The sequence below is a fragment of the Cotesia glomerata genome, linkage group LG2 (genome assembly GCF_020080835.1).
Source record: "Cotesia glomerata isolate CgM1 linkage group LG2, MPM_Cglom_v2.3, whole genome shotgun sequence".
NCBI lineage: Eukaryota > Metazoa > Arthropoda > Insecta > Hymenoptera > Braconidae > Cotesia > Cotesia glomerata.
Window position 1 is genome coordinate 26,195,348 of NC_058159.1, and position 72,089 is coordinate 26,267,436.

The 72,089-nt window shown below is 30.1% G+C and overlaps 1 protein-coding gene and 1 long non-coding RNA gene across 2 annotated transcripts; one reads left to right on the top strand and one right to left on the bottom strand.

The window, feature by feature from the left end:
- Window positions 1-15,811: 15,811 nt before the first annotated feature.
- Window positions 15,812-16,703, top strand: LOC123258643. Its single transcript, XM_044718784.1, has 2 exons — window positions 15,812-15,842; window positions 15,917-16,703. The coding sequence occupies exon 2, from the start codon at window positions 16,021-16,023 to the stop codon at window positions 16,696-16,698; it is 678 nt and encodes a 225-aa protein (XP_044574719.1). The 5' UTR covers window positions 15,812-15,842; window positions 15,917-16,020; the 3' UTR covers window positions 16,699-16,703.
- A 23,052-nt stretch (window positions 16,704-39,755) lies between these two features.
- LOC123258648 lies at window positions 39,756-43,521 on the bottom strand. The gene is made up of 3 exons (XR_006508109.1): window positions 43,508-43,521; window positions 40,767-40,768; window positions 39,756-39,893 (listed from the first exon to the last, which is right to left on the bottom strand). It is a non-coding gene; the product is annotated as an uncharacterized LOC123258648 (long non-coding RNA).
- Window positions 43,522-72,089: the final 28,568 nt, after the last annotated feature.

Here is a 72,089-nt window from a genome sequence, read left to right on the forward strand (position 1 = left end):
CTACACTAATTTACTAACCAACTAACCAACCAATACCAATACAATCTATCTTTATGTATATAGTAAAAAATATACAATATAAGTGAGTAGATAGAATACGTGGGGGTCTAGGCTGTAGGGTGAAAATCGTGACCCCCGAATCCCTAGTTTATTGTATTTATATCTAAATATATGAATGTATTATATATTATACATACAACGTACTACATACTATCTATTTACAAGTTGAATAGATGAATAAAAAGTGCCATATGGCGATTGCAGGTGTACCAAAGCCGATTATAAGAAAACTACATATCCACGCTATGCTCAAATTATAACACTAATGTGTTTTTATTTTACGACTGCTTCGAGATACATTTAAACGATTTATTGCTTATGACTTTATATTATTAGTCTTTTGAGTTTACCTTTACATTTATGTTTGCAAGCTATTTATGGCTGAGTTTCAATTTCTTGTAAATTTATAGGTTGATTTAAGTAGTGCAAATTTAAATGTAAAAAAATTAAAGATGTAATTTCTATCGAGATGAAAAATTATGGAGTAATTACAATTATGGAGTAATTATTTATGATATAACTAAAATTAAAAGATGCTTAACCATTTTTGCTTCTTTTTAGAAATAAATATGTCATAAAAAATTATTTTTTAAAATCTTTGTGTAAAGTTTACGAATGATTTTTTTATAAAAATTATTTGTAGAAAAAAAAATTATCAGACTTAATAATAATAATAATAAAAATGAAAAAAAAAAAAAAAATAGGATAACCCCAAGTTTAAAATAATAAAATATCTCGGGTTATAAGTAACAAGTAACTCTTTACTCTTATAAACTCACTTGTAGTAATTTAAAACTCTTACTCCTTACACTCTCGAGATCCTTACTCGGTGAAGCCCAACAGGTTTTCTATACTATAAAACCGCGTCGTATCGTGTCGCCGTAGCTCTCTGTACTCCATAAAATTAACAGGTTTCACCGGATCAACCCGCCGGACTCAACTCCTCCGACGCCCACGTATTCTTCACTATTCCATATCCTCTGCAATTCACTTACTCTGCTCCATCCATATAATATACTTCCCAACTAAACATTTTATTTTATTCCATACGTAAATTTATCCCCAACATCCGCGATTCAAGCGTATCATAAATTTAACAAATATTTACTCCGAAAAAATACGGGAGTAAATTAAAAATTTTTTAAATTATGAGTATATAAAATAATATTTTGATAACTACGGCTTATATTATACACATACATACTGAGAAATTTGAGATTACAATGGATTTAGTAACGAAAAAAATAATAACAGTGAAAAAAGTGGATACAAAAGATCGGATTGGAGACAGTGTGGGTCAAATTTCACGGCGACGGCTGTTGTTAGTATTAGTACCCAGTACATTTTTCAATATATAATATAATATAATATAATAGTATATGTGTATGTTTATTTAAGCTGAGTCGACGCCAATGCGGTGTAGCCCGGTAGCAAGTCCCCATCCCACACTTGCAGGTCAGCCCCTGCCTCTCATTATCCCAACCTGATCTTTCAAAAGATATACCCGGACTTTCGTTATTTACCAGAGGGGGTCAACGATCAGAATTTCTAAAGGCCACTCCAAAACACCTATCCCATCATCTTATATACACATTATACACTTTATACACCCATAGATCCATCTATAGATCCATAGATCCATACGTCTATACATTACGCTTTATCTAGCGTTTTTGACACTTACATATACGTATGATCGACAAATATAAATCTCGCTTTGTTGACGGCTCTTGACATCCGTGAACTTGATGTAATCTAAATAGTCTTTTTTGTATCGATCTTCTTTCATCGATTTTTTTTTCACAATTTTTTTTTCTTTAGTTGAACATTTGTTTAATTAAAAAAAAAAAAAAATAATCTCAATAGCTGAAAAAAATTGAAAAAAAAAGTTAGATGCGAAAAAGTTTTTTTATTTTTAAAATATTAAAAAACAAACAATTGATTTTTTTTTTAATCTCCGGTATTAAATGAACAAAAGAAGTAAAAAATTATGCGAAAGAAAGTGGATGCAAAAATGTATAATTGTATTAATATTTATGATTATTTAAAATTAATAAAATTTTATTAAAGCAGTTATCTCATTTAAATGGTGATGTCTCGTGTTGCCTGAGGATATGGATGAAAAATAAAGAAAAAAAAAGTAAAAAGAGTATGAAAAATAAAAAAGCTGAAAGATAATATTAATTTTAAGATTGTAAAATAATAATTTTAAAATTCATCGTGTGTTTTATCATTTCCCTCTTGAATAATAACGGAAACCTGTCTCAGTGTTTTTTGTTTTATTTAAATTTAAAGTTTTATTTTTAACGCTCATGTCACGCTCGAAAGACTTATTTTATTCGTTGATTCGTGAGCGAAGATCTAGAGGCCCCGAGAGAAGTGCGTGGGGATAGTATAAAGATGATGAATAAAAAATAAAAAATAAAACAAAATAAAAAATATAAAAACAAGTACGAAAGATTAAATGGGGAGAGAGAAAATAAGTTAAATAAAAGGAAAAGGACGGAGGAGAGAGCTAACCGTGCAGTAGTCAGTGGTCTGACTTACGACGACACCTCTCACACGGATTATAAGAGCCCACATGTGCGATAATAAACTGTTGCGCCGGCGTAACACGCTGTAACCCGTTGGCATAAGACAAGCGGTTCATCGAGCTGGCATTATAAGAACAAGGCGAAGGAGGCGTGCCTCTTGTATTAGCTAAGGGTTTTACTTACAGATACAATATACATACCTACACTGTCCTCGCTTCGAGAAATAATAAGAAAATCAAGATGGAAAAGACTACCATTAAGTTTTTTAATCAAAATAGATACAGCAAATACAATAAATAAGAGCAACATTGTAACGAAGACGAAGACGAAGACGAAGATTTAATTTGAGAAGATAAAACGAGTTGAAGAATAATATACGATCACGGTTGTCGGATAAAGCAACGCGCATAGTGAAGACAAGGTAGTTTTGGTTGAAAAAATCCATTGGATGAATAACAAATTATACACTGTAAAAAAAACCGGGGTAAGTCCAAAGCGGTGTAGATGTTAAAATTTGCGGTGTTAAATTCCAACACCGAAAGCTGTGTTAAAATAACACCGCTGCCGGTGTAAATATTTTTTTCCGGTGTTAAAGCGGTGTTAAAAATTTTCCAGTATTAAAATATTTTTCGATGTTGAAGATATTTTACTTTGTGAATGTTTTTATTCACTAAATTACTACTATTGAACGGTATATTCATTAATTCATAAAACTATTAATTATTGTAATGCTAGGTGTAAAATTGTATAATTTTTTAATAAAGTTTGTATTACATATGTAACAATTGAAATAACTACAAACCAAAATTAAAATTTGTTCTAGATGATACTCATAGACTTTTTATATTTTTCTAAGTCACACATTTTTTTCTTAACTTTTATAGGCAAAATTTTGTTTATTTCACTAAAAATCATAAAAATTACACCTGCCCACAAAAAAAAAGTGGTCTGTACTTTTGACCGGACCTACCTATCTTTATGTATTTTGATGCGCTGAATTCAATTCTGAAGTCAGTTTTGCCCGTACACCCTCAAAATTTTGAGTAAACTGCAAAAAACCCCAATAAAAGGCAAAAAATAGTGAAAAACTGGTCACAGCGATGAATAAATTTTGTGGACCCGGATCATGTTTGGGTGTATTTTAATGGATGAAATATGATCTTAGAATTGAAAAACTGACAAAATTTTTAAATATATAAAAAATTATGTATAAGTAGAATGAAGAGAACGATTTTCTCGAATTTTAAACTGTTCTTCGTTGTTATCGAACTTTTTTGTTCTCAAACGATCTTCATTCTCAGAATTTTTATCTTTAGAACCTGAAGATAAAATGACGGCTCAAGGGGCTACTTAACGTTTAGATTCAGATTCAGTGAATTGATATACATAAAAATCATAATTTATCTGGGTTCACAAAAATTTATTCATCGCTGTGACCAGTTTTTCGCAATTTTTGGGGGGTTTTTTTTTGCATTTTATTCAAAATGTTGAGGGTGTACGGGCAAAACTGACTTCAGATTCGGATTCAGCGCGTCAAAATACCTAACGACAGATAGGTCCGGTCAAAAGTACAGACCATTATTTTTTTTGTGGGCCAGTATAATGAATACTACTTTAATATATTTTCTTAAATTAAAAACTAAGTTTCATTATGTTTTATAGATTTTATAATCTGGATGTTTTAAATAGACTGTTTACTCCGCTTTTACACTGGTATTACTCCGTTTTTACACCGATTTAACACCGGTGTTTTGATACCGGAAAAGTACACTGTTACGCCGGTGTTATTTTATTTTAACACCGCGCGGTGTTCAAATAAGTCCATTTTTAACACCGCTCTTTTTACAGTGTACGGCTATTTTTTGTGCCAGGTTCGTTAGGATGAAGGTATTATTTTTTAAATTTCAAGTTAATAACGGATTTAAAATTCTGCTTTTAAAAAAAGTTTGTAACACCATAATTTATAATGGAGACAGCGGCGGAGATAAAGACGAAGTTAAACTTCAAGATAAAGCAAAAAACACTGTGGATAAGAAATCGAGGATCGATGAAAAAAAATGAATTGCTATCTATGTTAAAACTTGTTAATAATATTGTCCCAAGAAAAAGTTTTCTGATATGCCCATGAATAATTTTTTCGATCAAAAGTAGTAATGAAAATCTCTGACAGATAATGCATAATCGCAAAATCGTCTCATAACTAGAAAGTTAAATATAAGATGATAAGTTATAAAATAAAAATTATTCTTTTGAATTTTTAAAAGAGCTTTTCTATCATTAATTTTTAGTTTAATCAACTACTAAATGAATTTTTGTTTAGAATTACATTTTTTGGAAAAATAAAAAATTATTTTAAATAATTTTTCTGTTTTACGTATATAAGATATAGCCAATTTTTATTCACGGAGTATTACTATTTTGTATTGCGATATGTTATTAGTTTGATAAATTTGAGGATTATTTGAAGCGAGAAAATAAAAATTCTAAAAATTTTGAGTCATCGGATTTAAAATTCTCTTTGAAGAGGAACGAATGGCATATTAATGGAGGTAACGAAGATTATAAAGTGAAGACGAAGTTTGATTTTAAGTAGCGGATTAAAATATATCAAGTAGACATAAATACATGTAGCGGAAAAAAATTACTGAAATTTTTTAATTATTGATAATAGGTATTAATTGAAAAAATCAGTGATTTATTGTGGACAAAGCTGACAATTGGATTTATTGATATAAAGATTTACTCGACAGAAAAGAAAAAAATGTAATGAAAAAATAGAATCAGCGGAGATAAAATTAGACAGACTAATTGCAGAAAATCCTCGGCATTCTTAGGTACCGAAGAGCTGGGGAATAAAGAATCTGAGTAAAGGAAAGATATTAGCCGAGCGAGCAGAGAGCCAGGACAAGTCACGATATACCGAGTTGGAAAAAGCTCATTGTCCATTTGGTCTAGCTCAGAATGTGGATGGAATGTAATATCGTCGGGGCCGAGGAAAATTCAGACTCTCCTTATCCTATCTTGTCTGTTTAAGTTTCATTTAACGTTGTTTTGTCATTTCACCGTGGTGTCCGTCTTTATTGGCTCTTCACGTGACCGTACATGCACACCGTAGACCATTGCGATAGCGGTAAGTCGCCGATCCCGTGAGTCCAGTACACCTATAAAAGTTGCCCATTATTTAACCCGTGGTTTTATCCGGACATGCTTCTATTTTTTTTTCTCCTCTGTCTCTACTGTAGGTACATTCAGAGCTACTTCGTGCCACTTTATATTTTAGGTTAATTAGAAGAATTTATTTAATTAAATTAAATTACAGAGTGAAATTTGAGCTTAAATTTGACTTTTTTTCCATTTTTTATCCAACTGAAATCTTTAATTTTAAATTAAAAAATTATTTAATTAAAATTTTTAGACATTAATCATTTTTTGAATTTTTTTTAACAAATAAATTATTGTAAAAAATTTTTTCAAAAATTCCACATGGTAAAATTCGAGTGTAAGTGTTGAAAAAAGTTTTTTTATTGTATTAATTTTATTAAATAAAGCTAAAAAATAATCAAGTGTTTGCTGATTTTAGTATCAAAAAAAATTCTGAATTATTAAGTTTAAAAAATTTTATCGAGTGCAATCAATAAGCAAGACTGAGTGGAAGAGTAGAGATAATATTAATAATAATCAACGATATTACGAAACGTCCGAAATACGTCAACACAGCAAATGTGTACGTTGAATAATGTATTGTTAGTCAAGTTAGTGCACGGTCAGCTGCTGGTCCAGTACAGATAGACCGTGTAATTGAGGTTTGTGTTTGCGAATCAAAGTCATCCATACCCCGTATAATACTGTGAGTACCAAAATACTCAACCGATGGATATAGATCCACTATTTGATAGCTGTGCAGTCATGATCATCCTCGAGCCTACTAACTGATGAATTAATGCACGCACCCGTAAAACGTATTACCAACAAAGTTATTATCCAAATAATGATATGTATCCATCCGACTACCTCCAAATAATTATTTTTCATATTCACATGCATCATTCATTTTTTTTAATTCAATTAAAATGAATCAATGAGATCTATATAATTTATAAGTCAGTCCCCGCGTTATTTATTCTATCTATTGATATATTTATAAGTTTATTAGTTACTTTTCTATTTATAAATATGGACGAGTATACAGATGGCATAGTGACTCGATAATTAACAAGATGACTCGACATAACTGGTCAAATCAATCACTTACAGGCTCTACTCTGCAATCGTCAAATCATCTCGTATGAATCAATCAATTCGACAAATAAATCTTACTGTCTGATATTTTATTTTATTTTAGTTGACAATTAATATATAAATACTTGTATTTATTAAAATTTTATTTTTTTGATGACTGATGACTTTTAAAGATTTTAATAAAATGAATTTATTGAATTAAAATATTTAAAATTTTCCTAAAAATAATTTCTAACCAAGAATGTTTTCCTTTTGTCAAGATATCTTTTTTTCTGTATATAAACATAAATATAAATTGATATTATTACTTAATGAGTACTAGTTAAATTTATGACTGGCGTAGATCAATTTAACTCGGTTTAAAAATGTAAACGAGGGCAAACACGAGGCAAATTATCTCTTATTTAGAATTATTAAAATTTAAAGGCAATAGTTCCAAATTATAAATATATTTAAAAATTTAAGAACGATACTTAAGATTATCATAAAATTGGTCAAAAACAATACTCAATACCATAAAAAAAATCAATAAAATTACTGAAAGACAAACAATTTAAAAATACAATTTCCTCGTTTTTTATTATACTATTTAAATAATTTATTTGGAATTCGATAATTGATCGTAAATATAATTGATTGTTTCACTCCGAATGTGAATAAATGAAACAAATAATATTTAACAATATTCATGGAGTAGCAATAGCAATAGTATAAAAATAAAGGTTTAATGTAAACGTAAATAATATATAAATTCCATTGTTTTTTCACCGTTCATTTACAAACAAAAATTGATCAACGTAGATGTATCTCAACAACAAATGAATACACGTCCAGCGTACCCTTTTTCCGTGTCACCCCAACATTTTCATTATCGTGCTGGCTTTCACGCATTTAAACAATTCCGAGTAGAGGGTCGTGTTGCCTCGCGGCATCATTGCTATCTCTCTTTTGTCCTCTCCTTCGCTCTACTATGCACTCTCTTTTATTCGTATTTACTACACCTTTTTTTTCCACTCTATCCTCTTTTTGCGCTTGCAATTATTTTCCTCTCAACCGTACTCTGGTGCGTCGCGCAACCCCCAGGCTCTCGAATAAATAAGACCTCGCTGATTAACTTTACTAATTTAATTCATCAGCAATGTTTAAATGAATTTAAAAATTAAAAATCCGTTAATTAAAAATATCACTTATTATTTTTATTCCAATTGATAGTAAATTATTTTTTTTTTATTACTTACACTAGGCGGGACTCGAACCGCGGACCGGGTCAATTAAGAAAAAAAGAATTAACCTCTAGTCGCTATTGTCCGCTTAACCCTTTAATTCCTATAACAAAAGAACTAAACTTGTTTCTACCAGCATTACTAAATTAATCCAACTGACAAATGATTCTCTATCTCTGAAATCTCGCAGCTTCAATCTAAATACAATGGTCGATATAATTTTAAATTGTTTGATAAAATCGGTTTTTTTTAGTTGAATTCAGTATTGTTAAAAAATTTTTGATCTGAATTTGTGCTCTCCAAAGTTTTATATCGACGTTCTAATTAGCAATTTGTCTAACTCCATTTTAGAGAATCTTCTATTTGTATGAAAAAAGCAATTAGTTTAAAATTTACTATGACTTTAAAAAACCATTTAATATCATTATTATCTAATAGAGATATAATATTTAGGTTTGAATCATTCAAATAATTTATAATTCAATTATGGCTACATCAAAATGTCTAAAAAATCATCCTCTAAAAAATAAGGAGTTAGACAAACTGCTAATTAGACCATCGATATGGTTTTCAGCGGTGGTTAATATATCATTATAATTTTGCGGAGAAGTTCCAAAACGATTTGAATTTCATAATAGATAGAATTTATTTGTTTAGAAACGATTAATCCATATAATTAAGAAAACAAAGAAAAAATTTTGTGATGGCCATATTATACTTATAAAATGGGTTTCTGCAATGAAATTTGGTACCATTAAAAAAGTCGTAACCTGAGTTCATGTCTTCTGACAATTTGATATTTGTTTCAGTGAAAATAATTTTATTATTGAAATAATTAAAAGAGTAAACAAAATTTTGTAATGGACTAATTTTTATTTAAAAATAATTTTACATTTAAACTTCGCATCATTTTACTATTTCATGCATAGTAAAAAAATTTTCGTCAAATTTAACACAAAAATTTGTGTTGATGACTTTTTTTACACAATCTGTGTTGAATCAACACTCTATTGTGTTGAATCAACATTCTAAAATGTTAAATTCTACACATTAAAATGTTGAATTCTACACAAACATTTTTACACTTTACACAATAACGAAAAATTTTTTACTGTGTGTATATTTTGGTAATAGTCAATTTTTTGTCAAGCTTTAGAAAGAGTTTTAAATAGTCCATTGGTTTTATAAATTTCTTCTATAACACATTTATTAAATTATTGATAATTAATCCTATGACAGCAATATTATTGTAAAAATTTATTTCAAAAGTACCCAAACTATCTATATTGTGATTAAAAATATCCAAAAATCATTAAGCCAAATTTTTTTTATTCATAATTTGTAATCCTCGAGAGTCTCATAGTTGCCAGTATTAATTAATGCATTACTGTGCACTGTGTTGTTACTGCAATAACCCGAGCTGCCAGCGTGCATAAATAAAAATAATAAATAAGCAATAACTCCATAAAAGTATATCGTGGGATAGTAAAACGATTAATGATATTGGATATTCATTAAAGTGTATATCAATCGAGACATGTACGCGGAAGCTCATCGAAGAATGACAATTGAAGCGACGGTATGTACGCCAATACAGAGTAGAGTAGAGTATATTGTGTGATGTTGATCGGTACCGTCATACAATCCATACAATATAATACTGAACAGTACAATACAATACTGCTCAGTACAATAGCCAACAGCAACCATCACCACTTCCATCAAGATCAGCATCATCAAAATCATCGTCATCATCATCATCATTATCATCATCATAGTCGTCATCGGCATCACGGTCACGGTTCTCAGACGTGCAGAATCGTTTGATCGTGCCTCAATACCAGTATTTTTAACCACTTTAGAGTTGAATATAAAAAACATTTTATTTAACCTACCACACTGCAAGTACGTGTATACCTGTACCTATACGATACATCGATTGATCGATTAAAAGCTTAGCACGATCTGGCAAGACGCCCGTTAACTATTTTCAACACCAGCACCAACACCAACAATGGTTTATCCTTTATTGCATAAAAAATCGCTGTGGATGTGTGAGAATTAAATAGTCCTGGTCTAGCTGATGCTATTTGATTCTAAAATACGTTTACCCGGTTGAGAGGTTGATCGATTCGGCAAGCATGCATAGTCATCGACTTAATTATCGAGCATCGATTGCTACTTGGTACTTGCTACTGTGATCGTTCGAGCATGACGTATTTAATCACTACGGAAGTCCTACTACTTTGGTTGTAGAAGTACTCTGGTTCTCTGGTTAAAGTCGTACGCCTCCTGTTGTACTAATCGCTTTACCAAGACTGATCGGTAATACAAGTGATTAATTAAATTTACTTTTTAGTGGAGTTTTGATTCTAATTACTATTAATCATTTCATTTTTTAAATATTTATTTCAAATTTTAATATCTAATTATTATTAATGATATTAATAAAAATAATCTATGAAAAATTTTAATATATTAAGAGTGTTAAGAATAATTTTTATTTTAGAACTTAAAAACTTTAAACTTAATTTTCTTGTATTGAGAGGATTTAGCGATTAAGCGCCATCTATTGAAGATTTTAAAGTCTATACTGGGTCGAAAAATTATCTATGGACATATGATCATATCAGAAAAGTTTTTTTTTGCAAGAATAATAATAATAATAGAGCCCATTTTAAAAATAATAATTACCAGCAATCTTGCAGTCACTATGTGACTGCCGTGACTCGTGAACTATAAATAAATAAAATTTTGCTTCATTAAATAATGACTTTTGTTGAATTGCACTGTACTTTTTTAACTATTGACGTTTTTAAAGATGTAAGCTTTTCATAAATACATACATATATATATATATATATATATATATATATATATATATATATATATATATATATATATGAAATATTGATGTGGGTACTCAAATAAAAGGTCTCAATGAGTGTAACATCGGGATGAGCTTATATCTTTATAAATGTCAATAGTTGACAAGATAGCAATGTCAGTTCTTAATTATTGACATTTTTTAAGATATAAGCTCATCATGATGTAACACTCATCAAGAGTTTTCATTTGAGTACCCACATGCATTTTGATATATTTTCATATATACATATATATAAATATATGAAATATTGATGTGGGTACTCAAATGAAAGGTCTCGATGAGTGTAATATCGGGATGAGCTAAATTGAAAAGAGGAGCAAATATAAATAATGCTGTGAAGTGGGAAAGAATAGGAGTTACGGTAATTATTACGTGAAGCGTTCCACATTCACGTAACAGGATATTGGTAGGGAAGGATTGAGAAAGGAATGTGGAGAGGATCATCTTAATGTGAGTTTATAGAATATGCGAGAAAAAATTATTAGATAGCTCGGACTGGGATTCGAACCCAGAACCTTCCGAAGACATGTCGGCTACTCTACCATTTTAGTTATTCGGTCTATACTAAATTTCCTTTCGCTTAAATAATGCTGTGAAGCGGGAAAGAATAGAAGTTACGGTCATTATTACGTGAAGCGTTCCACATTCACGTAACAGGATATTGGGAAAGTGATGAGCTTATATCTTTATAAATGTCAATAGTTTACAAGATACAAATTCATTTCTTAATTATGTATTTAGAGATAGAGCATTTTTAAATGCAGTCTAAATACTTATCATCATAAATTGACTATTGGTGAGAATGATATGAAACCATAAAACGGCACAACTCCAGGTCAAGACTTTTCCAATGATACTAAATTTAACCATAAAGACCCATTTTATCATATAAATACACTGGCCACAAAATTTTGCTTATTCTCTTAATAATATAGATTATTATTACTATTACTAAGCCAAGTCCAATTTATCTGACAATTATAATACTTGCTATTTAAGTATAGACCTTACGGTCAAAAAGGATTCTTCTTCAATATCAATATTAATAATATTAATCACAATAACAATAATAATCATAAATATTACTATTATAATTTAATTCATTGCTCAAGATGGTCATTCGTCATTGTTCAAACAAAATTAAAGTATCATCTGTTGATTTCAATATTCCATTTATTAAAATCAATAACAACTAATCCTATAATTCCAGTACACAAAACATTTAATAAAACTAAACTCACAAAATAGATCGAAAAACACATAAATTAACAAAACACCGTGCCAACCTCCTTACGTGATAACATCAGCATGTGCTCCCGGTTTACCAACCCAAACACGAAAACGTCCATATGACGTCGCGTTCCGCTGGTACCGATATACATAAGATATAAGTGTCGCTCAGTGCACCCAGTACTTACTGAGGAATTTATCGTGACACGTGGTGCCTTTTCCACAGAAACATGACCGCATCGACACACTTCGTCCATCAACCCCCCGCAAATAACAGCCTAAATGCTTAAAAATAGGTATAAAATTCCATATTCCTCCCCTAACAATACACCAATCCTTTTATACCAAAACAACTGTCGTACATATTCCTCCGTTCCCCCAACACGTGCCAATTTATTTAACATCAATCCATCAGACAATGCATCTAAATATTTTTTCGCTGAAAAATAATTAATTAAAAAATTATAATGTCTTTGTTATTTTCAATGTCGCAATTCTATTTTATTTTGATAAAAATATTCAATGCAATGCAGGAATGAAGCCCTTCATCAAAAAATGTTTTTTTTTTTTTTTTAAAGAAGGTCGTGAAAAAATGATACTAATAGCTGCTTATTATGTATAATATATGTGTAATAGTCACAACTCCACCTTATATATATGAATTTATATCTGGTAGTAATAATTGTCTGGTATTAACAACGATGTCCATATTTGCATGATGAAACCGGCTTTGGAGGTAGCTTATACTTATAACATTTATTATCTGTTTCAAGTGTTTCTGCCCTACAGCATTCTACTGTTGCTGCAGTAGAAGCTCAAGATGAAGCACAAGACTTCTGAGATTTTATTTCAAGTTTAGAATGTAGTCTAGAATTGATCAAAAATTATAAATTTAAAGGATGTGTGTTGCAATATCTTTTATACTTATCAACAGTTTACACAGTAAAAAATTTTTCGTCATTGTGTGGAGTGTTAAAATTTGTGTGTTGAATATTACACTCGAGTGTGTAGCATTTAACACTCTCATGTATTGATTTAATAATTTAACACACTAGAATGTTAAATTCTACACATTAGAGTGTAATATTCAACACACAAATTTTAACACTCTACACAATGACGAAAAATTTTTTACTGTGTAGATGAAGTAAATAATGATTGCCGTTCATGTGTTACATTGATAAAAAATATCAAATTTTATAGAGATTATTACCAAAATATTCAAATTTTGAATTGAGATAATAATAAAATAAATATGGAAATTATTTAGCAGTATATTTGTGATATTATTGCAAGAAAATTTCACAAATCTTAACAAAATTTTAAAAATTTATTATAAAGTCATATTCGTTCTAAAATATAAATTTAATGATCAAATTCATAACAAAACTTTACAATTTTTGTACGGGATTATGCCAAAAAATTTTTAATCCTAAATTAAAAGAAAAGTATCGTTACAGTAAAATAAAACTTTATTTTCTTTGTAAGTGCAGTGTAAAAAAGTCTTTAAGCAAATTAAAGTCGTAACTTTCTTTCTGGTATCAGTGTAATGACAAGCTTCACATTAGGTCTGTTTACATAAACCGATTCTTTGGGTTCTCGTTGACTAGTTTTGTACCCGTAGTCTCATCAAACTTGACAGTGTGGGTTTAGCAACGTCGATTTGCATTTGGGTCGTGTGAGATAAATACCAAAGTACCGAGGACCAGCAATAAAAGTACGTAAATCCTTGTTCGCTCATCAGAGCCGTTAGGGTGGCTGCATGTATTTACCTAGATTCTGGATAGGAGATATCTTCTTCCTCTTCCTTGGAAATGAAGGGTGTTCATGTGATAAACTCCGGGTCTGCTTGCATATACGTTCTTCACTTACGCTCGTATTACGTCTAAATGTGGCAGTGTATGTGAAATGTATATCTGTATATATTTAGATATAAATCCCAAGTAAAGTGAGCTTGAGGCTTCAAGGCCGTTATTTAAATTGAACCAATAAAACGTACGTCAGGGTGCCGTATACAAGACAACTTGAGACCCGAGAATTGAGAACTCTGATAGCAACAACTTATACTTGTACTGCTACTAGAGCTGCTGCTATTTCTTCTATTACTCTGGCGATCATTGTGATGAGCATCATGTACTCGTGTAATCCATGCCTCATCACGTCCGAGCCACGCTTATTTAGTTCATCTCTTCGTTAAATTATAGCTTTCTTCAATCGACCGTTTTAATAAATCTTATATCATTATTAATCTAATGTAATTACGTTTTATTTGTTGTACATTGTGCTCGATATTTTATTATATTATTTATTTATTGCTATTTTTAATTTATTTTGCAATTGTTGTTCAATTAAAAAGAACATTTTTTCATTTTGAAAAAATTTATTAAGTTAATGTTCAAAAGTTTGAACCTTCTTTAAAAATTTTTGCACTCTAAATTTATTCAAAATTTGGTGAACTTTTTATTTTTTCTTCTTCTAAATTCAAATTTAAAGTAATCAAAAATCGAATTTTTCAACTTATAATTATTTTTTAAATTAACAAACCTAAAACAAAATAATTTAAATAAAAAATCAAAACTTGATTTCAATTTGACACTTAACTTTTTATGATTTTCAATTCACAAGAATGAATTGATTATATTTCAGAAGGACTCACTTTTAATCCAATTAAAAAAACAATCAATTACATTCACTGATGTCACATTCTTGGCTATTTAATGATTAATTGGATAAAAGTAGTAACTGTAAAGCCCTCACTTATTCTAATTAGATTCTCGGTAATGAGCGTACTTTAATTGATATTTAACGATCAAATGTCATGGCGTCAGTCAATTAACTAACAAATTAATTAATTAATTAACTTTATATGTAACTATAATGTGATAAACAGTTATCATTGACCTTCACACCTATTTCAAATCGGTAATTGCTGTGATTCATTGCCAATGAAAATAAACAATTTTTTTTTATTAAATAATTACTCACTGTCACCTTTGCAGTAGTCATTCCTTATCGGATACGTTTATAAATTTGCCTCTAGGCTCAAATAAAACTAGCACTTAAAAATGTAACCTTCAAAATTTAATAAATTTCGTAGAAAATAATCTACTATTTTTAGGTCATCGATAACGATGATAATAATAATAATAAAAACTTTTTCAATGACAAAAATTTATTGTCTATATAAACCTGTCGGATTTTTTTCTCTGTCATTACGGTTTTGGTTTTTTGAAAAACAGTTCGATGAGTGTCAGTTTAAATTTTTAATAGAAATTAATTCTGATAAAAATAGTTTTGATGAAAAAAATAAAAACTCACCAGCTTGTTCTGCTGGATCGTCAGTTAATGTGCCCATATCAAAACGGTAATTATAAATCCTTCTTTATCAATCATTGTACCAATTACTGACAATCATCCAGTTCGTTTAAAAATTCATAAATTTTTTTTGAATGTTATTTATTTAATAAATTATGAAATGTTAATTTCTCATTAATTGATACAATGTCAAAATTTTAATCTTCTACTTAACTTAGAATAAGTAATTTTTTAGTGTCAGATTTCAAGAAAAAATGATTAAAAAATCGAGAGATGAAATTGAAAATACTCAACATAAATTAATACAAAACTGTAATATTTTACATGATAATTTATGTATTTTAAGGGACTGTAAGTATTTTTTTTTTTTAATTTATAAATAGTTTTATAAATATTTAATTAATACTTTTAAAAAATTATTAAAGATTTGAACTACATAGAAGAGCAAAATGAAAACTTCAAAGATATATTAGAAAATCTTCATCGCGAACTCGAAGATGATGAGGAAAATTTTGTGGAGTGCAAAAAAATGATGCTGACAAAAGTTATGAATTTGGAGAATAATTTGAAAAATTGCGTGGAAATACACGAATGGTCTGTTATTAAAACGAAGCTTGATGAGTTTGAAGTTCAAATAAGTAAAATATCTTCCAGTGTGGAAAAAGTAAATAAATTATTTAGCAGCACGGATGGAAATTTAATTAACGCGGGATTGTATGAGAGGATAAAGAAGCTGGAAAATAATATTGAATCGCAGGATAAACAAATGCGGATGAGGAATATTATAATTAAAGGGTTGAAAAAAGGAAACAGTGGAACGCGCGAAGAGGTCGCGGAGATGCTGAAAAAAGAATTATTTGTAGAGCCAGAGATTGAAGAATGCCGAGTGATAAGGGAGGGAAGTAACTCAACGGATAGGATAATTATGGTTAAATTAAAAAATTATGAGGATAAGAGAATTATAATGACGAGGAGAGTGTTACTGAAGGGGAAAAATTTTATAATTCATGATGATCTGACGCGGAATGAGAGGCAGGCTCAGTTTTTTATCCGGGAAAGAGCCAGGGAGGAAAGAATTAAAGGGGCTTTTGTCAAAGTTTTCAGAGGAAAGCTCTTTGTCAATGGTGAGTGCTGGGTCTACGCCCAAAATTATGTTAATGCTGATAATTATAGATTTATTAGGCCCGTTAAAGAGACTGCTGTTTAAATTTGATTAATAATATCGAAATTATAATTTTTTTTATCTTCAAAAGTTGTTTTTTTTTTATGTACTTTTTAGAAAAAAATATAAAAATTTATTCCAAGTGTTGCATGCAATTTTTAAGATTTCAAATTTTTTTCTCAAATTTTCATCCATCCCACGAGTTTTAAATCTGAAAAAATATTCAAAGACTTTTTTTTATAAGTCTTTAAATTTTAAAAGTTCGAGATTAATGATAAAAAATTACTATTTTCATAAGCCCTTTTGGCTCAAAACACTATTTAGTTACTGTCATAAGATCTTTTGACATTTGCGGCGCAATATTTTTTTGTGTCAAAAAATTTTTTTTTAATAGAAGTATTTTTTTTCTCAGCATTAAAGTTCAAAACGATTAAAAAAACATTATAAATGACTGATTTTGAGGTGTTTGGAGGAATTTCCCTCTGAACAGCCGGTCTTTATGATCGCAGCTTTACACAGTAAAAAATTTTTCGTCATTGCATCAAAGAATTTCGTGTTAAAAATTTTAATGTTAATGTTCAACACTTTTTAGAGTTGATTCAATGAAATTGACAGAAAAAAGTGTCAAATTAACACACAAAAATGTTAAATTTTAACATAAAAATTTTTTTACGCATTGACGCAAAATTTTTTATTGTGTATATTTTTGTCTTAGACACAGAAGAATTTTGAAGAAACCGTTCTGCTACGTAATAGATTTTTTAATTATCTATTTTGTAACAAAGAGTTTTTTTTTTGAAATTCTCATTTGTTTAAAAGAAAAACATAAAACTGCAATAACTTTATAATCCTTAGTGTAATAAGAATAGTATCGTTTCGCAGTAAGTGCAACGTGAGAAAAAAAGTTGATCGACTGTTAATATTATGTAAAAATTCATCAATAAAAATTTTGTTTGATTGTTTATAATTTATAGCTGAGTTCAATCACAACATTCGACATTTTGTCGGGGATAATGTGACAAACTTTAAAAGAAAAAAAAATTGAATTGCGATTGAAAAATCAGACATCAGATACTGGAAGTAATACTACTTACTCGCGGCAGCGAAGCATAGCCTGCGTGGTTGTGGTCGAGTTTCTCTACCTCTGCCTCTTTGCTTCTTATACTTGAAGTTAAATGTTGTAGATAGCGTAATATAATAAAATGTAAGATAGGCAGCGTAGGAATGATGCTTAGCGAGTGGCCCTCGACCGTGACCACGAAGCGTGGCAGTCGTGCGTGTGTCACTCGGGTGACTCCTGGCCTCAGGATTACAACTTAAACACAAACTTACATCAGTGATATTATTTTATTTTAATATAATGCAGGTCTCTGTGGTGGTATAGAGTCGAGTGACGCCCAGAATGTGCACGCGTGCCTAGAGAATGCGTGGAACTGACTAACCTGTCAGGCATCTTGCCCGGGGCATTGTTGCAGGGCGGATACCTTCAAATCCGGATTACATGTCTAGCTATTACTCATTACGTATTACTTAATATTTTTGCGGGCTTTTTTCTTACGCTAATTATTGAGCCTGAGATTACTCGGGTGAGTAATGTCACGGTGGATGTTACGTAGTCGGTCCCACTGTCTGACTGTAAGCTCGAATTATGGTACTCTAACTACTTGCGAGATGGAGTATTGCTACATTTACTATTACTACTTGAATTACTATTATTTTGATTTTTATTCCATTTTTTTATGAAAGAATATTTTTAAAATGAAGCAGACTGAAGAAAATATTTAAGAAAAATTTCATTGAATTATTTTACAAATTTAATAAGAGGTTGAAATTTGAAAAATAATTTCATTTAAATAGTTTAGGTTTCAGAAGATAATTGAGTATAAAAAAAACTATAATGTGTTTTTCGGAATTTATTTGATATTTTTTATTTCAATCCTGAAAAAATAAATTGATTTAAGAGAAAAATTTTTGAACTAAGGCAATCATTTAAAAAATTTTCATTATTTTTAAACAATTAAAATTTAATAATATAAAAAAGAATTTCTTAAGTAAAATCCAAAATTGTTGAACTGATTATCAAAAAAATGAAAAATATCTACAAAGCATTGTTATTATTATTTGTATCATTATTATTTAAATGTAAAGAAGAGCTGTCAAAGAAGATACTGATCATTAGAGTAAGACAAGTTTAAATCTTTAAGCAAGGTTGTTTGTAAGTAGTATAGAGCAGTCGATTAACTTTTCGCTCGCTTCCTTATTCTTCTACTTGCACAAATCTTATATTGCGTGCCAAGTAGCACGTGTATCAACCAACTAATATATCCGCGGGCTATTTCATCCAGCCTACCTTTTCCGTACTACTCAACTTACTACTTTAGCTTGCTCTTGCTCTTGTTCTTGTTCTTGTTCCCGTTTTTCTCTTCTTTTACTTGTGCCAGCACTTGCTCCAAGATCTTCAACCAGTTTATTATCAGCTCTAGATACATTTTTTACTTCCCTACTGTACGAACCAATAAAATGTCTACAAACATCCAGCTCTTTTTACTCGCCTCAATCTTGTGATTATAAATCCATCTGATATTAAATTATATTAATAAGCCTTTTTTGCAAAACGTTGTTCCTCAGGATTGTTTAAATACAATAATAATTATAATTGCCACTTCCCGTCGTGCGCCCTTCGTACTTTTAGTTACATATTTAAAACATGTATAGAACAACAATGCAATCTCCGCGAAAATCTAATACGTGCAAGTAAAATAGAGGCAGAAGTTGATGATCTGCCTGCAATGCACGCACAGAACGCCGGCTGTAACTATTTATATTTTTTTTAAAGAAATTCCACATAGCAAATAATAATAATAATGATAATGAACATGAACCATAAGCTTAAGACCCAGACATTGAGCAAACATCTCCATAAGAACTATCGTAGATCCCATCCGCGGAAAGGAAGACCCGAGGTCACACGTCAGACCACAATTGTTACTTATTAATTTAACTCACCACGCGAAATATCTGTATAAATAAATAACTACTGGATTTACCGCGGAGTGAGTTACCGGCACGCGTACGTCACTCTACATCCGTAATTTTCCTCAGACTCTACGAGATAATAATATCACCATTATTATTATCCGCATTTTTAATGGCTGCTCGGGCCGTTAAGTTATTATGTCCATAACCCTAAGGTGAATTTTTTTAGTTATTTTAATTAATGTTATTTTAATTATTGTAACAGTAGAAACTATTTTTTACTTAATTTAATTGTTTTAGTTCGAGGAAAAATTATAACAGCGCTTTTGCATTTAATGATTCAAGTTGCAAAAAGGGTTACTTATGAGGTTGATCTTTTTACTGTCGAGTCAAAAAAAACTAGTTAGGAAAATCCAAAAGTCCACGTATCACAAAGTTCATCTATATTTTAAGAAAAAAATAAACTCTTTTACTGACTTTTAAAAGTGTAAGTACAATATGAATACATTAAAGGCAATTGATTTTGATAAAATTGCTTCGCGCTATGAGGCGTGCAATTGTGAATACTTCAAACCTTTGAGTCATATATTCCATCTAAAGCGTTATTAATTTCATTTTTTTTTTTAACTTGATAGTTAAAATGCTGAATTCAGGAATGAATAATTTGATATTGAATTTTTAATTAAAAATTCGTACAGCGGAAGCGAAATAAAAAAAAACGACAGGTTTTGTTTTTTTATTAAAATTTCAACATCAGTCTTGTATTTTATCCATCGTGTTTTCATCATCTCGGCAAATTGTATTGAATAAAAAATGATGGTAAAAAAAAAATAAAATGAAATAAAATAAAAAGAGGATGAATAAGGCGCGGCTACTGGATTTACGTGAACATAAATGTGTGTGTGTATGTTATTATATATTGTGTAGCATGTGTGTGAGTAATATAGAAGCAGAAAATAAGAAAAAGATAATGAGAATGCTAGTTCTTGGCGTATAAGCATAAGTATAAGCATATATAAAATAAAATAGAGACAGTGGATGCTAGAATGGACAGAAAATAAAACAACAGTATATCTGGTAAAGAAGATTGAGTAGAGTTGTTGTATATTCTACAATCTACATTCTACATTCTACGTTATACGGTAAATATATTTATGTATGTGTGTAGTTTGTATTTAGTATTTATGTGAGAAAGAGAGCCAACGGATATGATATTTTTTTGGTGAAGAAAGGAGAGAAAGCAATTGGATTTAAGGGGAACGAGGGGGTCGGGCGTGACTCGTCCGTGACATCGCGATTACGCTCGCACACCTGTGCCCGACTCACTGCAGTGGTAGCAAACCAGCAAAGCACTGCTTATACTGCTTGTGTTATACTTGTATGTTGCCTGGACTTAAGTCAGCCACTTACTTTAGCACTCGTCACGCGCCCCAAGGACCGAGCCACGCGTACTCGTGCGCTTCCTCTGCTTTAAATCTTACTTTTTTAGTTAATTTTTTTTATTTTTTCTGTTCAGCTCGACTCGGTACTTTGCATTTTTTATTTTTCCTCCAAGGTGACGGAGTTTCATTTAACTAAAACCTAGGCAATTTGCCTCGGGACATGCTCGTTCTCTAATCCATTAACTCGATTGAATTCTCGTGGTTCTTTCCCCGGTTTAAATTCAATTACTTTTCTGTTTAAATATTTTAGTTTTTCTTTTCGTTCAATATTTTAATCGTTTGTTTTTTAGAGGTACTAATTGTTTTCCGATAAAATTAATTAATCTGATATTTTATGTATAATCTGTAAAAACATTTTTAATATTGACTGATATTTCTACACTGATAAAAAAATTAACTTGACTCAAGAACCAAAATCTTGAACTAAGAATTCAATTTTGAAGAAAATGATTTTCTTGAGTCAAGAAATTATTCTTGATTTAAGTAAATTTTTCTAGCCTCAAGAATTTATTCTCTTAACTCAAGAAAATCATTTTCTTCAAAATGGTATTCTTAATTCAAGATTTTGGCTCTTGAGTCAAGTTAATTTTTTTATCAGTGTATACATGTATTGATATAAAAAAATTTTATGTCCTACATATGATTTTTATCCTAAAATATTTCTCGAAAATAGGTTCGTTTTTAATTAATTTTTTCAACATTAAAAACTATTTAATTCAGAATAATAACGATTGTATTCAAAAGAGCGTCATTTTGCCTATAAAATAAGTAATAACCTGAATTCCGATAAAATGCATAGTTTCTGATGTATAATTCTTCGAAAGTCAAGTAGGGTCAATTTGACCCCGTGTGTACTCTAAAGTTCTGTACGGAGGTGTGTAGGGGGTAGGGCGGGGCTAGTTGATCGTAGGAGCAAGTTGTGCAATCGAAATATCTCGAAAACTAAGCAACTTACAACAAAAGTGTAAATGATGAAAAGAAAGGGTTACAAGAGGAGAATACATCGCGCGAAAGTCAACTGCTGTCCGATGTTTAGACTAACTGACAAAACGTTTTCTTTTTTTTTTTGCGTTAAAAAAAAAACAGGTCTTTAGAATTTTTCTCCTACACTCGCTTAAGGTAGTACCCTCGCCAGAGTCGTTTTCTTAGGATTTTTTTTTAACTTCGGCAGATTAATATTCATATAATTCTGCGTCGGTTGGCGCAATTGGAAAATTTTTGACCATTTAGTTTAAGAGATATTTAATTTCAAAGTTTGAGTTTTGAACGCTCTTTTACATTGCGGTATACGGGATATCGAAAAGTTTACCTACAAACATTTTTATATCTCAGAAACTTTTCTTAGGATTCTTTTAAAAAACTAGAGTAACGTTAACTAACAACTAAACAATTTTTTAAAAATAATTTCATTGATAATTACCACACAGTTTCAGAGAGATTTATTAATAAGTAATGAAAAATTTACCAGACTTTAGCCGAGGAGGGGATACGTTAATAAAACTGTGGCAACAACGCAAGTTTTGTGAGCCGCGAAAAAAATATGAGACGCGCATGCGCTGAAAAATTTGAAAAGTTTAATTTACTTTAAGTGTAACATTATAGTTATTAATTTTATTTATTTAAAAAAAAAAGTAACAATGATTATTTTATGAAAATAAGTACTTTTCTATATTTATAAAAATTCAAAAAGTTAATAAGTTGAATATAATAATATATATTAATCTTTCATAAGTTATGAAAATAATAGTCAGATGAAATAATAAAAAAAATACTAAAATTTAAAATCCGTAAATACATCAACATAAAAAATTCAATTACTGATTTTTCTGAAAAAACAAAACAATATTGTCAATTATTTTTTTTTCTATTTGTTATTTGCATATTTGCTAGTGATTTCTGTCGTTTTTCAAGGACGTTTTTTTTATGAATCGTCCTTTATAAGTCAATTTTTCAGACATTGTAATTATATTTCCGAATAAATGTATGTAAATAAATAAATAAACGCATGTGTCAAAACAGAGGTTAATCTACAGTTAGTCCAAAACACTACAGTATAACCACTATAAAATATCTTAACGCTCACGCAGTGTTGCCAGACTTTTCAAACGATCAGTTTCTCGTTTGTGATTGGCTAAAATAAGTACATAAACAGCAAAAAGTTTTAGGCTTGTCAATAATGACTCTAAAGTATATGTACCATACACTCTAGCACAAACTTTTGACGACGGAAGTCGCGAGGGTACTACCTTAAAAATGCTATTTCGTGATCACGTAAGTATTCGAAGATGACTTAATGTTTGCCCTTTCGATTATATATGATTGTTTATTTTTAATTGTTATTATTTTTTTATAACCTAACTTTTATTTTGTTGCCTCATTGGGGCTAGTTGAGCAAGGCGCTGACTGCGTGTTAAACCAGCCCTACTAGATTTTCAATTTTGAAAAATGAAATTTTTCTTCACTAAAATAATAATTATCGATTGATTTGTACATGTGATGATTTAATATAATGTGTAAAAATTAAAATAACTCATATTGATATTATATTAATAAATATATAACATAATTATAATTAATACTATTATGTTTATAATTATTATTATAATCATAATTATACGTATGTAGAATTATAATTAATTAAATATTTGCTTGTTAATTACAATTTTATTTTGTTTTCATATCATTCTATACAGTCATTCCGTTTATTTTAGTCATTGCACAACTAGCCTCATACCCATGCTCAACTAGCCTCACTAGTGGGGCATGTTGAGCAATTTGGAGCGCTCGCGTATTTCCAGGAGTAACTTGAAAATTTTGACTCGGATCGTTTCTGTGTCCCTAGACCTTTTAAAGAAGACTAAATTACGAAGCTAACAGTATATGACTTGATTAAATCCAATACATCGTCTTAAAGTTATGGAAGGTTGAACCAAAAAGTGATCAACTAGCCCCGCCCTACCCTACTCCGAGGGTTAAATTTTGATATAGCCTGACGTAAAAATTTTACTGTTACACTGATAGAAGGATTTGTTTATAGTTAAAAATATTTGTTAATATTTAACAAATCATTTATTAGAGACCACTTTTTAGTCCTTAAGGAGGTATTGTGAAAAATCACTTTTCTTACAATATTCCTCAATTTTTGAATACGCGTACTTCTAAGTGTCCTCTATACGAATAAATTTTTGTAATAGTCCTTGCGGTGGTAATTTCCGAAATATTAGCAATTAAAAATCGTACATCTAACATGTATTCCCTATTCTGACCGTAGTTAGAGTGAACATTTTATTGAATAACAACTAAACTTTTCTTAGAATTTTTTTGAAAAACTGAGAATATTTAATTGAAGTTACAACAAGTATTTTCTATCAAAAATAACATAAGCGAGCGGTATTCATTTTTTTATAAAAAATAATTGAAGTTAGCGACTTACAATCCCGCATGGAAAAATATATATGCGAAAAATATATGCAAATATATATGATGACATATATTTTTTTTGCGTTAAATATATGTCCGCATATATGCTCACATATATGCGTGGATATGTTCACATATATGCGCGCATATAAATGCAATATATATGTCTAGAGATACACAGAAAAAAATTTGACTTGAATCAAGTCAATAATTTTGAAGAATTTAACTTTCTTGATTTGAGTAAAAAAATTCTCAAACTTAGAATTTTTTTTTTCAGTGTATGCTTACATATATGTCTACATATATTTTAGCATGTATCTCTGCATATATGTCAGCATCTATGTGAAAAATATATGTTGACATATTTTTTTTTGCGTAAATATATGCGGCATATATATTATATATGCGACATATATTTTTGACATATATATTTCTCCATGCGGGATATTTTACGTGAGTGGAAGTAAGTGAGCGATAGTCTGTAAAGAGGGGCAGCACTAGTGCGTGAGAAAGAAACCAATAGCCATAACCTATTGTTGTCTTTATTTGCCACAATACCTCCTTAACAAATATTTCTTAGTATTTAAAAAGATTTATTAATATTTAATAAATGAATATCAGATTTATTAAATACAAACAAATCATTTTAAATACTAAGAAATATTTGTTTAATATTAAAAAGTGGTCTCTAATAAATGATTTGTTAAATATTAACCAATATTTTTAACTATAAACAAATTCTTCTATCAGTGTAAAGATATAAATAAATAGCCGTCTATCAAACCAAGGTTAAAGTTCGGGGTCAATTTTTGCCAGATCAAAAAAATTTTTACAATGAAACCTTCTAATTAAATTTTTTCTATAAAAATATTTCTCGGGGAAGTCGAGTCAATCATTGCGAGTATGAAGTAGAGAGAAATGAAGTACCTATCAGGCTAAAAGACAATGAGTGAAATTTAGTATGAAGTATAAAGTATGATATGTAGAGCAAGAGGATGGTTGGATCATAGCCGAAGGTCTTTCGGTTGTAGAGATTAATTTCTGTTGCCACAGCGCACATCTCGAGTATGGTAAGATAGAATGAGGATGAGATGCTCTTCAAGCATCAGCATCTCCATCACATCGGGTAGGTTCGTATTTCCAGGTTCGTGACAGAGCCACGAACAAGCTCGAGCTCGAACATGACGAAGAATGTAAGATCGCGTATGCTTAATATAAGGCTTCTTTCTTTTACTTATTACTTATTTTGCTGTGTATAGACAAAGTTTTGCCGCTTTGGTTTAGTGTAATATATAATATATACACACAAAACTTGCTTGTTACTGTTTAATACCCACTCGTCTGTGCACTCTCGCAGTAATACTACACTCGTTTTAAATAAAATGAAAATAAAAAATATAAATGGTTTAAAAATAATAAAACAAGAGTTTGCGAGTAGAGAGCAGAGTAGGCCCAGCAAATCAGCGCTGAGAATTGGCCAGTGAAGCTAAGACAAGGACACCGATGTCGTTGTAACTCAATATACACACCAATGTACTCCAGGGCACACTTGTGGCATGTGCCAGCCTGTCTGCCACTCGAAACTTCTTTTTATATATTATTATACTACATTTTTTCTGCTTACATCTGCGAGATACATTTTTTAGTTTTTATTTTTGTGGGAGTAAACACGACTTTTTTTTTTACCAATTAATAAAATTATTCGTATCACTCTATCAGTCAGCGGTCGTTTTTTTACCGGCAAAATAAATGACAGAGACAGATTAATGTAAATAATTATAAATGAATCGTTTATTTGATAAATTCTGAGAGTTTAATGTTTTTGCTATTTTTTTCGGTCATTTAAAATGCTAACAATATTTTGAATAATTCTTTTAAATACAAAAATGAATTTAATAGTACAGGGTGAAGCAAATAAATAAATTAAGTACTTGTGAGTGATGAGAAGTATAGTTAAGAAATATTTGCAATTAGAAGAAAACTATCCATAACTTTTGACGTTATTAATTTTTTGTTCATAAAATTTATTTAAATTGATGGATTTGGTATTTTTTTCCATTTTTTCTCAAATATTTCTAAAATACATCTTATTAATAGGTACCTTACACAGAAAAAAAGGTTCACTTGAGCCCAGAAAATATTTTTATTCCTAATTATTTACTTGAGCGAAAAAAAAAATTTTTTTTGATACAAGAAATTTCACTTGTTTCAAGAAAATTAATCCTCTTGCTTTAAGAAATACGTATCTTGATCCAAGAAAATTTATTTAAGTCAAGAAAATCTTCTTGTTTTGAGAAAATTCAGCCTCTTACTCCAAAAAATTTAGTTCTTGATAGAAGTAAATTTTCTTGTCTTAAGAAAATTTTTTTCTTGCTCCAAAAAAATAAATATCTCGATAGAAGTAAATTTTCATTAATATTTTTATTGATTAACATGTCAAATGAGAAGATCAAATAATATTTAATAATTTTTTTTCATTCAATATGTATAATTGCACGCTAAAATAGTATAAAATGGATATCAAATATTCAAGAGAAAAATTTTCTCAAGGTGAGAAAATTTTTTTCTCAGCTGAAGTAGGTGGCGCTGCTTCGCTAAAGTATCTAAAAATCTTGATCAAATATAAAAATTTATTGTATCAAGTATTGATGATAATTTGAATTAAGAAAAAATTATTTCCACCAAGAATAGAATTTCAAGAAAAATTTTTACTTCGGCCAACACAACTTCGGTCTTCCTCCAGGCACCCGACAAATTTTCTTGAGCCAAGAATTTTGTTCTCAAGTCAAGAAATTTTTCTTTCTGTGTAGGTATAAAATGTATCGAAAAAATCTATCGATATCTTTAAATGTATTTACTCGCGTGGATGAGTGTCATATGACGATCAAATCAGAGACAAAAAGACAGATAGAAACGCTTGATATAAAATACAAACACATGACAAATCTGATGCCTATCCACACACATTGACAAATAAATAAACACACATATGTAAAATTACAAGTGTGTATAAGTTTGTGCTATTTTTTTCTCCAAGCCATATCAAACTCAATGAAGTCAATATGTACAATAACTCGATAAGTAGATAATAACATGTAATATAATAAGAGTGGACGTTTTGTGTGTACGTGACCGAGTACTGTACAAGCACGCGCCACTTTGACACGCCAATTTTATCATCATTGAAAATTATTCATTAATACAATATAACAGAATTATTTGCTGTTTTTATTGTTGCTTAATTGGTAAATAAACAATAATATGCGATATATATAATACGGTTAGCTCTAAAATGAACAAAAGTGAAAGGCTTAGCGGTAATTGTTTATTATTTTTTATTTATTATTAAATCCAGATTACGACTTTATAATTTGCAGCTTTTAAAATTCAATTAGCTGAGCAACATAACTTTTAAAACCCAGTCAGGCAATTAAAATAGCTTAGGAATAAATCGATATGAATTTAAAATTTGCTAGTACAGCTTTAACATTTTTTATTTTATATTTTTTTTTTTAAAAAGTGTCCCGGAAATGAGGTTCCAGCGAATATGATACCAGCAGGTTTACTAGCGAGTTAAGTCACTCGATGCTTTAGCACGCCATAACTCATTTTGTCCATGAATATACATATTACATTTAAATACCCATAACCGAGAGAGTATGAGAGTACTAATTGCAAGTTATTAGTCATACTGCAATATTCAATATTACTTTACGCCCATTATTTGTTAATTATTTATTTACTATATTTTATACACTTTTATTTTCACATTTCTCATTTATCCTACCTACATACACACTCTGCACTCTACATTTTTACCTTTGGCCTTGTGATATTAAATTCATGCAACTCTATAAATAAGTAAAATAAATATAAAAATAAAAGTTTATATTCTCGTCGCCTCGGGGTTAAATTTTAGTACATATCATCTCATATCCTTATGAGTAAATATCCTCAAGCACTACCGGATTTTATACCGACTTAAAAAATGGATGTTTCAGTAAACACCAAAAATTAACGTAGTTTTTTCTTCAATATTTACATATCTAATAAAAATTCAGTTAGTTTTGTCGATAGAAATTTTTTTAACATTCCAGTCAAAGTGTTATTTTTATATAAAAAAATTCTTCTTCATTTAATTGTATATTTTATTTTTTGACCGCAATTCCAATTTAAAAAAAAAATTTATAAAATCTTGTAAGCTTTTAACTTAAAAAATTATTAACTTAAAATAAACCAAACACTAAAATAATTTGCCCGAAAGAAATGAGGAAGTAAATAACAAGCCTGCAGAAAAATATCTTCACATAAATACCGATTTAGTATATATCTATATGTTGTAAGAAGTATGTTTTAAAACAAGTAAACTCCATTGAAGTTGAAGAGATAAATAGCTAAAGAAAAATGTTTGAAGTGAAGAAAAAAATAAAAAAAAAAAGAGATCCAACACTACGTACAGTTATATGATTACATACATAAGTTACTACGACGAAGATTGAAGTAAAGAACATTACGAAAGTACGACAATAAATACGCGCACACAATCGCAGTGTATACTTACACTCATACAGGGTTAACTCTTGTGTGTACTGTGTATTGAAGCTATATAGGTGTGTTGGTAGAATAAAAATAAGGAATAAAAGTAAAGTCGAGTGACGTATAAATAAAAATAATAAAATAAAAGACCAACACAACGGACAACGGACATTAAAGTAAGTAAAGAAAATAAAGAAAAGACGAGGGTAGAGTTAAGTCCGGCGAAAAGAGACACAACGATTACCATATAATAGTGCCCTGAGGGTGCATAAGCTGCAGTTATATACTACGTCCCTCTTCGATTCACCAATTGTTAACTGAGTTCCGTCTCCTTCTTTATTATTCACTCTGCTCGGACTCGGACAATGCCTATGTAGTCTACAAGTACATCTATAGGCTTTGCTCCATACCTCGGGTCTCTGTGCTTGTACTTGTTCTTGTATTTACTACAGATCGGCTCTCCACTCCGACTCTGACTCGCCACTCAGAATCTTTACTAGTTTATATTATACTGCCACTGTCTCTCAGCTCTGTCCCTCTTTGCTTTTTATTTTTTTATTTTACTTTTATTTCCTCGTACGATCGCTACGTCGATTTACTCCGGCCTCGCACGAGCAGCATTAGTAATAAAAAAATAATATTCATTTTTATAACATTAAAGACGGTGGATTTTTTTTGTTTTATTTAATATTCCATTAAAAAAATTAAATGTAATTTTCCAGAATTATTAACATTTTTTAGATAAGTATTTACTATTGAATTAAATTTTTTATTTGAAATTAATTTCAAACCTATGATAAAAATTTTTTAAACGCATAAAATCAAAAAAACATAGCTCTAATCATGCGCCATAAAGCCAAAGCTTAAAAAAATTTTTCTACAAGCCAAATTTTTACGTAAAAATTTTTCTTGAAATTCTACCCTGATAGAAGAATTTAGTACAAAGTACTAAACTGATTTAGTAACAAAATTTTATTTCATTTATTTGGGAGAAACAAATATTTTGTATCCATCAATATAATTTGTTACAGTTTAATAAATGATTTTTTTACATGAAAAAAGCCTTATCACATGAAAATAAATATTTATTTCCACCAAATAATATTTAGTAATAGGTACTAAATATTTATTTGGTAAGTATTGTCGGTAGATGGCTATGCTTTAATTCCAATGTTTATGTGATCTATAACCTATTCACGGATTCAGATTATTTTATATAGCTCGATTTTGGAAGATTTATCAAACCTTTGAAAACAGACACTCTCAATAAATGGCTTCTATTTATGTCTTTTAGTGGAGTTTAGTTTACATTTTTCAATTTATCTATTATTTAATATAATTTAATGAGATTCTTTTCTTTATAATATCTTACATTTTTATTTAAAATTATTTATTTTTATTATTTTGATTTATTTTAAGTTAAAAAGTTTGGTTACACGCTAAAATTAGTTAAAAAATTAATTACTTTGATACCAATAAACGATTTATTGAGTACTAATAAATCATTTGTTAAATACTACTGAATATTTATTTGGTGGAACTAAATGGGCTTTAATAAATGATTTAGTACCTATTACTAAATATTTGGTAATGAAAGGTTTGTTAATAAATCATTTAGTATCTGTTACTAAATCTTATTAAATAGAACTAAATCCTTCTATCAGTGTATTCTTGGTGGAAGTTATTTTTTTTTTAATTCAAACTATCATTAATACTTGATACAATAAATTTTTATATTTGATCAATATTTTTAGATACTTTAGGGAAGCAGAGCCACCTACTTCAGCTGAGACAAAAATTTTCTCACCTTGAGAAAATTTTTCTCTTGAATATTTGATACCCATTTTATATTATTTTAGCGTGCAATTATACATATTGAATGAAAAAAAATGATTCAATATTATTTGATCTTCTCATTTGACATGTTAATCAATAAAAATATTAATGAAAATTTACTTCTATCTTTATATTTAATTTTTTGGAGCAAGAGGATTAATTTTCTTGAAACAAGTGAAATTTCTTGTGTTAAAAAAAAATTTTTTTTTAGCTGAAAAAAATAATTAGGAAGAAAAATATTTTCTTGGCTCAAGTGAACTTTTTTTTCTGTGTAATAAATAAAAAATTTCAAACGGATTATCACGAGCAGCTCCTGGCTGCTGCCTACCAGCAGTTTAATTAGCGAACCCAGGACGGGATAACCCCATCGAAGAAACAATAAAAACAGAATATAATTAACGACAATAGCCGTACAATTATAATAATAATACAAGTATGAAGCTCTTGATGCAAGCACAAAGTACAACAGTGAGAGCATAAAGTTCACTCGCATTGGTGTAGCGTATTGTACGTATGAAGATCAAACCTATCGGTGGGGTTAAGCGGATAAACCAAAAGCCATAAGTACATCGACAGTGACTGGAGGAAGAGCAAAAGAGCAAAAGAGTCCGTACATACAACAACTCAGTGTAATATCAAGAGAAAAAGAGAGAGAGAGAGCAACAAGCCAAAGAGTAAAAAGTAAAGCGTAGTAAAGAGTAAAGGGAATATGTATATTTTATTCTTACGCACGAGATGCGAATATTATATATTGTGCATATATGTACAATATACAATAGCACATGTGTATTGAAACCCTCTACTCATAATATGTACTTCATACTGCAAATACTAATGCTGGGTATGTACATCGGTATTTATGTATGAGTAGGGCATAAACATCAACATCAACATCAGCATCAGCATCAGCATGTAACCACTACACACACTTGTAAAAGACAGTGATGTTGTGCATGGTATAGCGTAGTGAGGTGAAGTTCATTGCCTCCAATGCACCAACCGATTCTCTTTTCCCTCTCTCGTTTGTGTGTTATATACTGTATATGTTCATCGCCGACACACACATGAAGAACTCTTTGCTTGTGTTTGTGTGTGTACTCCCAATATTATGCTATATATCAATGTAATTGTGCACACACATGCTACTAAATCTTTACTCTCGTCAATCATGTGAAATAGTTACGTTTTTTTATTTTATTTTGTTTATTAATTTCATTATCAAGTCAGTTTTTTTATTTATTCACTTGATTGGATGATTGATAACTTTAAAATTTTTATTGTACAATGTAAGATTTTTTTAGAGTAATTATCCAAGGGGTTAAATTTGAGATATTGAATTAGTTAATTAATTTTAACATTTTTTTGATAGTTGATTTTAGATTGTGTTATATTTATCAATGCTTGCAATATTTTTTATTAAATAAATTTATTAATTTGTGTAAAAATCATTTATTGGAAAAAATAAAGAAGCAGGTTATGGGCCCAGTTGTGAAGAAAAATACAGTAAAATATTTTGTTTAAAATCAAAACAAGAATAAATTATTTTCTTTAAAAAAAAAATTAAGATTTCTCTGGAGAATCTTTTGTTTATATATAATAATAATAATAATAATAATAATAATAATAATAATATTAAATTTTAATTAGTGAAACTTTTTATTCAAATAATTTAGAAGTAAGAGCCTTTAAGAATATTTCTCAAAGTTAAAGTAAATTCAATAAATAAACGAATCGCAAGATAATTGAATTTTTCATGTGATTAAACTTATAAACTATATAAAGGTATGAATATCTAGTACAATAGCTTGCATAATTATTGTTGAAGCTCGATGTTCAAAGAATATAAATAACCAGGAAATAATAACAGCCGTTGTTATAAAATAACGTAGTATAAGTACAAGTAGAGAGGAAACTAAATAAAATAAGAGCAAGTTTAATAAATAAAAAAATCTAAGAACAAAGTGTATAGTAGCTCTTAGCTCGGGACTCTACCGGAGAGAAAGCAAAAAGCGCGTATGACCCTTCCTCGTTATTTTCGCTCGACATAATTACAATAATAATAAATAATAACAATACTAATGTGAGAATAAGAAATATAAAAATATGGATGAAAATAAAAATGAAAAAGTATAATAATAATAGGCGAAAAAAAACAGGGCACACCTGTGGCCAGCGGTAACACTTTAACTGCTTCGATGATGTAAACGTGATCGTAAATGAGTATAAGTGCTCGGGAGTAGAGAAAATTACATAGGAAACTTGGTAGCAGTTGATCATCAATATTTTATTTTATTTCATTAATTCTTTTATTTCAATGTTTTAATAATTTTTTCATTTATCTGTTCATTCGTTTAATTCCTTATTTTTTGAATTTTAAATCAGTGCACTGAAGCTTGAAATTTTGCTTCATTCTTCTTGGTCATAAAAAATTTTTAGTTTCATTTTTTTTTTCTTTAATAAAAATTTTCAACCAAAAGTTTAAAATATTAAAAGTATGGACTAAATGTTTATGTTACAAATTTAATTTAATTGGAACATTTTCTTCATATATGTTGAAGTAATAATCATCAGTTTTTGGATACGTTTAAAATTTCATCAACTTTTACATGAGTTTTTTATTTTCAACAATTTGTACTATTTATTGTATTGGTAAAATCACAATATTTTATAACGTAATATGAAACTGAGATTATTTTTATTTGTAAAATATTAATATTTAACCTTCATAATTTATGTAAAAAATTATAAAGTAAAAAAAAAAATTCAAATTGTAAATAATCTAAGGTCGGGTAATATTATCGTAACTTAAGAATATTTATGATAAAATGGAACATATCCAATTTAATCAACAAATTGACATATTGTTCCCTTGTAATTACTTCTTAATCATAATTAGTGGTAAGAATTTTCAAAAATAATCTTGGAATTAAATTCTTCATAAAATTTAAAATAAAAAAAAATTATAACCAACACAAAAATTTACTATGATATAAAAAAAAATATATCACCAAAATAACTAACCTACTTCGTTAAAAAAAACTTATTAAATTAATTACCTCTACAAAAAAGTAATCCATATCAAAAATAAAAAAAAAATAATAAAAAGATGTAAAAAAAAGCAGAATAATATGATTGGGAAATCGATCCTCGAGATCTCTCATCTCCTGCCCCTTCTGGACATTAATCCAGCCCTGGTCTTTAGGACTCGTATGTAAATGCGTGTCTATATTTAGACCAGTATTCCCCTTTATACACACACCAGAGAGCGTCCATCTGTACAGGAACCTCGACATTCAGCAGCAGATCACTCTCAGTGTCTTGGGCTGGTCGAAAAAATAACAAAAAGGTAAAATAAAATAAAAAGGAACAAGTCGAGTAGGGACGGTTCGGTCGTCGTATTCTCTCTCGACTCGGAGATCCAGGGTCTGCTATCTTCTATCCCCGAGTGGAGAACCAACAACCGAGATGGAGAATAAGAACGAAGAAGCGAGATGATGGGTGCGTGCGTGCGTGCAACTCCCGGGTACGGGGACTGGGGACTCGTCAAACCGGTTACCCACGCGGCCGACACCAACACTGCCCTCAAGACACCAACTCCAACACCCTCTCGAGTCCGAGGCTCCTCAGCTCGTCTCCTACCTCTCCTCTGGTCTCCAACCAGTGCACCAACGGTCTGTACTACTCATCTGCGCAGGAAAAAGCAACGCTCAATATTTTTTATTTATCCTCCATTATTTTATTTTATTTACAAACACACTCTAAAATTATTTTATATTTTAGATTATTTTTTATTTCTTATTTTAAGAAATTAATAGAGTACCGTGACACTGAGTAACCTTGACTATGACTAGCCAAACTCTTCATGGTCACTTAATACCTGTACTGACGTAATTCAGTAGCCAAGAAGTTTAAGAGTGACGAACGACGAGGACAAACGTGTGGGTGTTTTAATATATTTATCTTTTCTCTCTTTTCTCTTCTCTGTAGCACATCCACCATTTCTTTATAAAATATATAATAATAATATATTTTATTTGTATAAATTCACATATCAGACATGCTAACTCTTGTATATTAAGTACACAATTTATCCGGTACATCTCGGATATATTTATTATCCTTTCAGTATTAAATTAACGAATACTATAAATTTTTCTTTCAAATAAAACCTTACAGTTTTTTTTTTATGAAATCAAATACAATGTTACGCTTTTTCAATTGAATTTTTTTTTTTAATTAGTAGTACTATCTGTTTTTTGAAAATTAAATTTTTACAAGCTTTGGAAAAAGTAAATTTTAAAATGCAAGATTTAATTAAAAACTGAAAAGTCGAAATTTGAAATTTTATTTTTAAAAAATGTTATTTAAAATTTTAATTTTTCCAGTTTTTTGTAATTTTTTTTCTACTTGTTATTTTGAAAAATCAAGACTTAAGCATTTAATACTTGCGGTATCAATAGTACTACCTTAAATTAAATTTTAAATATTTCTTACTTCATCTCTTCTGTCAAGAAATAATTTTTTAATTAATTTTTTTTTCAAACATTTTGACACTTATATAATAAAAATAAAAAATCTAAGTCTATAAAAAAAATTTAACCATGAAAATTAAAAGTTTTAGGTGTAAAAAATATGCGTTATTTCAAACTATAATTGTAAAGAGACTCAGATGAAAGCTCTGAAAGTAAAAAAAATTTTTTCCGGATGTAAAAAAAGCAGAAAAGCGCAAAATCTATGTAATTTTTGGTAATAAATCCGACGAAAAAGGGCAAATAAATATTAGGTAACTAAAAAAGAGTAAAGCAACAATTAAAGTGGATTTTTATTAGGATTTAAATGGACAAAATAATAAAAATAATAAGAAAATGAGTTAACAAGAAATAATAAAGGTTGTTAGAAAGAATAAGGGGGTGAGAAGAGGGGATGAGTTAAAACGGGGTACGACGTGAGAAAAAAGTAAGAAGTAGTATAGAATGAAGAACCAGCCAGACTGAAGAATACAGAATACAGAATACAGTAGCTGAAGCTAAGTTATATTTGATGCGTTGATAATTAGTTTTCAAGAGGGCCAGCCTCAGACTCAACTCTGTCTTTTTTCTCAGCTCAACAAATTTTATTTTTTATTCTTATCTCCACAGTCGGTCGCGAATCCGCTCTACACTAACCTATCCCCGTTTCGTTCCTTCACCTTCTCTCTTCTCTCCAAACTTATCTCTCTTGCTCGTGTGTATCACTCTCGTCCTCCTTCTCTCAGTGTACTCTGTTACTGATGTTGTAAACTGTAAACTTATTCTTTCTTTAACTCTCCAAGTGGAGCTGTCAAGTCAACCATTTATTTTACAACTTGAGTTCCCTCTCCCGCTCTTTCTCCAGCTCGCCTCTTTTATTTCTCCAATTTAATATTTAATACGATTGAGTTTTAATTCTATCCAGCTTCTTTCTTCTCTGATATTTTATTCTTCATTTTTTACCTCGTAAATTTTTAAAAAATAATTCTAGCGATGTTAAAAAATTTATGCTTGGATTTAACAATTATTTGATCAATTTTTCAGTGATTGCTAATTTATGTTAATAATAATTAACCAAGGAAATCTTTAAAAAATTAAAAAATTTATAAGAAAATTTATCGATCATAATATCGAATAAATTTTTAGTGTCTAATACATTTTTATAAAAACTTATTTTAATTTTTAATTTTAATGGCTAAAAAATAGTAGAGCGACACATTTAAAAATTACTTGGAATAATTGAAAAAAAAAGTCAATTAAAATATCTATTGCTGAAAAATAATATCAAAAGCCTTTGTTTATCCTCTGACATATTTCAAAACATAAATAAAATCCCGACAATAAAAGAATTCTATTTCCTAAAAAATAAAATCTACGAAGCTATGAAAATATTAGTTTTTAAAGAAACTAATAAATATTGTCCTGGACTATTGCCAGTTCCACTCATAAATCCGGGCACGTCGCGCCGCTAGTTAACGTTACGTCTCAACTCCCTACACTACTTTTCTTCTCTATATCTACTCTTCACTTAACATCTATTTTTTTATTTTCATTCTTTCTATTCACTTTAACTGGCATTACATGACGGAAAACTCTTCGATCCACGAATCCCAACAACCTGTTGGGCTTTTCTATTTTTAAGTCTCATCTCGTCCCTCTGTAGAGTGCATAATAATAATAATAATATTGATTTTTGTAAGTAGAATTAATGAAGGCTCATTAGCTATATCTAATGTAAGATTTATTTATATTTATAAATTAACTATCAAGTTATAAATAATAAATGAGATGATTTACGACAGAAGTGAGCATAATACGACTATGAAAATAAAAGTGGTGCACTGTAACTGCTTATGTTATACGTACATATATGTAATGTGTGTGTAACGTATATCAGAGTAGATGGAAGTGGTATTGAGTGTTACTAAACGTTTTGTTGATGTATTATGTATAATGTAATGTAATGCAAGTTATTCGAGTAGGCAAAGGCAATATAACACATAACACATAACAGTGTACTGTACAGAGTACAGAGAGAGTACTGAGTCAAGTGCAAGGCCGAGGTAGCGACCTTCTATTCCATTCGTATTAAAGTCTGACCAAACATTATTTTATTACTGTACGCACCGCATACGGTTAAATCCATTTATATACACTTAACTACTTAACTTCCATGTACTTACAATTAGCTGTTTGTAATTCATAGCCAACTGAGGTTTTGAATTGATAATTACTGGATTTTATGCTTTTGTTCGTAAACTTTAACTTTTTTTTTTGAAATTTTTATTTTATTTTTTTTTTTTTGTTGAAAAAAATTGATATTATATCCTACGAAATTTTTGGTTTGATCTTGATTATTTTTGTTAAATTTTTTTAAGTTTTTATAATTTAATTATTAAAATAAGTGTTATAATTTTTGCAATTAAGCTGTAAATTAATAATAGAGAAGTTTATACAACTCATCGGGTCAAAAATAATTTATCGAGCTTTAACGATCCTTAAGATGTACAACCTTTAACTTCACCGATCTAAAACTGAGTATTGAGTATTAAAATATAATAAAAATTTTCTAAACGTATGAAAAAAAAAAAATAATGAAATTTAAAATATTAGAATGCAAAAAACTTAAATGAGCAAGACCGGGTAGAGAAAAAAGTCAGGTCAGAAATGTATACAACACTCAATCGTAATTCTGAAGGGAGAGTTTTTTATTTTATTTTAGCAAAAAATTTTACTACTGATTCTATTTCGAGAAACAAGTGCAAACAGTAGTAGTTATAGTAGTAGTGTACGTAAACTTTTCTGTTATTCTTTCTCGTTTCTTGAAGACGCACGTGCGTCAGTCGTAATCTTTTCTCCCTCTTATTATACATTCCGTATCAGTTTTTATTTTATTTAGCTCAGCTCGTACTCGGATCTCATAAAAACAATAAATTAAGCTCGAAAAAAAATTATGGAATCATTTCAGCGAGCTTTAAAAGAAATTAATATAAATATTTGGTTGATTCAAACATGCAAGTTGAGTCTATCATTGAGTTTTTATTGCACGTGAGTTGAAATCTAAATGTGTAAAGAGTGTATATAGGAAAGGAGAATTAAAGACAGTGTCACTTGAACACGCGATCGTTACAGTCCACAAATATAAGAGCTTTGTATGGACGTTTGTCTGTCTGGTGGTTGTTTTAAGCTGAAACAAACTGGCTGGGGTGATTGGACGCTGATTACTGATTACATTAGTTTCACCAAATATCTCATCAGGGCGATCTTAATGGACTGCTCGGCGCAACACTACAAAAAAGGCAAGGGGAAGAGGAATTTTATATTTATATTGGGCTGAGACAAACATAGAGATAGAGATAGACATTATATGGAAAGCGAGCTTTAAGCTGCACTACTTGTGCTAGCACATACCCAGCAGAGATTTTTTTGTAGATAACGCAGACAAACTGGTCCCACCTGTCGTAGTTTACCACCTACACACCCTGTACCACGAACCAGGTAGTTATGCTTAGGTTCATGATAATCATTAACGCTAGATCGGTATCTCCTCGCCGATTTAATACCAATTATTTCGAGGGGAAGTTTTTGGCCTCGACAAATTGCAATGAATTATGGTTTACTGTTTCATGTTTGTTTTTCGGGTGAGTTATTATTTGTTGGGTTACTTTTCAAATTTGATCAAATATTTATTTTGCGGAGAAAATAGTTATGAAATTTAGATAAATGTTAATCATAAATAATTGACACACAGAAAAAAACGCAATGTTAATTTTGTAAGTTTATAAGCAATATTTTCTTCAGAAAAAAAGTAAAAAAAATATTTAATTACTACTTTCCTTGCAAGCATAAATGTTCATACTTAAAATACGTGGCATAACAACATCACATATTTCAGAACATCAGTCATCATTTGAAAGACACTGAAAATAATAAAAAATATTAATATAATTAATATTTAATGTGTAGCAAAAATTCAACATAACTTTATTAAATAACCCGAGTCAAAAAATTTAGTCTGTTTTATGATTAAAAAAAATTTTTAATATTTTTTATTCAATTAAATTTTATTATGTGTATCTATTTTATATAAGAATTTAATTTGTTTTTGCCCGTAATATTCCCAATTCAGACCAATTTCAGATCATTTTTGACGTTATAATAAAATTGTTTTCTATTGTTTCAAGATCAAAATCAGACTTTTTTATCACAATCATTTAATTGGTTTTGATCGCATCAAGGTCAAAAACAGACCAAAACGTTGCATGATTTTTAGTCGGTTTTTGATCGCCTGTAGATCAAAACCAGACCTTTTACGAATTAGATAGTAATAATAATAATAATAATAATATATTTATTTATTTATTATTTTATTTATGTTCTCGAAGATCCTCTACAGGGCACAGCTTTTCATTCTCTGAAATTGAAATAGTGACTATTCACTATTTCGTAGTGCAATGTATACCAAACGATATTCTTCGCACTACCAAATAGTGAATACCGCTCATTAAATGATGCGTGAAAGCTTGAAAGTATAAAATTTAACATTAATCTTGTCATCCTGTCAACATTTTAATCTTGTCGATATATTCACATTGTGTTTAATAACAATAATTAGAAAACTTTAGATTTAGATCTATAATCAAACGATGAGAACTATTTTATATACGTATGTTAATACAAATTTATTAGTTATCACTGAAACTAATATTCGCAGTTACAAAACTTTTATAATCCATGAAATGTTAAGCTATGACAAATAAATGTGGCAGATGTAAGGTTATAATCGACGTTCAGTTCATAAAACAAAAGAGCGCATGAATATATTATAAATTAATTTATTTTTTCAAATAAATGCGACTTATAATTTTTTATGAGATACTTTTGAGTCCAAAAAATTATAAGTCACCATCTTAGTCGACTTTTGGCCTTCGAACATTTAGAGTGAAAATTGTAGATCAAGAACAGTATACAAGAAAAGTTTTAATATTAAAAATTTTAAATCGTTCTATTGAACTTCAATCAGTATGAGCGATATTATGTTTCAATTTTATGTAGATAATTTATGTAGGTAATTGGGTAGAGCGAAAAATAAATTTTCATTTTTTTTTCTCAATTTGGGAGTAGAATTTGTTGGTTATAAAAAGATAAAATTTTTGAAAAAATAAAATAATTTTTTACTCAATATTTTGAGGTGGCCCGCTGATTTTTAATCATTTTTTTAGTTTTCTCACAGATTTATACATTGAATACATTTTCAAGTTGATTGAAGGAATAAAAATTTTTTTATACTGATATAGGTATAGAACTATTAACTCAAACGACGTGACGAAAATATACGTATACAACACTATAAGTGGGCAAAACAATAAATGAAATAAATGTAAACATATTTAACTACTTGAATCTCTACAAGCATGAACTTTTATATGTAAAAGTTTTGGATAGACAAGAACACATCTTCCAGTGCAGCAGTCGGCATGAGACAGGCACTAAAAATGAAAAAAATTTTTTTATTCGCCATATCCTTTGAATATCTCACTGAAATTCCTTATAAGTTTGTTAGACAACTTACAAAATGTCCGGTTTTAATACAACATTCTTTTTCAATCGTGGATTTAGTTTTTTTCGAAATGCAGGTACCAAAATCCTTTTCTGGAACTTTACTACAATTATTAGAACAGCAATCTTCATCTTTAAAACACTGGAAAAATTTATTTTCATTAAAAAAGTTATTATTTTATCTATTTGCAAACTTTTTACTTGTTATCATAATTGTACTAATTGTTGTATTGTTTTCATAGATCTCCTAATAAAGCAAAAATAAATTTTCACATATTACGCAATCCCATACAGGACAATACGACGGGGCCAGATATGGGCCATGCTTGGCGCAATGCTGTCTATCTCTGGCCCATGCTTGTAAACCCGCTTTGGCCCAGCCTTGGTAGAAGTCTGGAGTGATAACAGGGTGCCAAGCTTGGTTGCCTAGACTGGCCCAAGCATGATAACCAAGACTGGCCCAAGATTGTTAACCAAGACTGGCCCAAGTTTTTAAGCCAAAGCAAGCCCAGGCTTATTCACCACTATAGAATTTACTAAAATAAGTAGATTACAAAATATATTTAGAATTTAATTGTTTAATGTGAAACCAAATTAGTATTAAGAACCCAATTTCGAATAAATTGAATTCTCTGAAATAAAATAGTAAAATTCTACGAAACGATTAAATTATTTTGTATAAAATGAGTAGTTGTTAGTTGAAATTGTTAGTTGAAATTGTTAGTTGAAATTGTCAATAATTTATTTCAATTTTGATGTAGAGCTAACGCAAATTTAGACGACTTAACTCTTAATTTAGACCTAACTTTCGCTAATTATAGAAATAAAGTGAAAATCGCATTTACCCTAACTGAGATTCGAACCCGAGCCGCGTGCTTGCCAAACCAACCACTAACCCCTACGCCGTACGACCGATAAGTTAACGTACATCTCACCATTCATATAAGCTAAATCTATATGGTGACAGTGTGACGGTTCATTATTTATATAATTTATGTTATTTAATATTGTGTTTTGATGAAAATTATCTATTTTTTACAAATGTTTATTAATTTAAAAAAAAAGCAAAACTCAAGTTCTTACATTAACTTTAGACTTTTTAAATCGTTCTGTATATTTTTAATATCATATTATAATATTTTAATTTTTTTTTAAGACCGTATTAATTTTGACGATATAAAATTGTTTTGTTGAAATAATAAATTTTCAATTTTAGCATTTGCTATCAAATATTCGTTAAGTAATAAATATTTACTGTTCCAAATTCTATTACTTAATAATTAATTAAATTTGGATTTCCCATTGAATGGCCAAAGTTAGGTTGCCCAATTCTGGCTCAAGTCTGGGTTGCCATTCAACGGCCAAGGCTAGGCATCCCAGTCTTGGCTAAGGCTCGGGTAATCATTGAGTCGGCCAAAGCTAGGTTGCTCAGTCCTGGCCCAAGTCTGGATCGCCATTGAATGGTCATGGCTGGGGGACTCAGTTCTAGTCCAAGCTCGGGTAATCATTGGATTGACCAAGGCTAGATTGCCCAGTCCTGGCCCAAGTTAGGGTGACTCTAGGCTTAGCCAAGGCTAGGTTATTCAGTCTTGGCCCATGTTAGGGTTACCATCCAACGGCCGAGGTTAGGTTACACAAACTTGGCCCAAGTTAGGGTGACTCTAGGCTTAGCCAAGGCTAGGTTATTCAGTCTTGGCCCAAGCCTGGGTAATCATTGGAATGGCCAAGGCTGATTGCCCAGTTATGGCCCGGGCATGGGACAATATTGGTTTGCCAAGATGGGCTTCCCAACAATGTCCCGGGCATGGCCCCGTCGTTCAACTCTGGGGCTTCCTGTATGGGATAGTGTAAGTTAATTAATTGACCATCCTAAACTCACTACATTTCTTGTAATATTACTATTTTATTGTAAAATTAACTTTTTGTATTCCACCAAAAATTATCAACTTACGTCATTATTATTCATTGTGCAACTGGTAGCTACATTTTTTGGCGTAGTAATAGCCAAGCATTCTCGATAAGTTAAACCGGCCCACGCAATACAAATATTAGAGCAGCAATCAGCGTCAATAAAGCACTATAAAGAAAATATTTCGTTTAATTGCTGTTGTGTCGAATATTAACTCAAATTATGTACTTACATTTGAGTTACTTGGTAAGCATGTTTTTTCAATATTTTTTCCATCTACACTACCGAAGTATAACAAATAAAACGCAATAACCGCTAACATATTTAATTAAAATCAGTATTAATCGAAAGTTTTAGCTACTCTGAAAACTTTCCTGTATTATATCAGTTGCTACCGATTTACCTTCAAAATTCAACGCGCGCTACAATTAAGACCATAAATATCAATTTAGTGATGCCATAAAATACGACTTATAACTGTTTTAACGACTATATTTACTTCCACATATTTTTTTCTCTATATCTTATCAGTTTTTTATTTTTAGGTGATCTGATAATTACTCATACTTGAAAAAAAAAAAAAAAAAAAAAAAAAAAAAAGTATTTTTATTCCCATTCATTAATTTTTTTCTGCGGTGAATAAACTGTTATTTTTGTGGGAAAAATACCAAAGTTTAATATCCATTCCATATTTTGATTGGTACAAAACTTGGTATCATTATGAGTAAAATACCGAAATTAAAATAAAGATAAATTTACCTTTTTTAATTATTAAACTATTAAAATATTAAACAATTTGTAGACAAACAGCCGCTTTTCAAATAATAATTAACAAAACACTCGCTTAATGATATTTGATATTGTTGGAGAAGAAAAACTTTTTCTGTGGGGATTATTTTTCATAAATATTTATCTAAATATTTAATTTTTCTTGAAAAAAACAAAATAATATAATTTACATGATTAATTTTTCACATTTAATGAAAAGTTATTTTAAAAATTATCGCCCGAGTAAAAATGGTGGACTATTACGCCGCACGCTAAAAATTTACTCCCCCTAGCATCGCCGCACCACCACTGCACCACCGCCGCACCAATCCTAAATCATACCTACATTTTCACAAAAAATGGTATCATAATTAATTTATCACGTAATAATTAATTAATAAATAATGCGACTAGAAATCTTAATGTAAGACCTATTGATCAACCTACTTTTAATCAAATGCCTAATATTGAAAAAAAAAAATTTTTTTTAAATCAGGCCAAAGCACCGCGAAATTATTGATTTTTTTAGTCGTATTGTTGATGTAGATTTTTAATTTGGTCCTCGGGTTGCACAGAAGCGGTACGCCTACCGAAATACTCTGAAAGAATTTTAAAAATTGAACTGTGATGGGATTCGAACCTGGATCGTCTGCATGGATGTCTCGAACATTGCCTACTGCGCTGCAAGCCATAGTTAACTAAAAAAATTTAGTTAAGCTATTTGAATGATCAACAAATATTTTATTTCAATGTATACACCATCAAACAGTAGTATGGTGCGGCGGTGGTGTAGCGGTGGTGCGGCGGTCGAACGAAATATATTATTTTTTCGTAAAAATTAATAATTTTATTTCTACCCGGGCGCGTCACATCTGTGGTGCGGCGGTAGTGCGGCGAATAGATAAATTCTTTACTTGTCACGGCTGTAGTGCAGCGGTGGTGCAGCGCTTAAAAAGCCGTGCAGCGGTGTTGCGGCGATGGTGCGGCGGAATTCTGTTTTTACTCAGGTCAACAATTATTATTTATTCAGCTTGTATTTATCGCTCTTCTGTATTGAAGCGCAAGCACGAAATAGACCGTGAAAATGTGATTTAACAGTAATGCAATCTTCGGAACAGCAGTCGCTGTTTTCTATGCACTAAAAATAAATTTTTTTATTATTTTCTCTATCTCTTCAGTGTGTCTCGAAAATTTATCAAAAATTAATTTTTAAAACTTACGAAGTGCCCAGACTTGAAACAAGTGTTCATCTTGATAATCGAAGGGGGAAAATAAGCATTAGCTTCAGAAGCACAGGTACCGAAAGCTTCTTCATTAATTATTCTACAGTAATTAGAGCAGCAATCGTTCTGTCTTAAACACTGGAATTTATTAAAAAAAAAAAAAAATTTTTGATATTATTGGCCTAAAATAGAATGAAAATTCAAATTAAATACTTACAGTAAAATGAGGTTCTAAGCATGATTGTCCAACCAATTTCCCGTTTACACTACTGGAATACAATAAATAAACCACAATAATCGTCAGCATATTTGATAAATGTCAGTTTTACTCAACAGAAATTTTGACTACTGCTGTAGATTTTAAAAGTATTTTTTTTTTATCAATTTCCAATTAAAATTTCGGTTAAGAAATTCCAATTAACTTATTTTAGACGACAATAATTGAAGATTATTTGAAGTTTTAGAAAGAATTTTTATTTTTCGAGTGCTTTGATAAACATTAAAAAAAAAAAAAAAAAACACAAATTAAAGAAGTCGGTCCACTCGGTAGATGATAAAAAAATTATTAAGTATTGTATTTATAGTAAATCAATAAAAAATTATAAAAACATAATGATAGAACATAATAAAGACAATAAATATTAGATCAGTATTTTCTGTAAATCAAAAATAATTGATAAGTTAATGCGAAAAGAATTTTTTATTTTAAAACCTAACTTTCTGGTATTGAGATAATTCAGTTATTATACGCCCTCTGTCGGAGATTTTCAACACTAAACTCGGTCAAAAACATTCATAAGTAAAAATGACCATATATCACGCTCAATCTCGGAATAAGATTTGATCTGATATTGCCAAAAATGCCCGTATATGGTCTAACATACCTAATTTTTATCTAGGCCAATATTTGAGTTGATGAAAAATTTTTTTTTCCCGTTGATAGAATGTTAATATATGCACAGAAAAACAATTTACTTGAATCAAGTAAATAATTTTGAAGAACTTCATCTTCTTGGTTTGAGTAAAAAAATTTTTAATCTCAGAAATTTTTCTTGGTTTAAGAAAATTTTACTTGATTCAAGAATTTTTTTTTTTTCAAGATAATGAAACTCTTCACTGATAGAAGGATTTCTTAGTATTTAAAAAGATTTCTTTATATTTAAGAAATCATTTCTTAAACATCATTTCTTAACATTTAAAAAATATTTCTTTGTATTTAAGAAATCATTTCTTAACATTTAAAAAATATTTCTTTATATTTAAGAAATATTTATTAGTATTTATAATATTTCTTAGTATTTAAGAAATATTTCTTAAATACTAAGAAATATTTCTTAAATACTAAGAAATGATTTCTTAAATACAAAGAAATCTTCGTAAATGCTAAGAAATTCTTCTATCAGTGTTCAAAATGATTTTCTTGATTCAAAAATTTTCGTCTTGATTCAAGTTAAATTTTTTTTTTTCACTGTGATAAATTTATTGCTAATGATAATAAATAATAAATTTTAAATCTGAGTGATCAGTAAGAATCCTACATTGATGTTCACACCAAATAGTGAACAAATATGATTCATCAGAATCTAATACGGAAGAAAACAAAATAGAGCGAAAAAAGCTCTCGACAGTAGCCGGCTCTAAAGAGAATAAACAATAGGATAGAGTAAAATGAGATACGATATAATAACCGTGTGGTGAGTAGAGTGAGTAACGAGTAATTGCTGGTCGGGGGTTAATTAGCACCGTCCCCGGCCTGTAAGCACATTCGAACAATATTCGCCATCTACGTTACGTATATAGTACACAGTATTAGTACTTACTACGCAATACCAAGTACTAAGTACTCACTACAGCTTATATGATGCCCTAAGTAGAGCATATATCGTGCGTGTCGCGTAACGAGTGGGTGTACATTTAATACTAACGCATGTATTATGCATAAAATAAAAAGCACCATTACATCGCATGTTTGTTCGACATTGTAACATTGGACTGTTCTGCTAAAGTTAAACTTGCTTGTTAATTATTAGTTTCATTTCGTATGAGAATACTAAAGATCCCTTATGTCATTGTCATTGATGTTGCAAATCGCAAAAACGCCGTCCCTTGTCATCGATTTGCGGTCAACTGACCTTCAATAAATGAAATGAATCGCCAACTCCTCCTTGTATTACACTACTTGCAGCTTATTAATGCGTATTAATCATCCTCTGAATTATTTAAGCCCGATTAATGACTACAGGCTATTTATTTTTTAATCGCTGATATAAATTAGAGGGAGTCTATATATTGAAGACACAAGCAGAGGGTCGCGAATAAGAGCAGTGTAGCGAATATAAATAATATAAGTAGAAGGAAGAAAAGTATCGATGAAATTTAAATTATTTAACTGGAATGAGCGAGTAAAGGAGCGTACATGTATGTTAAAACGACGCACATGACGAGTAGAACGAATAAAAGTAAATATTAGTAAGAGTAACAGAGACGAGCGACTCGAGAAAGAGAGGGAAAGTTGCGAGGGGACAAGCGAACACGCGAGTTGGTTGACCCGGAGAAGTTAAGAGAAGAGCCAATGCTGAGCTGACTTGACTCTATACTACTCTCTTTGCTTTTCTTTACTTTAGTTTAAGAGGTTTTGTTGGTTTTATTCCTTGCTTCTCTTGTATTTTGTTCTTTATATTCTTTACTTCCATCGCTGCTTTTCTTTTTGGTTAATTGGTTGTTTGCTTTTTTGTTTCAGGAATCACTGGATGTCAAAGGTCGCTGGGTGATTGGGTAAGTCTTTGGTTATTTTTTTTCTTACCATGACCTACGAATTTTTTAAATGTTTTTTAGAAAAAAATTTACAGTTGATGTTTTTATTTTTTGGTTGTAAAAATATTTTTTAATAGCTCTTAGATTGTTTAAATATTTAAAAAATTTTATTTCTCTTAATTGTTTGAAATAAATTTAACAAAATATTTTTATGTTTAAGAAAAAAATTAATTAACAGATGAGAATATCAAGTAATAGAACTCATTATTGCTTTAGCCGTGAATTTTTATACCGAACATTACTAAAATAATTTTTATTTTGCTGAAACAAATTTTATATACAAAATTACTCACAAAAAAGTTATTTCAACTTTAGATTTTTGTAAGTTTTAATTTTATTTCTCAAAAAAAAAAAAAAATGACTGGAACTTGAATCAAATTTTCATAATTTCCGGAAATTAAATCAATTAAAAATCATCAACTCCACTAATTTTTTAAAGTGTAGATCATCTAGTACCAAAAAAACAAAAATAATTATTTAAAATGTAGTGTCCTTAAAATCTTCTAATTAAGATAATAAATGTCTAGTACCGTGAAAGATAATTACACAAAAATGATAATAACAATAAGTTAATTGGCACTCCCAGTAGTCAGATGAACATGATGCGGGTAAAAATAAATAATAAATGTACGTAGGTACTTTGGTTCGAACTCTGCAGAGAGGTGAAGAAGGGGGGAGGGGAGTAGAAATATAAATAAAAATAAAAACAAAATAAATAAGGAGATAAGACCAAGTAAAGAAGTAGCCACAAAGATGTTTGTACATAAATGTGTGTGAGGATAAGAAAATAAAAAAAGGGTTGTTTCCGTTGAGTACGAAAGATTATAATGAAGCTCGCAGTAGTCATTCGCGGAGTAGGTACGCGTTTGTATGCCGATTATGGCGGACAAGAAAAAGGCGCGAAGCTCACGGAAGAAATTACATCGTCAATCATGGTCCAGTTACTTTCATACAATTTAAAATGTACGACTTACTTCAACTGTATACGTACGTTTTTTTTCTGTTTGTATATTTTGTATTTATTTATCGAGGCGATATTATTTATAGCAAGCGCGAGCATTAGCAAAATAATACAATAAATACATGAATATATGTAAAAAGTAAGTGGCTCGAAGCTTTTTCACGTGCTCAATCATCTTTAACGATCTCGGCGATTTTAATTGAGCGGGGGCTTGTCTCGAAAAAAGCTGCCACGGTAATTTTATATTAAATTGGAAAAATAGAAATTGGAGGAAGGATAAGAGTCAAAAATAAAAAGGAGAATGAGAGCTGGGGTGTCGTTGACCCTGCACGATATTGTGTACCACTTGAGTTTTAAGTCGAAAGGCTAAAGCCAAAGGAGAACAGGAATAAGAATAAGAATAAGAAAGAGCAGGCGGAGGAGAAAAAGGAGGAAAAGAAGTTGCTTGGAAAAAAGGAACAAGGACCTTCTCAGCCACACTCACCCGGGCTCCTTATTCCTTTCCTTATTCCTTGTTGTGGATCATTAACCGTAAGGCCACGCTCAAAAATACACCAATTCACGATAATAATAAAAATATCATGGTTTTTTTTTTAATATTTTATTCCATTTTTTTAATATTTTTATTGTTTATTCATTCTAATAAAAATAAGATAAATTATTGAGGGCAAAAAATTATTCGGCTTGTTTAAAATTGCGCAAATTAAATACAATCAGCAGTAAATATAATTAAGTAAAAAAGCCGTAAAATGGTGAGTATTTTATTTAGACGATTGTGAAAAAGGTATAAAAATTTTACGGGTTAAAACGTTCAAAAGATGGTTTTTTTGCAATAGGTTTTACATATCAAGGTCTTAAGGTGTGGTTTATTTTCTAGTGTTTTTTTTCTCTTAGCGATTTTGTAACAACATACAGTAAATGGTCGTTTTTTTTTTTTTTGCGATGAACCAGTGAAAAATGGATTTTCATATGTTGAATGGAAATTTAATATTTTGACGTGCTTGTATATGAGACGGTGTTTTAGCTGATTGCACTGTTAGGCTTTTAGTTTGTACTGAGCAAATAATCATTTCTAGGAAGGATAAAAAAGCTAGTGATATTCTAGAGTTGTAAAGATTTTTTAATTTTTTTTTGTAAGCAAATCGATCAATTTTTTGAAAAAATGATTTAAGATTCAAGAGGAAAAAGTTCTTTAAAATAATTTTCTTAAATCAAAAATTTTTCTCGAAATTCTTGATAAAAATAATCATATGTTTTCATGTCTATTTTTTCCGAGGACTTCTACGGATAGTTTGAAGACCATGGATGCAAAAAGACTAATTGCAATACTGAGCAGATCAGTGTCGAATAAAAAGAATAAGTACCGACATTTAGACGGTTCTGAAGCTCTCTTGAGCACTTGGATCTAGCGAACGCAACAAGTATAATTTAAATGGGTGTATAGTACAAGTTTAGCGGGTCTATAGCTCACGCAATATCTTCTCAAGCGTATCGAGAGTCACGTGCTTGGTGAACGGGTGCGTAAAGACGCCATCAAGCCCGTATAAAAATAAAAATGTTGAGCTTGGAAAAAATGATAAAGTACAACAACATCAACTAAAAATAAAAATATAAGACAAAAGTAAACCTGGAAAAGAAGGATCTAGAGATGGAAAAAAGAAGGCGAGGCGTAAATGTATGCACGCGTTGATACCGTTATGAAAAAAAAGTATCGTCTTCATCTCGGTGCTCGTGCATGTAATGGTCTTGTATGGGATCTGGTAGGGCCTTAGAACAATAACAAAACCGGGCAGGGACTGGTGCTTTTTCTGGGCCGCATCCTTGGGTCCTTATGCTGAATATATTAAAGATGTAAACAGTAAACAGTGTACGGTATATAGCAATCTAAGTAAAAATACAAAGTGCAGAGTGTGGAGTGGATGGGACTTATCGAGGAAGAGAAAGGAGTAAAATGATGCCCGATGGTGGGGAAACTGGCGTCACGCTGTCGGGTACACCGGTTTCTCCTTACTCCTTTCTTCGTTGTCCACTTCTTGTTTTTGTTGTTGTTATTGTACTTCTCCTCTCCGACCTTCCCCATTCGCGGCCGCTAAAGCTCCCAACCTACGGTTATATTATTATTAACTTATTACATTGCATTTGTTGTGCTCACAATGCGAGTGAATTAAAACTTGAGTTCCGTGATCCAGATAGTTGGACTGGATAAACCCGGATTATTTTGAGCTTCTTACTTTTTAACGTTTTAATTAAATTCGGTTTTAATTGTCCCGTATTCTTAGGTTATGAATGGGTAATTAAGGGATTCACTTCGATGTTAATTTAATGAGTCGAGGATCTTCATTTGAATTTCATGAAGAAGGATTTACTAACCTGTTATTAATTTTTATTATTTAATTGCTTTTGTTTTTAATTTATATTTTTATTATTTTCTTATGAATTTCATTCATTTTATTTCAAACATGATTTAATTTTCATTTTTTATAAAGAATCTTGCCGTCAGTAGCTAGTGAGAATTCAAACTTGAAATTTAATAAACTCAAGCTAAAAAAGTTTATCTTATTTTGTTTTTTAATTCAAACAACTTCTGAACCAATTTTTAAATAGTTAAAAGATAATAATTAATAGACACATTTTTAAAAAAATTAAAAAATTATAATAAACAATATTTTTATTCCCATATATAGCCTAATATAGCCACATATATGACCATAACAATTTTTATGAGCATAAATAATTTTTGATAATATTTTTTCTGCACAGAAAAAAAAACCTTGCACCAAGAAAATTTTAAGGAAGATCAAAGTTATTTTGGAGCAAGAAGAAATTTTCTTGGCTCAAGAAACTTTGACTTCATTTAAGAAATTTTCAATCTTCCTTAATATTTTCTTGACCCAAGAAAATTTACCCTCCACCCGAGTTAACATTTAAAACGTAGATTGAACGTATTGAACGTTCAAATCGTAAGATTAGCGTATTAGACGTTGAAAACTTAAGTTCAACGTATTGGACGTTAAAATCTTTATTTGCACGTATTGAACGTTAAAAACATTAGTTGAACCGATTCTAACCGATAAGGAGTGAAATTAAGTAATATCAAAACTATTCAGATAACTACATGCTTTTGAACGGAAGTACGATAAAAAATGTTTTCTTAATTCTATTAAGAAAACATTAAGAAAAAATGTTTTCTTAATTCTGAAAGGCAGAATTTCAGTTTTTTGGTGGAAATTCTACCATCTGTTCGATGAAAATACTTAGAATGGTTTCCAAAATGTTTTTTTTCGAAGGTATATGGCTATTTAACAAGACTACTAAGTGTTTAATTAAGCACCAGTGATACTTGGGGAGTATCTTTAGGTACTCTCACAGCTAGAAGATTTGGCCTTAAAAGCTATCGAGCTCATTTTTCTTTCAAAAAGAGTCTATCAGACGTCAAATAATCAACTAGAAAGATAATTTTGAGTATGTGAACAACGATCTTTATAAATTTTGATTTTTACGATGGATCATATATTTTTTTAAAGCAGTTGAATTTATTCTTTTTTAAAAATGTTTAATCTCTATTTTTTACGTTCAAAACGTTGAGTTTATGATTTGAACGTTCAATACGTTGAATCTATGACTCAAATTTCGACTCGGGGCAGTCAAGAATTTTTTTTTCAATGTGTAAATTTTTATTTTCCTTAGAAATACAAAGAGTTTGATATTATCGATACTAGAACTCCAAATCAAAAATAAACATCACTTGTATATAAATACAATTATCAATAAAAACAAAGGATCTCTCGCTTCCCCTGGTGGTTAATTAATAATTGAATAATAATCACCACGTTAGCCACAAAAATAATCAACCCGATGATACGATAATAACCATAATGTTTAGAAACTAGAGGTAGAATTGTTCTTGTGCGTTATAGCTGGTAGCTGGTGGCTAGTCCGAGTTTATGTTAACCTGGGATTAACGAATCCCTGCCAAATATTGCCGGTAAACAATATAAATACATACACAGAGAATAGACCAAAGCCAACGTGCAGAATAGAGAAAGAAAGAGAGGAAGAGAAGGAGATACAAACTATGGATATGGATTCTGGTACCGCCTCAAGAGAAACGAGAGCAGATACAGAGCGAACGAGTGAGTTCTGATGGTATCCTCTGCAGCATCGCGGGCTTGTTATGCTGCTCCAGCTCCTGGTTCTGTTCTTGCTGAGGCTGGTGGTAATAGTGTTGGTGTTGCTGCGGCTTCGGCAGCGATCCTCGTTTTGCAGAACGTACGAGCCACACGGTAGCCCACGGGCAACACGGTCAGCCTGTACATACAGGGATGCTTGATCCTGCTAATAACATGCTACGCAATTCCAAGGTAGTTGTGGACCGCTACCGGCCCTCGGGACACAGCTTGGACCTATCCTGCTATGCCTATGTACTATCTCTGTGTCTATGTCCATGTAGGTGAGGACTTATGTAGAGTAGTTAATGTTATGCTATATTGTATATGTACATGCACAATACACCCAGATCAATGTTTTGTTGTTTACGAGTCGCGCTTAGTTGTGTTGTTGCCACTTTATAATATATAACGTATAATATAATGTAAAATAATAATATAACACACATGTAAGCGCGAGATAGAATCACGGCGAGTCGCCATTTATTTTTTAATTTTTAATATTTTATTTTTAGCTCCCTCAGCTCAGATCCATCTAACTTCTTCATTTTTTCATCCTTGTTCATTCCATGCTCCAGATAATATTTAATACGACGTAATTGTGGTACGGCGAATTATAAATTATAAATAATAGTTTTCTTCTTGGTTAGAGGATCGTTTTATTCAACCGAGTAGATCTTTTATTTTAATGTTTATTCAAGGCTCACATTAATTCGCTTTATCGGCCGCGAGTTACGTGTAATAAATACACAAATGGTTACCGTAATTAATTTTTTTTGTTGGGAAAATAATCAGACCTCATTTATAAAATTAGTAACAGGTATCATTTTTAACTTCCCATTAAGAAAATCGAAGATTTTCAAAAATTGGAAAGTTATTGGTTTTTACCCCATTTTACAAAAATCAAGTTTTCATCAGATCTCGACGTTTGAAGATCACAGGAAGCTTCCCTGACTATCCCCGCGAGGGTGTCACTATGTCTGTATGTATGTATGTATGTATGTGTGTGGATGTGTGTCTGTGTGTGTGTATGTAAGTATGTAAACCTCTTATAACTTTTGAATAGCTCGACCGATTCGATCGCGGTTGGCGCCATTCGAAAGGGCTTGTCTAAACTTAGGTTTTGGATACAATTTGAACCGATAGATTTCGAAAAATCTAAAAAAAACTGTAAAAAAAAATTTTTTCAAAAGTGGTTTTTTTGGAATAACTTTCGAACAACTTTATCGATCTACTTCAAAAACTAATCAGCTCTTAACCTTGAAAAACCACGTCAATCGCCGCTTATTCGGTCAAAATCGGTTGATTCGTTCGAGAGATATCGTGCAGGAAAGAAAACCCAAAAAAGTGTTTTTTCGGAATTACTCCGAAATTTCTAGTTTGATCAATTCAAACTCGAAGATTTTTCATAAGGCTTAAAAAACAGCGTCGAATGCCGTCAACCGCGTGACAATCGGTTCATTCATTCCAAAATTATTGCGGTTTGAAAACTCAAAAAATAGTGTTTTATCAACCTTCTATCAAACTTTTGAGCTTGAAGAGCTCAAAAGCATAGAAAAGTTATTTTTTGAGCTCGGAGAGCTCAAAACAACATATAAATTGTATTTTTGAGCTCGAAGAGCTCAAAAACGTCGTAGATGCTATTTTAAGCGCCCAAGTATGGAATGAGCGGGAAGTTGCAGGGATGGCTTTCAGGGTCAACCGTTTTCCTAATTTTTTTTTTCTTCTTTAACTTGTTTTGATAAAAAATAAATTTATTATTCAAATAAAAAAATTAACTTGATTCGAGAAAAAAATTCTTGAACCAAGAAAATAATTTTGAAGTGGGTAATTGCCTTGAATCAAGCCGAAAAATTCTTGAATCAAGTAAAATTTCCTGAAATCAAGAACAAATTATTAGTTCAAGAATTTTTATACTCAAATCAAGAAGATTAAGTTCTTCAAAATTATAGCATTTTTTTTCTGTGGTTTTAAAACTTAATTTTTTGCACGGAAAAATTGAATATCTGTTTAAATAAAAGTTTTTACTTCGACCAAGAATGTTTTGTCTGATTCGATAATTTTTTTGGTTTAATTAAACTTTACTCTCTGTTTAACCATTGAAGTAAATTTTTCGATCATTTTACATCTTTTAAATATTTCCCAAGTTTACTTTTAAATTTATTATCTTTTATTGAAATAATGGACACTTGTTATACTTATTATATTGCTAAATGACAGACGCAGTAGAAATAATTTTTATTTAACAGGTTAAATAGATACTTAAAAAATCATAATACGGATGATTGATCTCGTAAGCCTTTGTTTCCGACATAAAATGTAATTTGTTATTCCCCGAACGGAATAAATATAAACAACACTCAATCTGTCAATCCGTAATACACTCTTTGAGTTAGTTTTATTTCGCAATAGCGGCATTATAAAATCAAGTAAGAATAAAAAAAATAAAAAAATGAATGAAGAAAGAAAATAAATAAACGAAAGATAATTCGAAATACGTTTTAAAAGGCGACTTGGCCATAAGATCGTGTAATTAGGTGATCGACCGCACACCTGCGCTCCTTCATACACATTTCTTAGTTATAATAAGTTCGCGTGACGTGTACAATGCAAGAATCAGCAGCTCTGTTTTGATCCTGTAAAATTGCCAGTATAAAAAACTTTATAATAATAATAAAAAATTGTTAACTTTTGTGCTGAGTTGGTGTGCCGCGATTTGTCAATACAGGATCTCGTGGGGAGATTAGTCACGCCCGGACAATGTCTACAGGACTGGCATTACATGTAACAGTAATAATAAACTATCTGGTATTATACATTTTTTATATTCGCATGACGGCGTTTGACATTATTCTAACAATTGTTATTTCGTTGATATACTTATTGTTACTTACTTACTTAGTTAAACTTTGTTTACTTGCTCCATTGCACATTCTATTTATTAGCATTTACACTGCTATACATTATACATTACTATACAGTAGGAACTTTAGACGATTGACCAATTCATTTTTTTGACATTAGTTTTTTATTTAAAATTTTGTTTTGTTATGAATTTTTGTCTTAATTTTCAAAGAGGAAAATTTTTTTAAAGCAATTTTATTATTTTGTTATTAAATCATTTTGTCTACACCGAAAGAAAAATTTTTTGACTGGAGAACAAAATTCTTGGTTCAAGAAAATTTTCGGGTATCTGAAGGAAGACCGAAGTTATGTTGATCGAAGTAAAAATTTTTCTTCAAAGTCTATTCTTGGTGGAAGTAATTTTTTCTTAATTTAAATTATCATAAATACTTGAAACAATAAATTTTTATATTTGATGAAGATTTTTAGATACTTTAGGGAAGCAGAGCCACCTACTTTAGCTGAGACAAAAATTTTCTCACCTTGAGAAAATTTTTCTCTTGAATATTTGATACCCATTTTATATTATTTTAGCGTGAAATTATACATATTGAATGAAAAAAAATGATTCAATATTATTTGATCTTCCCATTTGATATATTAATCATTAAAAATATTAATGAAATTTTACTTCTATCGAGATATTTAATTTTTTGAAGCAAGAGAAAAATTTTCTTAAGACAAGAAAATTTACTTCTATCAAGAACTAAATTTTTTGGAGCAAGAGGCCGAATTTTCATAAAACAAGATTTTTTTGACTCAAATAAATTTTTTTGGATCAAGATACGTATTTCATAAAGCAAGAGAATTGATTTAGTTGGAATGAATGAAATTTCTTGTGTCAAAAAAAATTTTTTTTTTCGCTCAAGAAAATAATTAGGAAGAATAGTATATTACACACCTAGGGAAGTAAATAAGAAAGCCTCAAATCACTCGGCTTCGCCTCGGCCAACAATTACATGTGATCTGAGACATTTCTTACTTTACTTCCCTAGGTGTGTAATATACTATTCTTGGCTCAAGTGAACCTTTTTTTCTATGTAGTTTTTTAAAATCTAATTTAATAAATTTTTTGTCGAAAACTCAAAAGTTACTTATGCACATCGGAATTTTTTCTCAGTTAACTAATTCCACAATTTAATCCCAATTTACCAAGTTTCTTCACTTACAATTCACCATAGCCATGTCTACGTCTACTATTTACTGCAAACAGTATTATAACAATATACCCCGAGTATCAAAAGGCAAATCAGATCAATTGTGACCTCAAGCAAGGACTTACTGTCCAAAGTTTCCTTCTATTCATTAAATGTAACTGCTAAGGGCAAGCTAAAGCAGTCTTTAAGCCAGGCTTTATTGATTGCAAGTTACTAACAAGCTTGTCGGATACCTGAACCGACAACCTGCGATGTAGATGGGTATTCAGTGTCACAAAATGGGCCGAACTGCCGACAGAGTCCAACAACCCAGTTAACTATCTCTCAAAGAAAATGAAGTTGGCCATCGGTGACCGGTGATTTAGTTTTGGGAATAAGTATGAGCATCAGAATGAGGATGGGGTGGGTGGAGAAATACAAGTTCGAAGAGCGGTAGTTTCAAGCCAAAAGTTTCGATTGTAAAGTTCCCAGCGATTGCACGCGAGACTGCTGAGAGAATGATAACAACGTCCTTTAATCGGACGCTCGTATAATTCTTAGTGATATGCCATCTGAGACTGTATTATGGTCTCTGTTGCTCCTCAAGTTCTATACTCAATTCTCAGTTGTTTGCTGCAAAAAGAAAATTGGCTTGATTTTTTTTTTTTTTTTTTTTTTTTACTGATATTGGATTTCTTGGCTTTCGTATCAAAGTTTTAAGTTTCCGAGTTGAGTGTTGATTGGTTTAATTGGCGCTGGGTGTAATTGGTTAAACTTTACTGTGAGACAAAAAATACACACCAGTTGAATTATCGCTCCTGGTTCTGTTATTAACTTCATTATTTTATTGGTGTCTAGCGCTCGCGATTCTACTTAAAAGTAACTGTTATTTTTTTAACAATTATTATTAGAGCGTCAATTCTTTGGTGTAATTATTGATATTAGTTATTCATATAATAATCTACGGGAAATGTTCAATTGCTGTTTCTTCATGAGATAAGTTTTGAAAGAGCAATTCCTTCCTTTAAAATTTATGTTATTTGATTATTGATTCACACCCAGATAAATAAAATAAATATAAATTCAAAATTTTTAAAGTCGACTTTTATAAATTATCAGATGTTTAATTAAATATCTATCTATAAAGATTATCGCCCCCGAAAATAATTTTCTCATCTGATCATATATGTCCATATCAGGCGATATATGAGAGAAAAAAATTAATTATAAATACAATTTTTAATTTTTTCATATATACTTGAAAATAATTATGCTATCATATTGTTTGAGACAAAAGTAGATTTTTAAAATGATTAAATTAACTTTTTTTAAGAGTCAAAAGGATGATTTTTATTGTAGAACTTAAATACCTCAAACTTAACTCTCTTCTAATGAGACGACTCAGCGCTCATGCGCCCTCTGTTGGAAATTTTCAACACTACTTTTTATATAAAAATATATATTGGAAGAAATGACCATATTAACCCTAAAAAAATATTTATATATGGCCCGCTATGTTCAATTTTGATACCATGCCATATCAAAAATTATATCTGGGCATGGAAGCCACAGACAAGTACATCAGAAAATTTTTTCAAGTGAACTCAACTTATTCATAAATTAAAATTTATTTTTTCTACTCATAATTTTTTTACATCTCCAATATTTTTATTTTTCTTTAATATTTATTTACCTTGTTTTATTTATATAAAAGAGTCTGATAAAATTTGAGGATAATCATTCGTTGAAGGGCTGGCAGGCAGACATCGTAATCGGTAAGTTTGTTTGTTTGTAAAAGCTTTCTTAAAGTAAAGTGTGTCGGCGGTTTATCAAGGGAAGCTTATCTGTAAGGTCGGTTTTGTTGGGTGAGTTAAGTTGAATGTGAGTATAGAAGGAAGAAACCTCAACTCTTGGAGTATAAGTAAAGAGTAAAGAGTAAAGAGTGAGTATAGTAAAGACGAAAAACAAGTCCGGCGTTTATACGGCGAAACGCAAGCAACACGAAACAAGGGTCAAAATCCTTGCGCTTGGAAGGACGATAGAGTGGGAGGGTTTAAGCGGGAAAGGAGAGTGCTCAGGAGGGACTGAGGGACGAGGGACAGAGGGGGAAAAACAGGGTAAGGAGTAAAAGAATAATAAGAACAAGTAGTTGGGTAAAGAGAAAGAGAGGCTCGATGCTGGATGGTGGATATTCGATGCAGATGGAAGAGGATGGAGATAAAACAGGATGATTTTTCAGGTTAAGAGCTGGAGAAAGATTGTGAAGAGAGGAAGAGAAAAGAGGACGAGGGACTGAGTGTAGTAGAGGCTACTGCGCGTTAGCTGTGCCTGTAGTACTCCAGCTTGGCCTCTTGCTTTCCAACTCTGGTCTTCGAGTCTCCGGTACCACCTCCTGGTTCCTCCAGAGACCAAACGCTTTCAAGAGAGATCTTCTTGGATGCTATGGACGCTTTCAAGAGAGACCTTCTTGGATGCTATGGTTAGCTGAGAAAGAGAAGAAGAGAGAAATCCACCGGCACTGGCTCACCTGAAGACAAGTTACCCCGCAATAAAAACGCCGAGAAAATTATATACCTCCGGCCGCGTGCGCCAGAGGCCGTGGCGAAAGAACTACTGGCTTTACTTGCCTACTGCTTTTTTACTTTTCTGAATAATCCTTCACTGCGTTTTTTTTCGTTATCATTTTTATTTTTAGCTTCACGATTAGTTTTATTTTATTTTATTCGAAAATAAAAATTTTACCAGTTTTTAAGAAGCAAAAATCTTTAAAAATACAATATATAAAAATTGTGCTTCAAAGGGTATTGTAATTAAAAAGTTTGCATTTAGAACGTTTTTTAAAGCCTGATAAAACAAATAAACACTCTTGATATTAATTTCTTTATTTATATTTTAACAATAAAAAAAAATTTTCGATCAAAAAAGCTGAAAAATTACGAATGTTTGAACAGAGAGGTCAATTTTTTGACTGTTTATTTTTGACTTTTTGAGATTTTTTGAAAATAGTAAAAATATAAATTTTTAGTTTAATTTTGAAAGGACTTTTGAAAGTCAATTGATAAGGTTCTTAAGTTTTGAAAAAAACGGCTATATATTTTTGAAAATTTTGAAAAATGTGCAAAAAAAATTAAGATTATTTTTTTTAGTTCTAGACTAGAATAGCCATCATAATAAAAAAAAAAATAATTCACCGAATATAAGCTTATTTTTTTTAAATAAAACCGTATAATTATTGAATTGAACGAAAAATTTTTTGGGCCATAAATTTTGGTGAAAAAAAAGCTAAAAGGGTTATGGTTTAAATCTGACTGACTTATGTATTATATTATATTATATTATATATATTTATAAAAATGGTATTCATGAGTGTTTAAATTGAGCTTAGTATTTGGCTGAGATTATACGGTGCAAAGGCAATGGAATAAGCGGACTCACCCGTTTCGCCGGGTATAAATACACACAGTACTATATACTGTATATATATGTATATATGTCCTATACAGAGAGGGGGTCTCGAACCAGAACACTACACTGATGTTATAAGTGAATAAAAGCTAAAAAACTTAAAGAAGAAGAAGAGGAAGACGAAGGAGAAGAAGAAGGAAAAGAGGTAAAAAATAAAGAAGTAAAGGGAGCAGAGAAGGGCAAGTAAAGAAGAGAATAAGATGAAACAAAAGTGGTTGGTGTGTTGGATAGGAGCTGGAGTATCGAGAATAAGGAACTGGCTCATCAGCTGGCACGACTTATCTGCTACAGCGTACAACATACCCTTCTTTACCTCAACTCTCGTCTCACATCTCGCTCGATCATTCTTTAAAACTCACAAACTCCAATCGTTATCTCTATTCTCTGTTCAGGCATGCAAGATGCAGGAGTAAACTTATTTGATAAATATAAATTATTAGCTCGATCGAAAGGAAAGGGGCTTATTTTTTCCCTTTTAAGTTTTTGCGTGGACTAAACTCGGGACGTAATTGCTTCTGTGGCGAATCCACAACTGAATCTGAGATGTCTGGTGCAATTCCCAAAACCAATTCGTCTTGGGCATCGATTGTCTCCGACGTTCAATTTGTGCAAGTCCCCTGATTTACTTGTGGACATGACACAGCTGGTTGCATTCAGTCTACCCTTTCTTAGTACTATGTTCGGTAGAGGTGAGAAACTGAGACTGTAACAGTGTCTTTGGAGAAAATCTTCCAAGACGTATTTCAATTTCAGATTAATCCTATTTCCTTATTTTCAATTATTGCTGCTGTCCTATTTGAATTTTTATTGAATAATTTCCTTTTTTTTTGCTTTCAAGATTAAATTTTTTAGCAGTCAATCAATTACGGAAAAATTAGATAGCTATTGAGAAAATTTAATTATTAGAATTTTTAATTTTAATTCAAATTAAGCTCAAAAAATTTATTTTTCTGATAGTTTATTTTTTAAGTATTTAATAATTTAAAGTCATAAATTTTTTTTTTAATTAAATAATTTGCAGCTCTGCTTTACATATTAGAATTAATTTATGCTTATATTTTATTTAAAAATTTTTAAAACCAAAAAAAAAAGATTAACCTGTCAAGTTAAACAACCATATATTATCTCTTAAAGTTAATTACTAATTTGAGCATCATTTATTCGCCGTAAAGATAATAACTTAACAGACTTGCGTAATAAAATAATTAATAATTAAGTTAATGAAGCAATAAATAAATAATTACCAGTCAATACACTGGACAATTATCTGGAAAACCACAATGTTAAATACTAATACAACAATAAAAACAACAACAACAACAATAATAATGGTAGAAAAAAAAACCATTATTGAGACAAAAGGGTGAAAGGATAGATCATTAGATATTTTTCCTCGACAAAGTGATTAACAATATATATATATATATATTTATATATACAACAAAGTAACTACTATACTACGTAACGTGACAATGAGATCATTGCTTGAAATAAACGAGGTAATAATTTTATTCCTCAGCACCCTCACTCGCTCATACACTACAAAAGCAAAAGCAAAAGCAAAGGCAACTCTTGTCCATGTATAATAGTAAAGTAATATATAAATATACAAGCAGCGTTATGGTGTGCTGGTGGTTTAGGTTGCGCAACAATTTATTTTCCGTTGCAATATATGCAATAAATGCGCGTATATACTGAGTATAGTACGGTGGGCTGCCCGCAAGCATAACATGCTGGTACGGACACTGCCGAGCTGTATAGTAGTATAGTAGTAGTACAACTGGCCTTGAGTGAGATAGGCATTACACGATGGCATAATGTACACAAGACTCGACTTAAGACTCAGGACTAGTCTTGGCTCTGGATGGGCGAGACTCAAGACCACCGATCAGCGAGCTCGAGAGAGAAGGGCTCTGATAAAGCTGAAAAATTAACTAAAAAAAAAAATAAGTACCAAGCGCAGAAGAGAGGAGAAGCTGGACTAGCTGCGTACAGGGTATCTGCACCATCATCTTGGTCTTACCAGTTAAGTCTCCCGTCGCAGTGACGTCGTCACTACCGTTATATCTATTCTTTTATTTGTTTTCTTGCTGCTTCTGATAACTTTTTTTTCCATTTTGTTGGGGGAAGAGATAAATAGTCCCTTTGTTTTTTGGTTAAAATTAGCCAGTACTTAAATTTAGACGGGAATTTATTTTTAAGGACTTATCTGACATTGACTTTTAGTTTAATCGATTATAAAATCAACATAACATTAATTAACGTACAAATTTTGAGACAAATAAAAAATTAAAAACTTTAAATAAATTTTTTTTTGTCTCAATGAAGGTATTAGTATTTTTAAAAAACAAATTTTTAAATTGAATGTGGGTTATATCAATAGAATCGATGACTAAAAGCGAGAAATTGGATCAAATAAATTGAAACCTAACGGTACAAAATTAAGGGATGGACGTATGACATTTGTAAGTAAATAAAAATTTAAAAAAAAATAGAAATGAATAATAATAATTTATACGAATGTTTGGGTACTATACACGAGGGTATAATAGAAGCGAGCATAGATAAATTTATCTTTAAAAGCTAACGGTATTTTTGAGTCAAAACGTGTTTTGTTACTCCGGTAATTTCCATAGTCTGCCGGATAAATGTATTAGTTATATGTGAAAAGCAATGGCTTTTGTTAATAGAACAGTACAGAGAGGTTCATTAGACTTATACCCAGGGATTCGGGCTGCATCACTCTGATGGCATCAATGAAATCCCGTGTGTATATGGGTATATACACGAACGAGTGTTCGGTGTATTATACTATTTCGAATCAACCCTGACAAGTTTACGTGAGTTTGTTGTTTGCTATAATGGGTTTAATGTTTAATTAAATTGTACTATTGGATAAAAGGTTTGGAATCGCTGCTAAACGAATAATCCCTAATGCTTTCGAAACCCGACGGAAAATTTTATTTATTTATTTAATCATTATCTTTAATTTATTTAAAACGTTTTGAAAAAACAATGCTCGTAAAAACAATTTTTATATAGTTTTTTATCAGACTATATAAAATAGTAAAAACAAAAAATTGATGAAAAATCTTAAAATTTATTATTTTGGTGAGAAACAAAATTTTTATATCGAAAAATAATACCTAAAACTAAATTCTCTTGTAGGGAGACAATTAAACGATTATGCACCACCTACTGGAGATTTTTAACACTATTTTTTACCAAAAAATTCTAAATGGATTTATCAATCCATATTAGGCATAATACGTGCATATCAAGTCATATAAGAAATCATCAGGCCATATCAAGCCAGGTGTGTACACAGAAAGAAAAATTTCTTGACTGGAGAACAAAATTCTTGGCTCAAGAAAATTTTCGGGTGCCTGAAGGAAGACCGAAGTTGTATTGGCCGAAGTAAAAATTTTTCTTAAAATTGTATTCTTGGTGGAAGTAATTTTTTTTTTTTAACTCAAATCATCATAAATACTTGATACAATAAATTTTTATATTTGATCAAGATTTTTAGATACTTTAGGGAAGCAGCGCCACCTACTTCAGCTGAGAAAAAAATTTTTTCACCTTGAAAAAATTTTTCTCGAATATTTAATACCCATTTTATATTATTTTAGCGTACAATTATACATATTGAATAAAAAAAAATGATTCAATATTATTTGATCTTCCCATTTGACATGTTTATCAATAAAAATATTAATGAAAATTTACTTCTATCGAGATATTTAATTTTTTGGAGCAAGAGGCTGAATTTTCTCAAAACAAGAAGATTTTCTTGACTTAAATAAATTTTTTTGGATCAAAATACGTATTCCTTAAAACAAAAGAATTAATTTTGTTGGAATAAGTGAAATTTCTTGTGTCAAAAAAAATTTCTTTTTCGCTCAAGAAAATAATTAGGAAAGAAAATATTTTCTTGGCTCAAGTGAACCTTTTTTTCTGTGTACCTATAAAATTTTTTTTATAGTCGTACATAGGCAGATCAGACGATTACCGATAATTTTTTCACGATTGTTTAAAATTAAACTTTTATACATTAAAAAAAAAATTCTTCACGTAACACTTCCTTCCATAATGAAAATATCACAAGCAAAGATGCCGTTAATAAATCTTATTGCAGAGAATTGTTAATTGCTACCCCAAATTCAGAAATAAACGACTTATATTACGACGGGAGGTGTAACAAAAAATGGAAGGCATTCGAAGTAACCTTGGTTAAACGTTTTTATGTATCTAATATATATTATACGTTCCTTCACGATCGGTTTTTCCATGGCAACAATTATCGACGAGGGTAATAACGCTTTTATCGTATCGCCGATCGTGACGAACCATTCAAGGTATCTTGACGTCACTGCTGGTGCTCTGGGTTATACTAATTGCTCTATCAACGTCCAAGCTGTTACTCTTAGATTACTGTTACAGACTTTCTTACTCATAAATATCTCAATAGATCATCGCAACCTACATCAATAAACCGACAAAAAACAACCAACTACCAACAATTAAATAATTTATTATTCTTATTGTAAATAAAACAAATTTATTACTTAACTTGTTGCTAGCTCTCGCTTCATCTCTAAAGTCATTCTTTGTACTCATACTAGTTGACTAGTTAGTCACATAATTAAGTTTTTATTCATAGATTTACATTTATATTACAGTAATACTTGTTCGGAAATCAATTTCCAATTCTATTAGTATTGATTTTCTTATTTTCTTTAGATAAAATCGCTGAGAATAATCAGAGGATCCTCATTACACCATGGTCAGCCTTTCACGAGTCTAAAGAGTTCCTTGAAATTGCTGGAGAAAAAATTATTATTATTTTTGTTATTATTATTATTATTATCATTATAAATTTAATTAAAATTAAATATAAATTCATAGATCAAACTATTTATAGCTGAAACTACGAACAAACTCCACATTAGCGTTTCAGTTCGCCGTGCATGTTCATTAATAGCTACGTAAACAGTGTCACATATGTTGATAAAAAAAGTCGACAAAATATTGCAACATGTGTTGTCAGTTCACCCAAAATATAATTAATATAAATCACTGTTAAATTAAATTATTAGACGTTTTAAAGTTAAGAGTTAAGGTATTTTAGCTTTGACATTATGAGTCGTCAAAAATTCATAGAAATCTTTGCGATATTTAGTTAAGTTTAATCTTTAAAAAATGACTGAAATAATTAAAATCATTTGACTGATTAAAATCAAAATTATTCAAAAATAAATTAAAAAATTTTCCATCTTTTAAACTAAAAAAAATTGGACTAAAGAGAAAAAATATTAAACAAAAAAAAAAACTTTCAAGAGTTTCGAGTAAAATTGACAAGTTCCAATTTTCGAGCTCAGAGGCGTACAATAGACTTCAGGAAGCAAAAAAATATCTATAACAAAAGAAAATTCATGAGAATCTGTTGATAGATGAGCAAATGAAAATGTACAAATAAGGGAAGCAGCCATTTACAGAAAATTGCAAAACTATCGCGAATCGTCAGATGTCGCGTATCCGGCTGACAGAATGGCTTCACTAAGGCCACTGAGGAATTGATGCTCGATGACTGTGTTTCTCTTTTAGATGAATGTATATATAGATATATTTTTTTTGTTGTTGTTATTATATTGCATTGTGTAGTATAAATTTTTTTACCTTTATTGTCTTGGTGGTTCTCACGGAAGCGGAAAAAGAATCCTCAAGACAATTGCACGTGTTCGGGGACAAACCAGGGTCGCATTCATTCATGGTTTTGATCATCCTAATATCATTACTTTATTTACGTTTACGTTTTACCGCTTATTTTCATTTTATTGCACAACTCTCTTACTGTATGTTTCCCTGGATGTCGATTGTCAATATTGGATTTTTTATCATTTATTTATTTTTTTTATTGCCAGTCTTATGATTTATGTTCAGAAGATCATCATGTCTGGGAAATTGCATCAATATAATTTTTCAAATAAATACATATCTTCATTTTTTTATGAGTCTTAACCAACAATAGTAGTTTTAGTAGACAAAATCAAAATATACTTAATATCATCTATTGATATAAAATTAAACTCCTTCATCATTTCTTTTAAGTTCATCCATAACTTAACCATGAAAAAAATTTTATATAACTATATAAAGCCATGTATTAGAATGGAAAGATAATGTATAATAATTTTTTACTCTTCCTATAAATGTCGGCAATTAACGTATTTTATCCAACCAAAATTAGTCTAATTATTTAATTAAATACTAATGTCAGATAAGCTCCTAAAAAGAGTCAAATAAAGATTTTTACTTTGTAACTTAATAACACAGACCTAACTTTCTAATATTGAGACGATTCAGCGATCATGCGCCATCTGTCGGAATTTTTGAAAAATATACTTTCGGTCAAAAAATTATATCTGAGCATACTCGGCTATATCAGAACTGATATGGGCATTCCATGTACACTGATAAAAAAATTGACTTGACTTAAGAGCCAAACTCTTGAACCAAGAATTCCATTTTGAAGAAAATGATTTTCTTGAGTCAAGAGAATAAATTCTTGACTCAAGAAAATTTTCTTAGACCAAGAATAATTTCTTAGCTCAAGAATTTATTCTCTTGACTCAAGAAAATCATTTTCTTCAAAATGGTATTCTTGGTTCAAGAGCTCGGGTCTTGAGTCAAGTCAATTTTTTTTATCAGTGTACTGATAGAAGGATTTAGTTCTATTGAATAAGATTTAGTAACAGACACTAAATGATTTAGTAATAAACTTTTCATTACCAAATATTTAATTATGGGTACTAAATTATTTATTAAAGCCCATTTAGTTCCACCAAATGAATATTTAGTAGTATTTAACAAATGATTTATTGGTACTCAATCAGTGGTTCATTGGTATCAAAGAAATTAATTTTTTAACTAAAAATAAATCAAAATAATTAAAATAAATAATTTTAAGTAAAAATATAAGGTATTATGAAGAAAAGAATCTCATTAAATTATAATTTTTTGTTGGAGACATTTATAAAATTTAAAATTAAACAAGTTTTTAATCTATCAATAATAGACAAATTGAAAAATTTAAACTAAACTCCACTGAGAAATGACATATAAGTCATTTGGATGTTTGTGTGTTTTCAAAGGTTTGATAAATCTTCTAAAATCGAGCTGAATAAAATAATTTCAGTCAGTGAATAGGTTATCTATCACATTGAAATTAAAGCATAGCCATCTATCGACAATACTTATACCAAAGAAATATTTAGTACCTGTTACTAAATATGATTTGGTGGAAATAAATATTTATTTCCATGTAATAAGGCTTTGTTCATATAAAGAAATCATTTATTAAATTGTAATAAATGATGTTGATGGGTACAAAATATTTGTTTCTCTCATATAAATGAATAAAATTTTGCTAAATCCTTCTATCAGTGTGGAATATCACGACATATCAAGTCCACATTTGATCTAATATGGCCAATTTTTATATCATATTATATATGAGCATATCAGGACCTATAAAATATTATATATAAACATTTATGGCCAAGAAAAATTATTTCATGGGTAAAATAATCACATTATCAGTCAACACTTGAGTAAAAAAAGTAAAAGTCAGCAAGTAGAGTAACTTAAGCAATTAAACCAGCTGTTAAAGCAATAAAACAGTGAATGTAATCTTAACAAAAATCAGCGATGATCTAAACTTGGCCTTGGTAGTGTTAGAATTAGCAGCAGTATCCATAAATAAAAAATCACTGTATTTGTACAAAGTATTGTATAACGTACAAGATTGTAAGATGCAGCCACGCGAGTCTCCTTCAATCCTCATCATCATCATCAGTAGCATAATCATCTCAATCTCCCGAGATGGACATATATCACCTCCAAGAAAAATAAGCTAATCTATCGCACAGTTAATTTTTTCTGCGCATTGTACGTCGCTCGAGACTGAGTGTCTCGCCAGCTCGGCTCTCTACTTATTCTTATTACGTATGATTATTAAATATATTTTATATTTAAAATATGTTTACATGCAGATACTGAATTATTGAATCTTGGGTTGGAAATACAAACAACTCTGGCCGTGACACTTTAACCTTACACAACGGTTGATTACCTGATGCCTGATGCTGAGTATAAGCCTTAGACTACGATCATTAACTATCGCGTGTCATTAACTTCATTGTAACAGATGCATAAACGGTGTGAGTACATACATATGTGTGTCTAATGTCTACGGATCACTTATACTCGCTAAGATTATTCCACTGCAATTTACGTAATTACTCTACTATTATTTATATAGAGTATAATATATGTACTGCCGAGCTCCGTGGTGCTGGCTGGATGGCTTTGAAGACGTTTATCAATGATACTTCTATTGTTTCATTAATTTTATGCTGTTTATCCTATTATTTATTCATCTAATGACTACATTTATACCGTAATAAATTTATTTTTATTCTTGGAATTTTATGCATAATCTAATACTATCACATTGGAAAAAAAAATTTTTTCTTGATTCCCAAAAAATATTATCTTCTAAATTTCACGTTTGTTTTGAGATATTCAGTTAAAAATTTATTTAAAATTGATAAATCAAATCAAGGGAATAAAATTTAATAAAACATTACGCTATTTTTAAACAATATTACAAATATTTCATCTATAAATTTTTTTCCTCGTATTAATTTAAAGGTTTTAAAATTAAGTGTGAAATTTAATAAATTAAACCATTTTTGCGCGAGGAAACAAAACAAAAATTTCAAATTCTCTAAACAGAACACAAAAGAATTGTTAGTATTAAAGAAAAGTATTTTTTAACTAAGGATTGAATTATATTTCATGGAGATAATATATTCTTGATCTAAGATTTCTTTTCGCCAAAAAAATATTTTGAAAAAAAAAATCTTTAATTAAAATAATTTTTTTGAATCAAGAATGTTTCTGTTGACTCAAGTATTTTTTTTTTAGTTAATTATTTATTTTTTCAAAGTATAAAATTCAAACAAATATTCTAACTAAGCAATATAAATGATTAATGACCATAGATTCAATGCCAAACTTTAATTAAAACTTATATAACTAAGAATCCTTTTTAAAGTAAAATAAGTTAAATTCATCTAATAGAGAACATAACAAGCATCAAAGTTTCATTTAAAATGCAGAACCATTTTCTTATTTCTAACATCTCATTGCGAGTTTAAACGACTTTGACGTCTATTTTGTCCCAACACTGATACTCAGAGAACATTTGTCGTGTGGATTCGCAAATGATAATTAAACAAAGGATGAAAATACACACACATACACTTAGACAAATGAAAACGACATTATGAAAACAATTTATCGTATAAAATGAAAATTAACATTCAGCTTCACGACGAGCAATATTAAACGTACTTTGCTTAACAAATGCTACAGCACATATACACATTACCATTTGTTAGATGCATACTATTAGCGTTAATTTCTCTCCGGAGATTTAACTGATGACAGATACGTACATATACCTACACTTAAAGGATTGTATCAAGATACTTTATAAAAATCTCAACTCGCCTCTGATAAATTTGTTCCTCGCCTTGGAATTATGAACTTCATCGACTATTCATTTTATTGCAAATGCGTGAATACGTTATTATTTAGAGGTATACCGGCAATGACAATACACCTATATCTATATCTATATATCTATACCCAACATGGTATCATCGTTATGCAAGAGCCGACACTTAGAGTTATTCTATTCCAACTTACAGGAAAAGGAATAGAATAACCTGCCTGGTGACAACCCGAAGGTATCTGTATATTATCAAATCACTTTGAATATCTTTGAATTCATTTGTCACCTAACGACGGGCTATTACTGCGCAACAGGGACCAGAGTCCTCTTTGTCAGTCCTCTGTAGCCGAGAGCAGGAAGTTTTACCAAACCACTAACAAGTAACAAGTACTGCAATGTAGTCTAGTATAGAGTCTATTCTCTATTCTCTTTTCTAGAGTCGTCTATGGTCCAAGACTGGAACCGGACCAGTTTTGGCTATTCAGGAAGGGAAGGGAATCCCATTCTACAGTAAATGTCTTTAGAGATTGCATCGTTCGGTTAAAACTGGGAGTCACTTTATTGGGATGTTATTGTTTCTCTGGGATACAACTTTTAGTTAATAGAGACAATAGGTGCTGCGAAGCACACATATTTGTTATTGGAACACTTTGTTTTCTCTTACGAAAAGGGTCGCTTCCATTAGCATTTAATAACAATAATAATTTCGCTAAAAATCAAAGAAAAATTGACAATTTAGGATATTTATTTATTTATTTATTTCATATACAATCAACCCAACAGCCCAAAGGCCAATAACAGGGTCGCTACAATGTTATACATATCCTAATGGCATGCGATGTACATATGGGTGATTCTCTGTAAGTATGTTTTTCGCTGTCCCAGGCATTTTTTTATTGGAAAAATTGTTTTGTTACTAAAAAAAATTTGTTACGAAAGTAAAAAAACATTTCTATTTGGAGCATTGAAAACTAAAATAAAATAAATTTTGGTTTTTTTTGCTATAAATTCGTAAACCACCGAAATAACAGTCCCCTAGGCTGTTCCATACCCAAAATTAAAACTTTAAGATTAAATTTTAATTTATTCGTCCATAAAATATAATTTGCTCCATAATGTTTATAAACTTAATTAGTGAACTAACAATCTTCTTCAATAAAAAGTACCAAAAATTAATTTGTTTCATTAAATTCATTAAACCAAAGTTTGTCCCAGACATTTTAAGAACAGTCTCCTGCCAGAAGTTCAAAACCAAAAAAAAATCCAGCGTGTTATTTTACCTTTTGTAAGGTTTATAAGGATCTAACTAGACTTAAGTTAATAAAAATAGGGCTGTTAGCGCTTTATCGCCATTTTATTTAGTATCAAAGCACCGTTTGTGCTTGAAATATGTGTCTGGGCCACTTCAAAACTCAGTCCCCTGGCAACTATTTTTATTTATAATTTATTTATAAAATTGGATCCATAAGTTTTAATATTATTCTAATTAATGTAAACATTCATTGAGAACTTGAAAAGTTGAATGCATTGAAATAGTTTGCTTGATTTTTCTCAATTTGATAAAAAAAAATAGTCCCCTGGCGAACAGTCCCCTGTCATGTTATATGGCAAAAGACACACAAATATCGAAAAAACAATAGTTAATTTGGCTGTTTATTTATTATCATTAAGCTGATAATTTTGTAGCCCTTGTTAATTTTTTTTCTAATAAAATCAAAAATAATTTGGTCGGACAATTTTGTACAAATTTAAGACGTCCTTACAGAGAATCATCCATATATATATATATATATATATATATATATATATATATATATATATATATATATATACATTTTTACACTTTTTATAAAAATCCAATCTTACAAATATAATAACATAATAATATGACACAATTTTTATCTTATAAAAAACAGAATTTCTGATAATGATATTGTGAAGATTTGTTCAAATTTAACCTCGAATAACTTGAAAAATAAAGTTTATCGAAAAATCATAGGATACTTTTTTTGTAGAGCATTCAATTTCCTACAAATAATGTACTCATGTTGAGTACAAATAATGTACTCAACACTTTCCAGTAGGTTGCTAGTGAGACAAGATATAAAACTTTTAAATTTAAAAATATTTATTTGAATGAAAAATGGAAAATGTCTGTGAGAAAATTCTAAGATGATTTGAAGAAAAAAGAAATCTGTTAATTTTTTTTTACACTACTTTATATCCCCTC

Coding starts and splice junctions, on each gene's coding strand:
- LOC123258643 (XM_044718784.1), top strand. CDS start 16,021: ATGATGCTGACAAAAGTTATGAATTTGGAGAATAATTTGAAAAATTGC.